The 60,948-nt window shown below is 39.0% G+C and overlaps 1 protein-coding gene and 1 pseudogene across 2 annotated transcripts; both read left to right on the plus strand.

The window, feature by feature from the left end:
* Positions 1 to 13,428: 13,428 nt before the first annotated feature.
* On the plus strand, positions 13,429 to 48,036 carry NDUFAF6 (NADH:ubiquinone oxidoreductase complex assembly factor 6). Of its 2 annotated transcripts, none has more exons than XM_033125710.1 (9): positions 13,429 to 13,662; positions 26,069 to 26,168; positions 31,448 to 31,570; positions 35,594 to 35,650; positions 39,045 to 39,147; positions 40,168 to 40,301; positions 40,962 to 41,063; positions 43,278 to 43,334; positions 47,669 to 48,036. In XM_033125710.1, exons 1-9 carry the CDS (start codon positions 13,466 to 13,468, stop codon positions 47,795 to 47,797), a joined length of 1,002 nt encoding a protein of 333 aa, XP_032981601.1. In that variant the 5' UTR covers positions 13,429 to 13,465; the 3' UTR covers positions 47,798 to 48,036. The 2 variants fall into 2 exon arrangements, with proteins under 2 accessions (XP_032981601.1, XP_032981602.1); XM_033125711.1 differs by having other exon boundaries at positions 13,525 to 13,662; positions 26,069 to 26,172.
* On the plus strand, positions 27,732 to 28,488 carry LOC117033583 (40S ribosomal protein S2-like; annotated as a pseudogene).
* Positions 48,037 to 60,948: the final 12,912 nt, after the last annotated feature.

Genomic DNA, 60,948 nt, shown 5'->3' on the forward strand with positions numbered 1-60,948 from the left:
TGTGTGTGTGTGTGTGTATGGTATATGAGTATATGTTTTTTTCTGTATCATTTGAAAGTTGTAGATATCATGACACTTTACTCCTACACAATTCAGCTTATATTTCCTAAGAATAAAGATATCTCCTGTAGAACCACAATATCATCACACCTATGAAAAATGAACAGAATACTCTAACATTACTTAATACAGACCACGTTCAAATTTCTTCAGTTGTTCCTAAAATGTATTTTATAGCTTATCTTTTTCAAACCAGAATCTACTCAAGTTTCATTCATTGCATTTGGTTTTATATTTCTTTAGTACCTTTCAATTTAGAACATTCCCCCAATTGGGAATTGTTTCTCTCATGACATTGTTTTTCTCATGACATTGAGTTTTCCTTTTGAATTATTCTGTTTCCTCACGGTATCATTTGTCTTGTTCCTCTCATCTTTGTAGTTCTTGTAAACCTCAAAATTAGATTTAGAAACTTAAATAGATTTACAAATATGTTAAACCTTTTTTGCAAGAATATTTCAGAAGGGGTATTTTGTACCTTATGGCTCCTTTTATTAATGAGGCAACTTTCTCAGAAACCCCATAGTGGACTTTTTCACAAGTGTCGTTGCCAGAGCAGGGAAATACATTTTCCTGCGCCAATCACTGGTGATGACAGTGGAAACACCATGCTTAGGTTCAGTCATAAGATGTACACTGTGATGAGCACAGGATGGTGTCTGGCTCCTCTAAGGGAGGAGGGTGGATACATACACAAAAAGGGTTTTGCCAGGTGGAGGAAGCAGGCAGCATCCTTTTTCTGACACTTGTGTGCATCAGCAAGTTCCATTGGTGCTACCTTCACCACATGTCTGATATCCACCCTCTTTTCTGAATCTCCACTACTACACTTGTCCAAATCACCAACAACTCTGGCCCAGTCTCCAGCCTAAAGCTCCTAACCAGTCTCCCTCCTTCCAATCTATTCTCCAGACACCAGAGTTGTCTTTTAAAATCCAAGTTGGATTACGTCAAATCACTGCTTTCCCCCCTCCAGTGGCCTCCCAGTGCACTTAAGATAAAATCCTGATATCTCAACTAGGCCTACAAAATGTCACATAATTTGGTTCCTGCTTACCTCTCCAGTCTCACATGGCCCACCCTCTTACAACACTCAGTAAGTGCCAGCCACACAGGCTTTCATTCTGTTCTTTGAATGTGGTGAACTGATTCAGGGCTTTTGCACACCCAGTTCCTTCTTGTGGAACACTACTCTCTTTGCTAGGCAGCAGAGTACAGTAGTTGTTATAGGCTAAATTGTGCCCCCCTACACCATTCTCATGTAGAAATCCTAACCTCTAGTACAGTACCTCTGAATGTGACTGTTATTTAGAGATAGGGTCTTTAAAGAGGTAATTAAGGTAAAATGAGGTCATTAGGGTAGGCTCTAATCAACTACGACTGATGTCCTTTTTAAAAGATGAAATTAGGACACAGACACACATGAAGGAAGAGCATATGAGGACACAGAAAGAAGGCAGCACTCTACAAGCCAAGGAGAGAGACCTTAGAAGAAATCAATCCTGTTGACATTTTGATCTCAGATATCTAGCCTGCAGAATTGTGAGAAAATAAAATTTCTGTTGTTAAAGATTTCGATAAAAATGACAGCGTGCGGTGAGCCTCTTGAAATCTCCCCTGGAATTTACAACAAATTGAAAAACTATAAATCGACAAAGGACTCCCTGTGCAGCAGACAGGCAAGAGTAAGACACTTATTACTGAAATAACCTAAAGGTGGGCAAATTGCACGAGCGGGGAAGAAGTGTAGAGAAGAGGCCACACGGGTGCAGGATACAGACCTAGCTCAGTGCTCTGAGTTCACTGCATTCCGGAACTACTGCAGCTGCACGAAAGGGAAGAACTCGGACTGTTAGGGCTCTGTTTATGGCCCACAGGGCTGAGGGGACAGCATATAACATAGCTGACCCCAACGCTCATGGCAGAGACCTCGGAGCAAAGACTGAGGAAAGAAGGCTGAAAATGGTGGTGTAACCCCTCACTGCCACAGAGAACTGAAGACTTAGGCACTGAGACTAGCCTCCCCCTCCCTACCCTCCAAGAACTTGCCCCGCCCACACCTGCTGGTGCTAGAAGCGGAACAGTAGCAGTGTCAGATCAAAAGAACAGAATACTTGCAGTTCTGAGAACTGTGGTCCACAAACATAGATTCGCAGCCCAACTAGTTCTGGCAAAGGGGAGGGAGTTGTGGAAGCAGGACTGGCTGTGGTGGTGGTTGCTGCCATTGCTCTGGGACACATCTCACAACCCACCCCGCCCCTGTCCCCACCTATGGGGACAGAGTCCCAGAGAGCAGTTTCCAGGCTCTTGGCCTCACGTAGAAAGGTGCTGGCTCAGGTAGTAGATGGCCGTCAGCTGTGGCTAATTGACCCTCAGCCCCTGATATAACTGTTGTGGCTGTGCTAGTTGGTGAGTTGAGAGTCGAGTGGAGAGTCGGTCGGTTGGTTGGCAGGCAGAAAAGCAGACAGCAGGTCGCACGTCTTGTGGCTCCAACCTCCAGTGAGACTATAGTGGTATGATTCCTCTATCTATGGCTCCGTGGGTGTTCCTTTTTGGCCTAGCCATATCCTGTATTCTTATGTGGGGAGCGGGACTAGAGGATCCGCAGGCCACCCCGCACGACACCATCTATCTGGGCAGATCACTGCAGGAGTAAACAGAGCTTTTGAAACACATGGGCTCTGAATCTGGTGCAGGAAGAGCTTTGGAATTTCAAAAGCTCTCCGCATCCCCACATGATGTGGCGTCCTAAGACCCAGACGAACTGTTCACAGAGGAGAAGCCCACCTTCCAGGGAATCCCCCTGTTGTGTGAGAAGCTGGAATAGTGCAGAGAAAACATACCACTACAGTGTGTGAGAGAATAAAAGGCTGCAGTTGGATAGAAAATAAAACATTCTACCAACACCTCCTGGAAAACAAAAGAAAGACCTCTTCCTATCAACCTGTTGCAGAACCCACTCCTGTAGATGTCTAGGAAGAGAAATAATAAATCATTAATTGCCATGAATAACCAAGGCAACAAGACAGCTCAGATAGAAAATGAAAAATCTCCAGAAAACAAACTTAAAGATATGGAAATTTGTGACTTAAATGACAGAGAATTCAAGATCGCAGTTCTGAAAAAACTCAATGAGATGCAAGAAAACACAGACAGGCAGTTTAATGAACTCAGAAACACAATCAAAGAACAAAATGAACATTTTACCAAAGAGATCGAAATTTTAAAAAAGAACCAAATAGAATTTCTGGAGATTAAGAACTCAATAAAAGAAATGAAGAATGAAATGGCCAGCTTAGGTAGTAGAGTTGACCAGGTGGAGGAAATAATCAATGACACCGAAGACAGAAACCAGGAAATGATACGGATGGAAGAAGAAAGAGACTTGAGACTTAAAAAAAATGAAAGAACTCTACAAGAACTTTCTGACTCCATCAGAAAGAGCAATATAAGAATAATGGACATACAGGAAGGAGAAGAAAGAAAGAAGGGGACAGAGAGTATATTCAAACAAATAGTCAATGAGAACTTCCCAAACTTGTGGAAAGAACTGGACCCTAGAATCCAAGAAGGAAATAGAACATCTAATTACCTCAACCCCAACAGGCCTTCTCCAAGGCACATTGTATTGAAACTGTCAAAAATCAACGACCAAGAAAGAGTCCTCAAGACAGCCAGGAAAAAGAAGACGGTAACCTACAAAGAAAAGCCCATTAGATTATCATCAGATTTTTCTTTCTTTCTTTTTTTTTTTCCTTCTTCCATCATCAGATTTTTTTCAGCAGAAACTCTACAAGCAAGGAGAGAGTGGAACCAAATATTCAAACTATTGAAAGAGAGAAATTATAAGCCAAGAATAATATACCCAGAAAAGATATCCTTTACATATGAAGGAGGAATAGAGACCTTTCCAGACACACAGAAGATGAGGGAATTTTCTAACACATGACCTGCATTACAAGAAATACTAAAGGAGGCTATTCAACCACCATCAACAGGGACAATTTGTGGCTACCAAAACATAAAAAGGGGTAAAGGCCTGAATGAGAATATGGGAATGGAGACGGTAAGCATGGTGAAGAACATGGGATACTCTAAATATCAAACTTTCTTTTACATGAACTTAATGATAACCACCCAAAAAAAAAAAATCCAGAACTGAAATATATACTGTAATAAAAGAAGAAACAGAGGGAAACATCATAGAATACCACCACACAGAAATAATAGACAACAACAAAAAGGCAAAGAATCAATGGAGACACAGTCTTACCAGAAAACTAAAGATAGAATGATAGGAAATTCTCACATATCAATAATCACTCTAAATACAAATGGACTGAACTCACCAATAAAAAGGCACAGAGTAGCAGATTGGATCAAAAAACTAAACCAAACCATATGTTGTCTCCAAGAGACACATCTCAGCTACAGGGACAAGCATAGACTCAAAGTGAAAGGGTGGAAATTGACACTCCAAGCAAATGGTACCCAGAGAAAATCAGGTGTACCCATACTGATCAGATGAAACAGACTTCAGGGTAAAAAAGGTAACAAGAGACAAAGATGGACATTTCATAATGGTAAAGGGGACTATGCAACAAGAAGACATAACAATCATCAATTGTTACTGAAATATATATATATATATATATATATATATATATATATATATATATACCAAAATATACCAAGCAACTACTAACAGAACTAAAGGGAGACATTGACCAAAACAAACTTATACTAGGGGACATAAATGGATAGATCATCCATTGACAGCTATGGATAGATCATCCAAATAGAAAATAAATAAATAGCAGCCCTAAATGACACATTAGATGAAATGGATATAATTGACATTTTTAGAGCATTTCATCCTAAAACATTAGTGTACATGGAACATTCTCAAGGATAGAACATATTGGGACATAAAACTAGCCTCAGCAAATTTAAGAAGACTGAAATCATATCAAGCATATTCTCTGATCACAAGGCTTTGAAATTGGATATCAACTGCAAAAAGAAAGCAGGAAAAAACACAAATACATGGAGATTAAACAACATACTTTTAAAGAACGACTGGGTCAAAGAAGAAATTAGAGGACAGATCAAAAGATACATAGAAACAAATGACAATCAAAATACATACTACCAAAATTTTGGGGATGCAACGAAAACAGTTTTAAGAGGGAAATTTATATCATTATAGGCCTATCTCAAGAAACAAGAAAAATCCCAAATAAATAACCTCATGTTATACCTTAAAGAACTAGAAAAAGAAGAAGAAAAGAAACTCAAGGTCAGCAGAAGAAAGGAAATAATAAAAATCGGAGCAGAACTAAATGAAATAGAGAACAAAAAGACAATAGAAAAAAATAATGTGACAAAGAGCTGGTTCTTTGAAAGATTAACAAAATTACAAAACTTTGGCTAGACTCACTAAGATAAAAAGAGAAAAGACATTAATAAACAGAATCAGGAATGAAAGAGGGGAAGTTATCACGGATGCCACCGAAATATAAGGATCATCTAAGAATACTATGAAGGATTATATGCCACCAAATTCAATAACCTAGAAGAAATGGACAAGTTCTTAGAAACATATAGCCTTCCTAGGCTGAACCATGAGGAACTGGAAAATCTAAACAGACAGATCACCAGTAACGACATTGAATCAGTCATCCAAAACTTTCCCAAAAGCAAAAGTCCAAGATCAGATGGCTTCACTAGTGAATTCTACCAAATCTTCAAAGACGATCTAATACCAGTCCTGCTCAAACGCTTCCAAAAAATTGAAGAAGAGACAGTACTCCCTAACTCATTTCATGAGGCCAACATTACCCTAATACCAAAACCTGGTAAGGATAACACAAAAAAAGAAAACTACAGACCAATATCTCTGATGAATACAGAGGCAAAAATCCTAAACAAAATTCTAGCAAATCGAATGCAACAATACATTAAAAAGATTATTCATCATGACCAAGTGGGGGTTTTTCCCAGGGGTACAAGGATGGTTGAACATACGCAAATCCATCAATGTGATACATCACATAAACAAAATAAGTGTCAAAATAATGATTATGTCAATTGATGCAGGAAAAGCATTTGACGAGATACAACTCCAATTATGATTAAAACACTTAATAAAATAGGCATAGAAGGACAATATCTTAACATAAGAAAGGCTATATATAACAAACCCTCAGCTAATCTCATAATTAACGGTGAAAAACTGAAGCCCTTTGCTCTACGTTCAGGAACACGACAGGGCTGTCCCCTATCACCTCTACTTTTCAACATAGTGTTGGAAGTCCTTGCCAGAGCAATCAGGCAAGAGAAAGAAATAAAAGGTATCCAAATTGGGAATGAAGAAGTTAAATTGTCACTCTTTGCAGGTGACATGATGCTATATATATAGAAAACCCTAAAGACTCCACCAAAAAGCAATTATAAACAATCAACGAATACAGTAAAGTTGCCGGCTACAAAATCAACGTACAAAAGTCCATTGCATTTCTATAAACTAACAATGAAATCTCAGAAAAAGAAATAAAAAAGCGATTCCTTTTGCAGTTGTAGCAAGAAGAATAAAATACCTAGGAGTAAACTTAACCAAGGATGTGAAAGGTCTATATGCTGAAAACTATAAGACATTTTTAAAAGAAATTTAAGAAGACTCAAAGAAATGGAAAGACATTCCGTGCTCATGGATTGGAAGAATCAACATAGTTAAAATGGCCATATTACCCAAAGCAATATATAGATTTAATGCAATCCCCATCAAAATCCTAATGGCATTTTTTAAAAAGAAATAGAACAAAAAATCATCAGATTTGTTTGGAACCACAAAAGACCCTGAACAGCCAAAGCACTCTTAAGAAAAAAGAACAATGCTGGAGGTATCACACTCCCTGATTTTAGCTTGTACTACAGGGCAACAATAATCAAAACAGCATGGTATTGGCAGAAAAACAGACACATAAACCAATGGAATAGAATTGAGAACCCAGAAATAAAACCACATAAATATGGACTGATAATTTTTGACAAAGAAGTAAAAAACATAACAATGCAGAAAGACAGCCTCTTCAAAAATGGTGCTGGAAGAATCGGAAAGCCACATGCAAAAGAATGAAACTGGACTGCTACCTGTCACCATGTACCAAAAGCAATTCAAAATGGATCAAAGACTTAAGCATGAGACCTGTAACAATAAACTGCATAGAAGAAAACATAGGTACTAAACTTATGGACCTTGGGTTCAAAGAGCATTTTATGAATTTGACTCCAAAGGCAAGGGAAGTAAAAACTAAAATAAATGAATGGGACTATATCAAACTTAAAAGCTTCTGCACAGCAAAAGAAACCATAAACAAAATAAAGAGGCAACCAACTCAATGGGAGAAGATTTTTGCAAACAGTGCCTCTGATAAGTGGCTAATACCTAAAATATACAAGGAACTCATGTAACTCAACAACAAAAAAACAAACCACCCAATTGAAAAATGGGCAGAGGACCTGAAGAGACATTTCTCCAAGGAGGACATACAAACGACAAATAGACATATGAAAAAATGCTCAACATCACTAATCACCAGAGAAATTCAAATAAAAACCACAATGAGATATCACCTCACACCAGTCAGATGGCTATCATCAACAAGACAAATAATAACAAGTGTTGGAGAGGCTGTGGAGAAAAAGGAACCCTCATACACTGATGGTGGGGATGCAGATTGGTGCAGTCACTATGGAAGGCAGTGTGGAGGTTCCTCAAAAAATTACTAATAGAATTACCACATAACCCAGCAATCCCTCTCTTGGGTATCTAAAAATCTGAAAAGATTTATAAATAAAGACAAGTGTGATCCAATGTTCATTGCAGCTTTATTTACAGTGGCCCAGACATGGAAACAACCAAAATATCCTTTGATTGATGAATGGATAAAGAAGTTGTGGTATATTTACCCAATGGAATACTATTTGGCAGTAAGAAAAGATGAAATAGGGCCATTTGTGACAACATGGTTGGATCTTGAGATTATAATGCTAAGCGAAATAAGTCAGACAGAAAAAGCACAGGACCATATGATTTCACTGATATGTGGAATATAAAACAACAAAAGAACAAGACAAACAAATGAGAAACAAAAACTCATAGACACAGACAATAGTTTAGTGGTTACCAGAGAGTAAGGGGGTAGAAGGGTGGTAGAAAGGATAAAGGGGATGAAATATATGGTGATGGAAGGAGAACTGACTCTGGGTGGTGAACAAACAATGTGATTTATAGATGATGTAATACAGAATTGTACACCTGAAATCTATGTAACTTTACTAACAATTGTCACCCCAATAAACTTTAATTAAAATATAAAAAAAAGAAAGAAAATATTTCAACAAATGTAATAGAGGGAAAAGCAAGTGTTCAAAATGTAGTGATAATAGATCAAGTGAAAAAAAAATTTTTCTGTTGTTGAAGCCACCCAGTCTGTGGTATTTTGTTATGGCTGCCTTAGCAAACTAATGCAGTAGTTAAGCAGCTGAATTCTAGAGCAGCCTTCCTAGGTGTAAATGCTGCCTCTGCCAATTACTAGCTGTGTAACTGTGGGCAAACCACGTAACATTTTCCTGCCTTGGTTTCTTTTTCTGTAAAATAGGGGTAATAACAATAGTACAAATAGAGTGAAAACCATCTGGTTTGCCCCAGTCAGGGGAGTTTCCCAGGATGCAAGACTTGCTGTGCTAGAACCTGAACAGTCACCCTAAAATGAATATGGTTGTTGTGAGACTGAATTAATACCTGTAGCATATTAGAAGAATGCCTAGGATGTGGTAAGCACTCAGTAAGCAACAGGTATTGTTACTATTAATTATATTTCAGACCTCATCTTAACTGTCACTTTCTCAGACATACTTTCCCTGACCCCATAATCTGGATTAGACTCTGTTAAACTCTTTCATGGTATCTGGTTCTTTTTTTGTCAGTGTTTCCCCAAGATCCATTCTCCTCATTTTCAATAATAGGACCCCTGATTTCTAACTGGGTACATGGCTGTCTGGAATAAAGACTATTTCCCAGCTTCCCTTGTAGAAGAGTCAATTCTGACCAATGGGATATGAGCAGATATGATATTTGCAAATTCTGGGTTGTGCCCTCACAGCAGGAAGTTCTTGTACCAAAGAAGCTGTGGACAGAATTCAGGGGGTCTGTGAATTTGAATGGGAAAAAAATTCCATCTGTACGTTCACTAACTGCTAACTGAAATTTAGCCTTTGCTTCAATTATTGGTATATGCAACAAAGCTCAAAGTAGCAGCAGTAACTGTGATCTTGTCAACAAATGAAATCAACATTTTCTTATCACATAACAGTTTTACAGATATTTAATATATTGTTTATGCTCATCACTAGTATGAAATCTGAAATTAGACTCGCTGCTAGATCTTATTATTTAATGCTTAAAGCAGCACGTATTGCTATAAGCCATGGCACAAAAATGGTTAAGGACTCCTGTCTTAAAGAGAAGGGCATCTTGCCCCTTACCCTTTCACTTTTGCTGCTGGCTGATATGCGGAACTAGTAGTAGGTCATCTTGGACATGCAGATAAGGGCTAAACTCAGATGGTGCAATAACCAGATTGAAAGAGCCTAGGTCCCTGGGACTAGGTCCCTAGGTCCCTCAGAATTGCAGTGCAACCCTAGATTGCTTACACCCAAACTGCTATTAGAAAGAGGAATAAATGTCTAGCTTGTTTACAGCACTGTTATTTTATGTCTTTATTTGAGCAGCTGAACCTATATCCTTATAAATACAATAGCAGTTACCACATTTTATAATTATATATTTATTTGTGATGATTTGTGTTTTTTTAAATGTCTTTACTAGTGAAGAATAAGGTCTTTGAGGACATGAAGCATGTGTATTTGCTCACTCTGGAATCTTAGTAACTGGTAATGTGTGGGCACAGAGTAGACTCTCAATAAATGTTTTAAAATAAATGAAATTATAATATGTTAGGCTAATATTGTACAGGCAATATGTAAAAAGAAGCAAAAAGCCTATGTATAGAAAAAGTGTTAGAAGAAAATACCAAAATCAATCAATCAATCTATTTACCTATAAAAACACATAACAAAACAAAATGGATCAAGGAGCAGTTGATCCCTGAGAGCCTTGGAGAAGGAGGAGGAGGTGTGTGGAGTATTTTGTCCAGGGAGGAGGTTTAACTAGTTGTGGTCTGGTGTAGATCCTCTCAGATCCTTTAGATACTCAAGGTGTCATGTAAAAGCCAATAGGCCAGCCTGACTCTTAACATAGGGAATGAAATTCACTTTTTAAAAGAGGCCATGGGAAAAAATAAGGTGAAGAAATAGGAACAATAAGGCATAACTCTTTAAAATGTAACAATTGACCATAGGAGAATCTTTACTAGTTGGATTTCCAAGCTGAAGCTTGGAAAGAAATGTTATTATATTTCACCCACAATTACACAAATGGATCAGTTATAATCATCATGAAGAGAGTCATATACTCAAAGAGGACATAGTGAGCAAATGCCACAGCTAAAGGTCAAGTTAACAAATTGTACTTCTGTGGTCATTTATTTGTTGTTAATTTTTTCGTTAAGCACTGAGTTTCTGCCTTGATTATAACCCTGATTGAATAAAGATGTATGTATATTTCAAATATATTGGGGTTTGATACCAAGAAATTAGAGTAAGGAAATATTTTCATGTACTCATAATTTAAAAAAAATTAATTTCAAAATTAGTAAATAGGGGCCGGCCCAGTGGCTCAGGTGTTTGGAGCACCATGTTCCTAACGCTGAGGTTGGAGGTTCGATTCCCACATGGGCCAGTGAGCTGTGCCCTCTACAGCTAAGACTGTGAACAACAGCTCTCCCTTGGAGCTGGGCTGCTGTGAGCAGCCAGAAATTGGCGTGGGCTGCCATATGCTGCGGTGGGCTGCTGTGTGCTGCTGTGGGCTACCATGAGCAGCAGGTGGCCAGCGTGAGTGGCCGGCAGCCAGTGTGAGTGGCTGCAGCCATCGTGAGTAACCGGCAGCCGGTGAGAGCTGCTGTGAGCTCCTGTGAGCGGCTGACCAAGGTGACTGACTGCCTCAGCCGGGGGAGGCAAGGCTCATAATACCAGCATGGGCCAGGGAGCTGTGTCCTACACAATTAGACTGACAAACAACAGCTTGAACCGGAGTGGGGAGGGAGGAGGCAGAAGAAAGGGGAAAAAAAAGATTAGTAAATAATAGATGTTCCATAAATGTTAGTTGGTGACTATATTATCCATAGCATAATTTTGAAAGTTTTTAATTTTTCATCTATTGCCATTAATTGGAATTCTGCCTCCAGGTTTATAGATCTACAAGATCATAATACCTTTAGTATGCATTTGTAATTACTAGAAATGGCTGTATTTTTCAATATAGATTGATTGGCCTGGAGACAAGGAAGCAAATGAAATAGTTCCATCAGAAAGATATGAAACTGGGTACTGGAAATAAAATGGAAGAGAAGTTAATAATAGTTAATGGTAGCTATAATTATAAAAAATAATTTTAACAAAATTGTATAATCATGACTCTCATACATCTATAAAATGAACACATGTCCAAAATTTCATTTAACTGATTAATGAGGGAACCAGTAAGATGTTGCAACCAATTCAAAGTATTCAAAGTACAGGCAGTCAGGAATGCTTAAACAAATCTACTTAATAGATACAAAACTGGAAAAACTGATCAATATCCATAGAACAAAAATCACCTGAATCTCCTAAGGCCATAATTTGCATATTTATGGACAAGAATCATTTGCATTATGTCAATATTCTGCAACTTACAGAATTGTAAAATAGCTCAAAGACAATGAAAGGCACAAACACCTTCATAGAATCAGATAACCTGGACAATGTTTAGCTTTCCATTGAGACATGCAGCAATCTCTTTGGTCCATTTAAACAGTCTTTATTAATGCTTTCTCTACATAGTAGACTCGTATTGAATGCTCTTTATGGGCCAGGCACAGCTCTAGGTGCCTTAAATGTATTTCATGTAATTCCCACAAGAACCTCATGTGGTCGGTTTTATTATTATTTTTCATTTACAAGGGGGGAATCTAAGGCACAAGAAAAGGTTAAGTCTGTTACCCAAGGTCTCAGAGATAGTAGGAGGTGGAGCCAGGATATGAATGCGGGTAGTTTTGCACCAGCTCTGCTACCATGGATGTGACTGTGAAGGAAAAATAAGTGATAGGACCTGACCAGTTAGATTACATTAGATATAGAAAAAGGAAGAGGTAAGAATGACTCCAAAATTCTTCCCCTGGTTGTGAGATGGGGGACACTGTCCAAATAAATAGATTAAGGAGTTAATTTGATTTGGTTTTTAGACAAGTGGACTTTGAAGTAATGGCAAGATATCCAGATGGAAAAGTCCAGCTGGGCAGGAGATCAAAATTGGAGACGAAGATGAGTGATTTTTTTTTTTTTTTTAAATGGAGCAGGTTTAAACTGGTATGAAAGCATGAATGTTTGTCAATCAGAGCTCAAGGACTGAAGCCCAGAGGGAAAAAGAGAACATTATGCAGGAAAGACTGGGGTCCTGCATAGGCTAAAGAAAGGCAGTCTCAGGGAGTAAGACCAAAGCAGGGTGTATTGGCTAGAGTTCTGAGGTCCAGGCAACAGGGTACTCTCCCTTATGTTTAAGGAGAAACATTAAGCTGGAGTCACAAATGCAAATAGCCAGAGTTGAGGCTGGAAGGTAAATAGAAGGGGCATCGTGGCGCTTGGGTTGGCCCTGGGAGAAGGTGTTTGAGGGAGTGGGGATTTATCCAATGCACAGTAAAGATTGACAAACAGCGAAGTGTCATGATCAGATGTACATTTTAGAAAGAACCAAGCTGGCTGCAGCATGAACAATTTGGGCAAATCTGGAGGCAGGAGATGTCATTAGGATCCAGACAAACGCAGCTGCTGGCCTGCACCAAGTCAGTCGTGACAACTAGACCCAAGTCTAATATTTGAGGGACCTGAGGATAAGAGTACTAAAAGAGGTTCACATCTTGTGTGAATTAATATTTAGAAGTTATAAATAAAGCTAGTAAACTGTCAAATGAAACATTCTCCATCCTCCTACCTGGATAAATACATCTTCAGTAGGACCTGGAAGGGAGGGAGAGAAAGGAAGGCCGATTGGCTGGATTTAGGTGGGCCTTTCCTAGAACCAACAAGGCAGAAGAGCGCGGCAGTGGCCCAGTAAAGAGGACCACAGCGACACCTGGCTCTAAGCGGCGTCTGGAAGCCGCCCTCCCGCTGCTAAAAGGAGCGCGAATGGATGGGCCGGGGGTGTGGCGTGGTTCGGGGTCGAAGGGCACGCGACGTCGGTGTCATGGCGGCCTCCACGCTGGGCTCGGCCTCAGGCCCGTTACACCTCGGCTTATACGGCCTTTGCCGTCGCCGACCTTCCCCGGGCCTCTGGGCGTGCGCGCGGCGGCTGCCAGTGCCCGCGGGGTCCAGGCGGAGCGTGGTTGCTGCCAGCGGACCGGGCGCCTCAGGAACTGACTGCTACTGCATGGAACTGCTGCGGTGAGCGAACCCGGCCTGCCCTGGGCCAAAGATCGGCTGTTCAACCGGAAGGGGCCCTGCTGGGAGCCGCGGGACTCCGGGCCGCCCGGGCAAGCGGACCTGCTTCTTTCTCTCGTTCCTCAGCGTGTGCCCTTGGGTTGGCCTTGGGTGAGGGTCTTTGGGGGAGTGAGGCAACAGGAACTTTAACATGGGTCACAAAATTGTGGTAAAATGCCTTCTCTGCTTCCTTGCCTGAACTTTAATTTACCTATTTAAACATTTTTCATGCATAGCTTTTTTCAATTTGAAAGATGACTAGTAATTAATTTCAGTTACAAAGTAGCTAACTTAGTTCTTTCTATCTGTCACCACTGTGCAAAGTAGTTTGCAAGTACAGCAGACCCTTGAACAACTCATGGGTTAGGAGCGCCCACCCCCCCCACTTGGAAAATTCCAGTATAACTTTTGACTCCTTCAGAACTTACCTACTAATAACCTGCTAGTGACCGGAAGCCTTACTGATAACATGAACAGTAGATTAACACGTTTTGTATATGTATTATAGATTATTACTCTAAAGCTAGAGAAAATAATGTTACTAAGAAAAACCATAAGGCAGAGAAAATACATTTACAGTATTTAGTGGAAAAAATCCCCATGTAAGTGGACCCACACAGTTCAAACCCGTGTTGTTCATGGGTTAACTGTAATTTATTTAATCTTTATTACAAGTTGAGATAAATAAATGTAGACCTACCCCTTAAGGTTATGAGAGTTAAAGCATTTAGAACAATGCCTGGCACAAAGCAAGGGCACAGTGAGTATAAGCCATTATTACCTCATTTAGTGGACTGGGAAACCAACGTTTAGAGAGATTAGGGAATTTACCTGAGGTTTATTAGAATAGCCTCATAAAGTCCAGAGCTTGATGACAATTTAGTTCACTCTGATAACACTGAAAAGCCTCACACATGGGAATCACTGTTAATCATTTGTGGAGTGGAGTCAGGTAAATCAGGTCCCCCAACACATCTAGGCAGGTACCTGCCTTGGAATCCAGGCCTGACTGCCTCCCACTGCTCTTCTGGTGTGATTGATTCATTAGTGATAAAAATAAAGTACCTGATCTCAAGAACTTCTGAGGTATTAGAATAATTAAACTATCTTGAGCTTGGGCTAGTAAATCCAAGTTTTTAAAAATTCATTTTAGCAAAATGTAGCATAACACAACAAAATTCCCATGTGTTTTGTTTTTAATCACTTTTTTACTAGTGTTCCTCCCCCACCTTATTTATTTATTACTTATAGGGGAAACAAGATAGCGGTAGTGGAAATCAGGGCATTAAGAATTTTAAAAGCCAAAACTGCTAAAAGATTATGTTCAGATATATTTTAAAGTTATCATTTTTTGATGGTAAAAAAATTTATGACCAAAATGTTTACCACCCATACACATTTGTCCAGTGAAATTTTTCTTTGATCCCAGTAGTGTTCTAACTTTCCTGTCTAGTGGTGAATAATCACTCTTACTAATTTCTTATGTATTCTTCCAGTGATAGTCTATGGATATCACGTGACAGCTTTTCTCAAATACGTATTTACAAATGGCCAGATACTTAAACTTTCCATGAGTGGAATGGAGACTCCTGACTCGTGATTTATTAAGAAGCCTGAATTTTGCAAGCAGACCTGATGCTGAATTTATTAATCCTAGCTTTGTCTCTTGGGAAAGTTACTTACTTAAAGATTCAGCTTTTTCCTCATTTATGCATTTCTACTCCTACCTTATTGCTTGGTCATAAGGATTAAATGTAATGACGTACATAAAAATGCTGGCACATAATAAATGCTCAATAAATACTTCTAAAATAAAAAAAACTTGAAGATTAGAACTTCTAGCTTCTAATTATCCATTAATCTTTGCAATATTTGGCCTCTGAAATTATTTGTGTTGTTTTAGAGATGAATGTTATGTAAGGACTCCAAATATCAGAAAAGATACCAGGCCATAACTTCAGTTTAGCCAGCTGGGCTCTCGTAGGAATCTAGGTTCCTGGGAAAATCTGTCCTAATTTACATGGGCTTCTAGGGTTTTTCTGTTTTTTTTTTTTTCTTTTTTAATGTCTTTTCTGTCTTTTTAATTGGATTTTTTCATTAAACATCAAAATGGTGAACTTTGCATATAATGTCATAAAATATTACGCTTTTATAAAATTTTAAAAGCTCTAAAGTTTCCATTGTATGAGTGTGTCCCAGTGAATTGCATCAGTGTCTGATAACTAGACACTTAGATTGTCCCCAGTTGTTCAGTATTATAGTGGTGCTGACATGCACTTTGTATATTTCTTCGCTGTTTTCTTGGTAGCTGACACTGAAATCATGATAGGGCATTCCAGTCTTAGAAATTAAGACAGGTAGAGGTGTGTTCAACAAGAGTGATTGCTGCGTTCGGCCTTGGGATTATTGCTATAATAGGAGGTGCTAGTGGTGGTGTATGGAAGTACACTTGTTCTCCATCCTCCAGCCTCACTGGGGAACCAGTTTTTCCTTTGTGGTTCGATGGCACCAGTCCATGGAATTAGCACAGCCGTCCTAACACCAGACAGGCTTATTTCATCTGTCCCTATTAGACTGACACCTTTACCTATCTTCAGTGTCTAGTGCAGTGCCTTGCACATAGTAGGCACTGAATAAATGTTAGAATTAATGAATGAATGAAAAGTTATTGGCCCTGTTACTGTATAAAGCCATCATAGTATGGCATTTCTCACTATCTGGAACAGTTATTAGGTAACTTGGGCTTCAGTTAGCCACTTAGGATATCTTTGTGTACTAATAATTGATATAGCCATGATTCTGAATGATGAAGAAATCGTTCTTCAGTATGTCCTATTTTTAATACAAGGAAGTGGGTAATATTGTTTAGAAAAATTATTAACAGGGCAAACCCTTAGCTGTATAGAATATCTTATTTCCCAAAGGTTGTTACAGCTCTATTATGTCATTTCATTTTGCATTTCCCTATAAGAAACTTGAAGTACTTCACGTATTGGTTATTTTTAGGCTATGTGAAACAGGTATGTTATCAAGCTTCATTTTGCAAATTAGGAAATAGACATAGCTGGTATCATTTCTGTCAGTAACTATAATAGGTGAGTGATAGAAATTAAGATTGTAGTTTTGATTACTATTCAGTGTTTTCCCATTGTTTCATATTACTTCTAAGTGTTTTAAATACTTTTGAAGCTGAGAGACTTTTTATAGTAAAATAAATTGAAAATATTTCTATTTATATATATTTAAAAATATAAACTATAGCGCTATTTTACCCATACTGTTCATTTTGTAGCTGAAACAAGTTATGTTGAGATTTTTTTAAATAAAACTATCATGTGATAGCAAGGTTACTGTTCAGGATCTCTTTTGTTTATGTGGAAGTTGGGGGAAATTGGAAGGGAATGGCTAGAGGCATTTAAGTTCTCTGTTAGGCACATGACAAAATGTAAATCAATTGAAAAGTGGCAGTAGTCTGAATCTCAGTACCTAAAATTCAGGAAGTGAGGCTGGACCTATTTTATATTGAATACTGTTTCATAGGAAATAGTGTTATAATAAGGTTCTAGTGTATTATAATGAAAGTAGCCTTGTCTATAGGCAGTCTGGTAAGTACTTTATACTTAAGGCGTACGAGAATGACTATAATAAGGACTATATTTTTTAAACTTTATTTTGAAGTAATTTCAAAATTTACATAAAAATTGCAGAAATAGTACACAGAGCTTCAATATACTCTTCACCCAAATTGTCTTATTGTTAACGTTCTGAACCATTTGAGAATAAGGTATAGACGAGATCCCCTGTGACCCTTATATTTTACTGTGTATTTCTTAATACACAAGGATTCTCTCCCATATAACAACCCTAGTATAGCCATCAAAATCAGAATATTAAAGTTGATCCAAAATTAATCCACAGACTCCATTTGAACTTTCCTGATTATTCTGTTATGTCTTTCATATATCCAGGATCATGTGCTACATTTAGTTGTCATATCTCTTTAGTATTTTCCGATCTGGAACAGTTTCTCAGTCTTTCCTTATTTTTCACGAGCTTGACATTTTTTGAAGAAACAGGCCAGTTGCTTTGTCGAATCTCTCAGGGTTTATTTAGTGTTTTCTCATGATCTGTGCAGTTTTGGCAAGTATATTACAGAAATGATGCTGTGCTTTTCTCAGTATCATATCAAGAAGCACATGACATTGATTTATCCTATTACTATAGTGTGAAACTTTTTTTTTTAAATTTATTCGGGTGAAAATTGTTAGTAAAATTACATAGATTGCAGGTGTACAATTCTGTATTACATCATCTATAAATCCCATTGTGTGTTTACCACCCAGAGTCAGTTCTCCTTCCATCATCATATATTTGATCCCCCTTACCCTCATCTCCCACCCCCATCCCCCTTATCCTCTTGTAACCACTGAACTATTGTCTGTGTCTATGAGTTTTTGTTTCTCATTTGTTTGTCTTGTTCTTTTGTTGTTTTTGGTTCATATACCACATATCAGTGAAATCATATGGTTCTCTGCTTTTTCTGTCTGACTTATTTCGCTTAGCATTATAATCTCAAGATCCATCCATGTTGTCACAAATGGTCCTATTTCATCTTTTCTTACCATCGAATACTATTCCATTGTGTATATATACCACAGCTTCTTGATCCGTTCATCTATTGAAGGACATTTTGGTTGTTCCCATGTCTTGGCCACTGTAAACAAAGCTGCAATGAACATTGGAGCACACGTGTCTTTATGTATAAATGTTTTCAGATTTTTTGGGTAGATACCCAGGAGAGGGATTGCTGGGGCATATGGTAATTCTATTCGTAATTTTTTGAGGAACCTCCACACTGCCTTCCATAACGGCTGCACCAGTCTGCATTCCCACCAACAGTGTATGAGGGTTCCTTTTTCTCCACAGCCTCTCCAACACTTGTTACTATTTGTCTTGTTGATGATAGCCATTCTGACTGGGGTGAGGTGATATCTCATTGTGGTTTTTATTTGCATTTCTCTGATGATTAGTGATGTTGAGCATTTTTTCATATGTCTATTTGTCGTTTGTATGTCCTCTTTGGAGAAATGTCTCTTCAGGTCCTCTGCCCATTTTTCAATTGGGTGGTTTGTTTTTTTGTTGTTGAGTTTCATGAGTTCCTTGCATATTTTGGATATTAGCCCCTTATTGGATGCACTGTTTGCAAAAATTGTCTCCCATTCAGTTGGTTGCCTCTTTATTTTGTTTATGGTTTCTTTTGCTGTGCAGAAGCTTTTAAGTTTGATACAGACCCATTCATTTATTTTAGCTTTTACTTCCATTGCCTTTGGAGTCAAATTCATAAAACTCTCTTTGAACCCAAGGTCTGTAAGTTTAGTACCTATGTTTTCTTCTATGCAGTTTATTGTGTCAGGTCTCATGCTTAAGTCTTTGATCCATTTTGTATTAATTTTGGTACATGGTGACAGATAGCAGTCCAGTTTCGTTTTTTTGCACGTGGCTATCCAATTCTCACAGCACCATTTATTGAAGAGGCTGTCTTTCCTCCATGTAGGTTTTTAGCTTCTTTGTCAAAAATTATCTGTCCATATTTATGTGGTTTTATTTCTGGGTTCTCAATTCTATTCCACTGGTCTATGTGTCTGTTTTTCTGCCAATACCATGCTGTTTTTATTATTGTTGCCCTGTAGTACAAGCTAAAGTCAGGGAGCGTGACACCTCCAGTATTGTTCTTTTTTCTTAAGATTGCTTTGGCTATTCGGGGTCTTTTGTGGTTCCAAACAAATCTGATGATTTTTTGTTGTATTTCTTTAAAAAATGCCATTGGGATTTTGATGGGGATTGCATTAAATCTGTATATTGCTTTGGGTAATATGGCCATTTTAACTATGTTGATTCTTCCAATCCATGAGCACGGAATATCTTTCCATTTCTTTGTGTCTTCCTCAATTTCTTTCAAAAATGTCATACAGTTTTCAGCATATAGGTCCTTCACATCCTTGGTTAAGTTTATTCCTAGGTATTTTATTCTTTGTGCTGCAATTGCAAAAGGAATTGTTCTTTGTATTTCTTTTTCTGAGATTTCATTGTGAGTATATAGGAATGCAATGGACTTTTGTACGTTGATTTTGTAGCCAGCAACTTTACTGTATTCATTGATTGTTTCTAATAGCTTTTTGGTGGAGACTTTAGGGTTTTCTATATATAGAATCATGTCATCTGCAAAGAGTGATAATTTAACTTCTTCATTCCCAATTTGGATGCCTTTTATTTCTTTCTCTTGCATGATTGTTATGGCAAGGACTTCCAACACTATGTTGAAAAGCAGAGGTGATAGGGGACAGCCCTGTAGTGTTCCTGAACGTAGAGCAAAGGGCTTCAGTTTCACCATTAATTATGAGATTAGCTGAGGGCTTGTCATATATGGCCTTTATTATGTTAAGGTATTTTCCTTCTATACCTGTTTTATTAAGTGTTTGAATCATAAATGGATGTTGTGTCTTGTCAAATGCTTTTTCTGCATCAATTGATATAATCATGTGATTTTTGTCCTTTATTTTGTTTATGTGATGTATCACATTGATGGATTTGTGGATGTTGAACCATCTTTGTGCCCCGGGGATGAACCCCACTTGGTCATGATGAATAGTATTTTTAATGCGTTGTTGTATTCGATTTGCTAGAATTTTGTTTAGGATTTTTGCATCTGTATTCATCAGAGATATTGGTTTGTAGTTCTCTTTTTTTGTGTTGTCTTTACCAGGTTTTGGTATCAGGGTAATGTTGGCCTCATAAAATGAGTTAGGGAGTACTGTCTCTTCTTCAATTTTTTGGAAGAGTTTGAGCAGGATTGGTATTAGATCCTCTTTGAAGGTTTGGTAGAATTCACTGGTGAAGCCATCTGGTCCCGGACTTTTGCTTTTGGGAAGGTTTTGGATGACTGATTCAATGTCGTTACTGGTGATTGGTCTGTTTAGATTTTCCAGTTCTTCATGGTTCAGCCTTGGAAGGCTATATGTTTCTAAGAGCTTGTCCATTTCTTCTAGGTTATTGAATTTGGTGGCATATGTCCTTCATAGTATTCTTGGATGATCCTTTGTATTTCTGTGGTGTCCGTGATAACTTCCCCTTTTTCATTTCTGATTTTGTTAATTAGTGTCCTCTCTCTTTTTATCTTAGTGAGTCTAGACAAGGGTTTGTCAATTTTGTTAATCTTTTCAAAGAACCACCTTTGTCACATTATTGTCATTTTGTTCTCTATTTCATTTAGTTCTGCTCTGATTTTTGTTATTTCCTTTCTTCTGCTGACCTTGGGTTTCACTTGTTCTCTTTCTAGTTCTTTAAGGTGTAACATGGGGTTATTTATGTGGGATTTTTCTTGTTTCTTCAGATAGGCCTGTAATGATATAAATTTCCCTCTTAAAACTGCTTTCACTGCATCCCCAAAATTTTGGTAGTATGTATTTTCATTGTCATTTGTTTCTATGTATCTTTTGATCTGTCCTCTAATTTCTTCTTTGACCCAGTTGTTCTTTAAAAGTATGTTGTTTAATCTCCATGTATTTGTGTTTTTTCCTGCTTTCTTTTTGCAGTTGATATCCAATTTCAAAGCCTTGTGATCAGAGAATATGCTTGGTATGATTTCAATCTTCTTAAATTTGCTGAGGCTGATTTTATGTCCCAATATATGGTCTATCCTTGAGAATGTTCCATGTACACTAGAACAGAATGTATAGTCTGATGTTTTAGGATGAAGTGCTCTCTATATGTCAATAATGTCCATTTCATCTAATGTGTCATTTAGGGCTGCTATTTCGTTATTTATGTTCTGTTTGGATGATCTATCCATAGCTGTCAATGATTTAAGTCCCCTAGTATAATTGTGTTTTGGTCAATTTCTCCCTTTAGTTCTGTTAGTAGTTGCTTGGTATATTTCGGTGCTCCCTGAATGGGGGCATAAATATTGATGAGTGTTATGTCTTCTTCTTGTATAGTCCCCTTTACCATTATGAAATGTCCATCTTTGTCTCTTGCTATCTTTTTCACCCTGAAGTCTGTTTCATCTGATATCATTATGACTACACCTGATTTTCTCTGGGTACCATTTGCTTGGAGTGTCTATGCTTGGCCTTGTAGCTGAGTCTATGCTTGTCCTTGTAGCTGAGATGTGTCTCTTGGAGATAGCATATGGTTGAGTTTCATTTTTTGATCTAATCTGCTACTCTGCCTTTTTATTGGTGAGTTCAGTCCATTTACATTTAGGGTGATTATTGATATGTGAGGATTTCCTGTCATTCTATCTTTAGTTTTCTGGTAAGGCTGTGTCTCCATTGTTTTTTGGCTTTTTGTTGTTGTCTGTTATTTCTGTGTGGTGGTATTCTGTGATGTTTCCCTCTATTTCTTCTTTTATTTCAGACGTTTTTCAGTTGCCTTTTTATTGGTGAGTTCAGTCCATTTACATTTAGGGTGATTATTGATATGTGAGGATTTCCTGTCATTCTATCTTTAGTTTTCTGGTAAGGCTGTGTCTCCATTGTTTTTTTGCCTTTTTTTTGTTGTCAATTATTTCTGTGTGGTGGTATTCTGTGATGTTTCCCTCTGTTTCTTCTTTTATTTCAGTACATTTTTCAGTTCTGGAGTTTTTTTGAGTGTTTACCCTTAAATTTATGTAAAAGAAAGTTTGATATTTAGAGTATTCCATTTTCTTCAGCGTGCTTACTTTCTCCATTCCCATATTCCGGTTCAGGCCTTTACTCTCCCCCTTTTTGTGTTTCGGTTGCCACAAATTGCCCGTTGATGGTGGTCGAATAGCCTCCTTTACTATTTCTTGTAGTGCAGGTCGTGTATTAGAAAATTCCCTCAGCTTCTGTATGTCTGGAAAGGTCTTTATTCCTCCTTCATATCTAAAGGATATCTTTGCTGGATACATTATTCTTGGCTCATAATTTCTCTCTTTCAATAGTTTGAATATTTGGTTCCACTCCCTCCTGGCTTGTATAGTTTCTGCTGAAAAATCTGATGATAATTTAATGGGCTTTCCTTTGTAGGTTACCGTCTTCTTTTCCCTGGCTGCCTTGAGGATTCTCTCTTTGTCGTTGATTTTAGACAGCTTCAGTACAATGTGCCTTGGAGAACCCCTGTTGGGATTGAGGTAATTAGGTGTTCTATTTGCTTCTTGGATTGGAGGATCCAGTTCTGTCCACAAGTTTGGGAAGTTCTCATCAACAATTTGTTTGAATGTACTCTCTGTTCCCTTCTCTCTTTCTTCTCCTTCTGGTATGCCCATTATTCTTATATTGCTCTTTCTGATGAGTCAGAAAGTTCTTGTAGAGTTCTTTCATTTCTTTCAAGTTTCAAGTCTCTTTCTTCTTCCATCTGTGTAATTTCCAGGTTTCTATCATCGGTGTCACTGATTATTTCCTCCATCTGGTCAACTCTACTACCTAAGCTGGTTATTTCATTCTTAATTTCTTCTATTGAGTTCCTAATCTCCAGAAATTCTATTTGGTTCTTTTTTTAACATTTCAATCTCTTTCATAAAACGCTCATGTTGTTCTTTGATTGTGTTTCTGAGTTCATTAAACTGCCTTTCTGTGTTTTCTTGCATCTCGTTGAGTCTTTTCAGAACTGCAATCTTGAATTCTCTGTCACTTAAGTCACATATTTCCATACCTTTAAGTTCCTTTTCTGGAGACTTTTCACTTTCTTTCTGAGCTGTCTTGTTGCCTTGGTTATTCATGGCAATTACTGATTTTTTATTTCTCTTCCTAGACATCTACAGGAGTGACTTCTGCAACAGGTAGATAGGAAGAGGTCTTTCTTTTGTTTTCCAGTACTTGTTGGTAGAATGTTTTATTTTCTCTCCGACTGCAGAGTTCTTTTTCTCTCTCACACGGTAGTGCTATGTTTTCTCTGCACTATTCCAGCTTCTCACACAATGGGGGGATTCCCTGGGAGACGACGGGCTTCTCCTCTGTTAATAGTTCGCCTGGGTCACAGGGGGCAGTGTCCGTGTGGGTATGCAGAGAGCTTTTGAAGTTCCAAAGTTCTTCCTGCACCAGATTCAGAACCCGTATGTTTCAGCAGTTCTGTTTACTCCTGCAGGGATCTGCCCAGATAGGTGGGGCCAGGGGCGGGGTAAGTTGTGAGAGGTGGCCCAGAGCAATGGCATCGACACCACCACAGCTGGTCCTGCTTCCACAGCTCCCTCCCTTTTGCCAGAACTAGTTGGGCTGTGAATCTGTTTCTGCACTCCACAGTTCTCAGAACAGGAAATATTCTGTTCTTTTGATCTGACGCTGCTACTGTTCCACTTCTAGCACCGGGCAGGTGGGGCGGGGCGAGCTCTGGGAGGGTAGGGAGGGGACGGCTAGTCTCAGTGCCTAAGGCTTCCGTTCTCTGCTCAGCAGTGAGGGCTTAAACCACCATTTTCAGCCTTCTTCCCTCAGTCTTTTCTCCCAGGTCTCTGCTGTGAGGTTTGGATTCAGCCGTGTTATATGCTGCCCCCTCAGCCCTGTGGGCCATAAGCGGAGCCCTAGCAGTCCGAGTACTTCCCTTTCCCACAGCTGCATTAGTTCCGGGATGCAGCAAGCTCGGAGCACTGAGCTAGGTCTGCGTCTTGCACCTGCACTGCTCTGTCTCCGCACTTCTCCCTTCCCACCTTCCCCGGCTCGTGTGATTCGCCCACTTTAGGTGAATTCAGTAGTGGGCCTCTTCATCTTGCCTGTCTGCTGTGCAGGGAGTCCTTTGTGGAGTTATTGTTGTTCTATAAGTTGTAAATTCCAGGGGAGCTTTACAGAGGCTCACCGCACGCCGTCATTTTGATGACGTCTCAAAATTTTTATTACTTGATTGAAAAGCTTTCAGTTTTCTTCCTTGTAAATTTAATTAATAAAAATGCTAATTAGTAAGTAATACATTTTTTGTTACAAGCTATTTTAGTACTGTATAAATACCCTGCTTCTATCAAACTTTCACCTGTTTAACATTTTCAGGCATATATCGATTTTTGCTTGAGTCACTTATTACTTTGATAGTTATCAAATGATGATTTAAAATTCCATAATGTCTTTTATATTTATCAATTGTTATTCTGTTGGTTATGAGGTTTTTCCTTCTCTCTATATTTATTTGTTAATTTATATTGATCAGGCTTATGGAGTTTTGTTGTAATCTGTCACTGTCATTTTTTTTGATGTTCAAATGGTCCCAGACTTTGCAAAAGAGAACTTTGTAAAACCGATTTCTTTGTTCTTTTGACAAATCCCTCTATTCTTTGAACATTGCTTTCTGTTCAAGAAAATGTTTCAGGCTTACCTTGTATTTCCTTGCCCCAACTCCAGAGTCAGTCATTTTCCACGGATCCCTAGTTTTTTTTCAGTGGAGAATGGTATTTAGAAACCAAGGGCTAGGTGTTAGGTGTGTTCACTGATACTGGAGGTCTGGGAGGCATTATTGCTTCTAGGCCTTCTTGTTACCAGATTCTGGTGTCTGGTGCCCAGAGATCGTGGTCTCACGTACCCAAAGAATGAGAACGGGGACTCGGACGGAGAGGTAGAGGAGAAAGACTTTTATTAAAGAGAAAGTACAGCTCTCTTACGAGAGAGGGTACCCGAAACTGGGATGCCCACTGGCTAAAGCAAAAGGATCTTACTTTTATACTTTCTCTTGCATGCTTGGGTAAGGGAGTTGGCCCCTTCTGATGTATTTTGTCTATCAGATTTGCTCTGTTTTTCCAGCCTAAAGGGATTTACGAAATAACCCATTTACCCCCAGAACACAATTACATTTTTGCCCTAGAGCCTTCTGAACCTGGAGTTCCAAGATATGGCTGCCTTTGTTTATTCTACCAGAGACTTTCCTGTTTACCTAACAACATGCTAACTAACCTGTCTCACTCTCAGCAGGCACTGCTAGGAAACAGAAGTACAGTATGTCCGTGTGTGTGCATACACACGAATACACTCCCCACAAACACCTCCATATAGTTCTCTGTCTTTATGTCTTATCTGTGTGATTATCTATGTATGAAAAACTGTGAGTTCATACCACTACTTGCTGAAGCTTTTCTTGATTTCTACTTTGATAGCTCATTTGAATTCTTACAAAGTGATTCTGAAACAATTCAAATTATAAATACTGTATAATCCAAAATAATAGAGATTGATTATTCTTTTAAGTGATCTGGAATTGTGGGCAGATGCATTTTTTTTTTTGTAACTGTAGACAAACAGGTATAGAATATGAGAAATTTCAGACCTATTTTGAATTGAAGGCTCATTGTTTTCAGTTAATTCTGGTCAGTATATGTTTTTGTGTAGTTTGGAAAGTGAAAAGTAACTGTCTTTTTTTTTTGGCCTATTTGTTGTAGGAAACGAGATTATGAAGGCTATTTATGCTCCCTGCTGCTTCCTGCAGAATCCAGAAGCTCTGCTTTTGCACTGAGAGCCTTCAATGTGGAACTGGCTCAGGCTGGTATTAAAATACCTTAAAAAATTATTTGCAAAAATGGTGATATAATGTGTTCAATACTGAACAATAAAGAAACATAGTTGTAATTTATGTTAGATGTGTTTAAGGTCTCTGCTGGTGATTATTTTTTCTGTTAGGCTTAATTCAATTCCAAAAATAAAACTAGCCAATGAACTTACTTTTTCTGGAAATATCATTCTGGAATTTTTTTTTCTGAGGATATTACAAAACTATGCACTTAACATTGCACATTTGTTAATTGAATAGGTTAATCAGAGTATTATTGCTTATCCTCCAACATTTTCATAGTTTACATGTATATAGCAGTTTTTCAGAGCACTTTTTAAATTGAGCTTTTAGCTTTAATGTGAAATGGGGAATGGACGTAATTATAGCAAACCCAGACCTTAGATCACACTAACTCACTTTTGTCTAAAGAATTACAAAGGAAGGAGAGACCCTTCTTCTCTGAATGGAAAGATACATTCAGAGAAAACATAAATGGAAATGGAGTATGGAAATGAGGGAGTTGAAATAGAATGGCCTTGATCTTTTCAATATCTTAAATGGAGAGGACATTTATGTAGAATGTGGGAGTAGGGGAGGGTTTGGATTCTGGAAGAAAGTGGCAAGTTTTGGTACACCTTCTCTGGTGAATATGATAGGAGGTGAACAAGGAACAAATAAAAGGATGCAAATACAGCACTGAGGCATGGTTGCAGATAGTCATTCTGAATCTGCAGAGAGTCAAATAGATGCTGGCTATTTTTCCTTGGTGTATTTCTAGAAATCATGTGTCCATATTTTTCACCTTATTCTTTTTCAGGTATAAACTACACATCAGCATCTTAAGTCAATCTCTATTTAGCAATAAAGAGTCCCCATTAATGGTCTTCCATTATAACTTTAAAATTATTAAAATTCCATTTTTAATAAATAAACCCTTAGGATTCCCCCTGAGTCTTCTATCAGTTTGTAGGAGTGTCTTGTTACATTTTTGTTCATACTATCTTGTATGTTCATTCATTCATTCAACAAGTATTGTCCAAAATATGCTAAGCACTGTTTTAGGTCCTGGGATATGGCATTGAATAAAACAAAGTCCCTGTGCTCAAGTAACAAACAAGTGCTATGTAATGTGTTAGATGGAAACAAATACTGTGGAGAAAACTTTAAGGGGGTAGGAAAGGCTGGGTATAGCAAGGGTTCCTATTATATGTAGGGGGGTCAGGAAAAACCTTATTGTGAAGATGGCATTTGAGCAAAGAGTTGAAGGAGGCAAGAATGAGATATGTGGGCAAAGACAGAAGGAGCAGGAAGTGCAAAGGCTCTGAGGTACCAAGTGTACCTGATACATTCAAGAAAAGAAGGCCAGCTTCTCCAAGATAATACCAAATGGCGGATGATGCCAGTGCTGGTATGGGAGCTGGAATGGGAGGCTGCAGTGGATTCAGCACCAGCGTCTGGGGCTGAGGTCATGGTTGGGGTTGCCGCCCCTGCCAGGGCCGAGGCCGTGGAGCAAGGCCAAGGACAAGGAGTGGATCCCTGTCACCAAGCTGGGCCACCTTGTCAAGGATATGAAGATCAAGTGCCTGGAAGAAATCTATCTCTTCTCCCTGCCCATCAAGGAATCTGAGATCATTGATTTTTTTTCCCCTGGGGTATTCCTCAAGAATGAGGTTTTGAAGACAGTGCTGGTGCAAAAGTAGACCCACGCTGGCCAGAGGACCCAAAGGCATTTTTTGGCCTCTGGGGACTACAATGCACATGTGGGTTTGGTTGTTAAGTGCTCCACGGAGGTAGTCACTGCCATCCGCGGGGCCATCATCCTGGCCAAGCTCTCCATCGTCCTTGTGCGGTGAAGCTATTGGGGGAACAGGATGGGCAAGCCCCATACCGTGCCTTGTAAGGTGACGGGCTTCATCCCCGTTCCTAGGGGCACTGGCATTGTCTCAGCCCCTATACATAAGAAGCTATTGATGATGGCTGGTATTGATGACTGCTACACCTCAGCCAGGGCCTGCACTGCCACCCTGGGCAACTTCAACAAGGGCACCTTTGATGCCATCTCTAAGACCTAACAGCTGTCTCACCTCTGACCTCTGAAAGAGACCGTGTTCACCAAGTCTCCCTATCAGGAATGCACTGACCATCTTGTAAAGACCCATATCAGAGTTTCTGTGCAGAGGACCGGGGCTCCAGCTGTGGCCACCACATAATTTTATACAAGAAAAATAAAGTGAATCAACCCTGTTAAGAAAGAAAGAAAGAAAAAAAGAAAAGGCCAGTGTGGAACAGCAGAGGAGGCAGGGGGAGTGTTGGAGGAGATTGGGTTAGAGGTACCTGGACCAGAAAGGTAGTCTTGGAGACCACTACAGTCACTTTGACTTTTATTCTGAGTGAGATGGGAAACCATTGGAGGGTTCTGAGCAGGTGTGAGATGATACATCATTGTAGTTTTGATTTGCATTTCTCTGATGTTAGTGATGCTGAGTACTTTTCCATGTACCTGTTTGCCATCTAGGAGGTAAATTTTGATGAGGACCATGGTCTTAAACTATCTCATATATACCAGGGGTAAAAATATTAACATCTTGACTGGTGATCATCATCTCGTGGTCATGTTTTAAAAGGATTGCTCTTTATTCTGTATTGAGAATAGTCTACATGCAACTAGAATCTGAACAGTAAACATTGCTAAGAGACCCACCCAGCACCTAGACCATTAAAAAAAAAACCCAACTTTTTATTTGGAAATAATTTCACACACACAAAGGTAAGAATAGTACAAAGAATACCCATATACCTTTTTGTTAATATTTTACCCCGTTTGCTTTATCATTTTGTCTATGTAAATATACCCATACCCCATTTTTCTTTTCATGAATCATTTTAAAGTAACTTGACTACACCATGGCCCTTATCCCTGTACACTTGAGTGTGTTTTTCATAAGAATAAGAATATTCTGTTACATAACCACAGTACAGTTACCAATTTGACATTGATACAATACTTTTCAGTTTGACATTGATACAGTACTTTTGTTTAATCTGCCATCTGGTTTCCAGTTTTGTCAAATCACCCAATAATGTTCTTTATGGAATTTTTCCCCCTTCCGTACAGTATCCAGTCTAGGATCGTTTATTGCATTTACATGGAACATTTCTTTGTCTTTTATGACATTGACATTTTAAAAACAATACTGTTCCTTTTAAAAAATAGAATGTTTCTCATTTGGAGTTTGTTTTATTTTTTGTCATCATTATAGTGTGTATTTCTAGCCTAATACAACCTAAGTGGTGTGTGTCCTTTTCACAGAATCACAAGGAGGCATGAAATGGCCACCTGCTTCTTATTGGTGATACTAATTTTGGTCACCAGTCAAGATGTTAATATTTTTTCCCCTGGTATATATAAGGAGACAATTTAAGACCATGGTCCTCATCAAAATTTACCTTCTAGATGGCAAACAGGTACATGAAAAAATGTTTAATATCATTAACATCAGGGAAATGCAAACCAAACCACAATGATATATCACCTCACACCTGTTAGGAGGGCTGTTATCCAAAAGACAAGAAATAATTGTTGGTGAGGGTGTAGAGAAAAGGGAACCCTGGCATACTGTTGGTGGGTATGTAAATTGGTGCAGTCACTAGAAAACAATATTGACTTTCCTCAAAAAATTAAAAATAGAACTACCTCATGAACCAGCAGTTCCACTTCTGGGTTTTTATTAGAAGGAAATGCAAACACTAACTTGAAAAGACATGAATCCCTTTGTTCATTGTAGCATATAATAGCCAAGATATGGAAGCAACCTAAGTGTCCATCAGTGGATGAATGGATAAAGAAAATGTGATACACACATACACACACATACATACACACACACACACACACGAATATTATTCAGCCATAAAAAAGGAAAGACTGCCATTTGTGACAACGTGGATGGAACTTGAGGACATTTTGCTAAGTAAAATAAGTCAGACAAGGACTAATACCATATGATTTTACTTATATGTGGAATCCAAAAAACAAAATAAACCCCCTCAAACTCATAGCTACAGAGACCAGATTGATGGTTGCCAGAGGCAGAGGATGGGAGGTATGTGAAATGGGTGAAGGTGGGCAAAGGCTCCAGTTATAAGTAAGTCCTGGGGATGTAATGCACAACGTGTTGACTATAGTTAATAATACTGTATTGTATATTTGAAAATGGCTGAGAGTAGATCTTAAATCTTCTCACCACAAGAAAAAATAACTGTGGTGATGGATGTTAACTAGACTTATTGTGGTGATCATTTTGGAATGTATACATACATCAAATCATGTACTCCTGAAACGAAGTACTGTTATATGTCAATTATATCTCAATCAAAAAAGTTTTACTTCTTAGATTTCGCATGCATTGGTGATTCTTGCCTGAATCTAACAAGGCCATTCTTAATCAGTAGTGAGTGAGGGAGACAGCCTAATAATCTTCTTTTAAAAAAAATTACTTAATGAATGAATGAGTTTATTTAAAATGTACATATAGTAAAATTTACTTTTTGTGGTATACAGTTCTATAGGTTTTGAAAAATGCATAGAGTCATGTATTCACCATTATAGTCATGGCACAGAACAATTTCAACAACCCCAAAAATCCACTCATGTGCTCTGTTATAGTCAACCCTACCCCTAACCCATAATCTTGCATATCCTTCTGGTTCCAGGTTATTTTGAAGTACGTCTCAGATAAAATTTTCCACCTGTAAACATTTCAGTATGCATCTCTAAAAGATAACTCACTTAAAAAAATAACCACAATGCTATTATTATACATTAAAATTTTAACAATTTCTTAATATCATTAACCATCTGGTGTTCAGATTTTTCCAATTGTCCTTGTCTTCAAATCAGGATTTAGATAAGGTCTACATGTTATAACTGGTTGATCTAGCTCTTAAATCTCTTATTAATCTAAATGTTTCCCCTCCCTCTTTGTTTTTTTTCTTGCAAATGTTTTCTGGAAGAATCTCTTATTTTTGAATGCAGACCTTAAAAATATTTTTAAATAAGCACCAAATAATTTGCAGCTTTTACTTAGGAAACTCATAATAACAACAGTTTAACTTCAAGGAAATATTAAAACAAATATGTAGATTTAAACTTAATTTTTGGCTGAATTATGTGATTCAGTATGTGATACTGGCTTAATGTGATTATACAAATACTGGTTTTGAGACTATTAGCAGTGCATTTATTAAAGTTTTTAAACCCTATTTATAGGTTAAGGACATGGTCTCTGAAAAAACAATTGGACTAATGCGAATGCAGTTTTGGAAAAAAACCGTGGATGATATATACAGTGACAATCCACCACATCAGCCTGTGGCCATTGAACTATGGAAGGTAAAAAAAAAAAAAAAAAAAAAAAGTGCTACTTTTAATTTGTAAAAAATTTATTTGAGCATACTTTTTGATGCATGCAGTTAGGATAATAGCGATGGGCGATCTACCCTGAAAATATTCTTAGGCTCATGTAATGTTCAGGTATATGTTAGTTTGGACAGAAGAATTTCAAATCATCCACTAATAATTTGCATAGATGTTTAGTGTCTTTCTTTATTAAATGAAAAAAGAAATCTGATCTCTTTATTTTATAAATTATTTTCCACATGTTTGGTTGCAGAATTTAAACCCTCCACATTTTGAAGCAATGGCAGGTAAATTTTCTGTTCTGTCTGCCTAGCAGCTCCTAATTCCAGTGCTTTAATCCATACTCTGGGCTGTAGAAAACCATGTTATTGATCTTTTGTGAAAGGAGACGTGCTCTCACTATTGTCCAGACACAAATCTAAAACTGCCTTTCTAGTTTGATAGAATTGCCTATTCGTTGATGAATTTTAAGTGTTAAAGAACGGAAACCTATGGGCTGGAATATTATTTTTGTAGATAGATGTATGTAGTAATTAGTTTTACATTAAAGTAGCTATATGGATCCCTCAGAAACAGCCATGCACACTGTAGAAATATACTAAATTGTGAACAGAGGAAGGGAATTAGGTTCCTTTCATTACTGATCTGCATCCACATTGTAATACAATGAGTGCCAAAAAAAAGTTTCTGTAACAGGAGCCACTGACAGACCTGACAGAGGTACACCTCTTCTCAGGTCTGCACACCAACAGAGACAGACTCCGTTTCTGGGCCCCAGATTGACTTCACAGTGCCCCAGTAAGGATGGAAAGCCAGCCTCCCTCCCTGCCCCACCAGGGACTGAGAAGAAAAAGTGAATGGGAAGCTGTATTAGATTAGTTGTTTACCTCTATTCATCTCACTTCAAGAACCTCAATCTTGGTGACTCAGTTTAGAAAATAGTTTCTCTAAAATCCAGAAATTCTTTCTATTTATTATTTTTATACACAAACCTGACTGCACTAGAGGTTTATGCTAAGACTCACTTGCATTGAAGGTTCTGGCCTTTGGCAGGAAATATCAGGGAAGATCGGAGATTCCTTTAAGCACATTTACCTTTCGTTGGCTTCTCTTAAGAAAACTAGAAAACACACCTGAATTACAGAATGTTTACATGTGTGCCAGTTTGTCTAATTTTATAATAGCTGACTCAATTTTGGTGATTAATCTTGTCCAGCTTTCTGATATGACTAGTGTATGAATATTTGAAAGAAGCAGGTAGCATTCAGAGCTTTTGCCTTCCTTGTATGTTCTCTATCCTTCCCCATTCTGAAGGATCGTATGTTTATTGTACCACTGTCCAGTAAAACTTCCATTGGTTCTTTGAAGTGTCAGGTTCTTCAGAAGATTAAATAGGAAAACAATGACAGTGTGTTGTCCAGAGAGCACTTTCCTGCTGTACTCTTTCATTGGTGCTTTTAGGGTACAAAATAGTTGAATATCTATAATTTATTATACATTTCATATGGGCTTTCCATTTCCCTGTTTATTAATATTAGGTGCAGTTCAAATTTATGTTTATAGCTAAGGTTTTTATTCTATTTGACTTCTGTTTACAAAGTTTTGATACTGTATTTAGCTGGGTTTCTTTCAGCCTCTTGTATTTTTTTACCTTGATCTCGGATTTCCTTCAGAATTAGAATTGTATTTTGTGGTCAAAGAACTGCAGCCGTTATAGCTTTGCCTTGAGTAAATAGGAGTCTGACTTTTCAATGGTTAAATATTTAGTAAGTACTTTTATGTGTCAGGAATGGTGTTTGATGGTGTAGTTACAAAGCTCAAACATGCCCTGCCCAACTCACACACACAAAATAAAGTAAGACTAGGACTCTGTAAAGATAGAGGAATCCCAGGCTGATTCCTGGGATTGGGGAACCCTGCTATGTAATAATAGTAGTGCTGAGTGCACTTGGGAACCAACTCCATGGAGCCCTTTAGCTTCTGTTAGGTTCCTATCAGGAAAAGTGGGCTTTGTTCTTCATACTTCCTCCTTTTGTCACATAAATGTGTATTGATGCATGTGCTATCTGTCCTTTACATTTTAGTGTCAATGACATCTTAGAGTCTTAGTTGAAGTATAGGATATTCCTATGACATGTTTCACTACTGTTAATATTGTGAAAATATATGATAATGTTGACTTGGCAAAAAAAGAAAAAGTGTTTTGAAAACTTATTTGGAAATAATTTCAAACTTTCAGAAAGTTCTCAAAATTATAAATAGCACAAGACCCTCTATACCCTTTGCCCAGATTTACCTGTTAATATTTGTTAATAATTTGTATGTGTGTACTCGTGTGTGCGCTTGTGTGCGAGCATTCTCTCTCTCTCTGTGTGTGTGTGTGTGTGTGTACATATGTATTTTCACACTCATAACTTTTTTCTGAATCATTAGAATGTAAGTTACACTCATGATGGCCCTTTATCCCTATATACTTCAGTATTTCATAAGAATAGAGACATTCTCTTAAACAACCAGAATAGTTATTGACTTCAGTAAACTTAACTTTGATATAACACTTTTACTAATTTTCCATTCATCTTCCAATTTTGTCAGTTGACCCAATAATGTCCACTGTAGTGTTTTTCCCCTGCAGTATAGAATTCAGTCTCTAGAGTTAGGTATCATGTCTCTTCAGCCTACTTTGATCTGGAACATTTCCATAGCTTTTCTTTATCTTCTGTGGCGTTGACATTTTTGAAGAGTATATATAGCCCCTCCAATTTTTTAAAAATAGAACATTCCTCATTTTGGATTTGTCTCATGTTGTCTCATAGTGAGATTCAGGCTATACATTCTTGGCCATAATACTGCATAGATGATGTCTTCTTTTCAGGGTATCACTTCTGGAGGCACATTTTGTGCATCTGTCCTTTATTGGCATTATTAATTTTCATCATCCAGTCAAGATGTTGCCTGGTTTTCCCATTGGATAATCCACTGTATAATTATAATTTCTCTGGCAACGAATCAACTTTATGACAATGCAGATACCCTACTCCTCATTAATTTCCCCTGAAACTTAGTATTCATTGATGGTTCTTGTCTGATTCAGCCTTTACTCTTATGATTGCAAAATGATAATTTTCCAATTCTAATGCTCTGTCCACATTTACCAGTTGGCACTCTACTATAAGCAAGAGCTCTCATTCTCCTATATTTATTTATTATTGGTATGGACTCATTAATTCCTATTTTTTCCCGTAGTTTATAATTCATTACTATACTTAATTGTTTTAGTGTTCAGATAGTCCCAGATTTGGACAATAGGAGTCCCCTCATACTGACTTCCTGTGTCCTTACAACATGCCCCCCACCCATAATTTTTTTGAGCACTTTCTATTTTTCTGACACAATAAAATATTCTAGGATCATCTTGAATTTCTCTTGCCCCAACTCTAGAATCACGCATTTCTCTAGAGCCCTGTTTCTTTCTGGGGAATGGTAAAATCTGGGAACCAAGTGTGCTCTTTCCTACTGGGGTGTCTTTACTTGCTAAGATAACACTGCCTTGCAGATGATGCTTTTTGGAGTTTTAGTTACTCTTTTCTTTTTTTAGAGAAGTGGTTATTTTCATTAAATAGTATCTTTATCCTATGGAAAAAAGTCTGGGTGTAATAAATAAGCATAGATGTCAGGGTGTATCACATAACAGAAGTTCAGTATTCAATTCTTGTTTTGTTTTTGTTTTGAAAATGGAATCATTAAATTACTAATAGTGTAAGAAAAAAAGATTTGGAAACGTTTTGGTTATATTATGTTTACTTGGAAATGTTTTGAAATGTTTTCTGGGGACATTTTCTTTTGCCCTGGTATTTAATACCGTTAGTTGTCTTATCTGCTGATGAATTATTACAAATATTCCCCACATAGTTTTGTATTTGGTTTGTTTAGTTTATTCAGGTCTATAGAAGTAATTTCTTGTACTTTCTACTTACAACCCTTTTATTTTTTAAGGCTGTCAAAAGGCATAATCTGACTAAAAGATGGCTTATGAAAATCATTGATGAAAGAGTAAGTTGAAATTGCTCGTCTTAAGTTTTTTCTTCCTTTTTAATTCTTAAGCTCATTTTTTAGGGAGAAAATGTTTTAATATGTGTATTAATATTGTGGAAGAATGAAACTTTTAGAGAATTATTTGATTTTATCCATTCTCTATTATTGCATGCTGCCCACCTTAGCTCTCCTCTCCCCTTGCACCTTGAGATAGACAAAGACAGGCACCCAGGCAGAGGCATGCGTGAGCATACCCACACTCTACTATTTGGGTTTTTTAAATGGAAATTTTCAGACTTATACAGAGGTAGCTCTCTACATAGTGTAATGTACTTTCATGTGTCTGTCACCCAGCTTTAATAATTTATAAACACATGTCCAATTTGTTTCATCTATATGCTACCAATTCCCCTCACTAATTGCCATTGGATTAGTTAGAAGTAAATGCCAGACCTCATTTGATCTGCAAATATATATGTGTCTTAAGAAGATAAAAACTTAAAAAAAAACAAAACATAACCACAATATGATTAGCAAACCTTAAAATATTATGGATAATGCCTTAATATCAAAACTTGAGTAGTCATACACATACCTTTATATACACCCAGTGTTTGGATCTCTGTCCAAATAGTAGAGGAAATAAGGACAGTCTGACGGTTCCAGTAAATGGAATCCTATACTAAGTTCTTAGAACTGAGTTGTATTCTAATTCTGACTAAGCGTGCAAATTACTTGATGAGCTGTGCTAAGTTGTGTAAATTTTCTGACACATTGTTTGCTCAGTGTCCTCATTGGCCTGATATTTATCATGTACTGTTGTCATGAAAATGTAAGTTTACTTACTTTTTTTGGATATAATCTATTAATAACCATAAGTTACAGTAGTAATAATACAAGCCAAAATGAGATAGATAATGGCTTCAGAATTAAGAAAATGCTCAGTTGGGTTATAGAATTAATTTGCATTAAGAAATTCTGTTTTTCAGGTGTCTTCTGTTTTTATGATGTAAAGAAAAGTAGAGAACTCAAGCCAGAGACAACTTTTCTGTTTAATGAAACAGAACATTTGGCATTTGTAGGGAAGGATGTTTAAAATGACGAGGATCAATCTTCCCTCATTGATCTATAGATTCAGTGCAATCTCTAAAAATTCCAGCTGCCTTTTTTGCAGAAATTGACAAGCTGGTCTTTAACTTCATATGGAAATGCAAGGGACCCAGAGTCGCCAAAACAATCTTGGAAAAAATAAAGTTAGAGGAGTCATATTTCTCAATTTTAAAACTTAACTACAACATTACAGTAATCAAATTGTGTGGTATTGGCATAGCATAGACATATAGATCAGTAGTATAGAATTGATAGTCCAGGAATAAACCCATATATTTATAGTCAATTGATTTTTAAAACGGGTGCGAAGATAATTCAATGGGGAAAGAATACCCTTTTCAACAAATGTTGCTGGGACAACTGGATATCCACATGCAAAATAATGAATTTGGACTCCTACCTCATACAATATACAACATACTCGAAATGGATTAAAGAACTAAATTTAAGAGTTTAAACTGTAGAACTCTTAGGAGAAAGAATAGAAGTAAGTCTTTGTGACTTTTGGTTGGGCAGTGATTTTTTAGATGTGATACTAAAAACACAAGCAACAAGAGAAAAACAGATAATTAGAATTCATCAAAATTAAAAAATTCAAGAAAGTGAAAAGACAATCCATAGAATGGGAGAAAGTATTTGCCAGTTATATATTTGATAAGGACTAGTGTCTAGAATATGTAAAGAACTCCTCAACGGTAAAAAGCAATAATCCAATTTTAAAAGAGGCAAAGGATTTGAGTACACATTTCTCCAAGGAAGGTATATAAATGACCATTGAGCACCTAAAAAGATGTTCAACATCTTTTCATTATGGCTGCAAATAAAAACCACAATGAGATATCACTTCATCCCCATTAACATGGCTATAATAAAGATGCACAATAACAAGTGTTCGTGAGGATGGAGAAATTGGAACACTTCGTGCATTGCTGATGGAAATTTAAAATGGTGCAGCTGCTTTGGTAAAACAGTTCGGCAGTTCTTTAAAAAGTTAAACATAGAGTTACCATAGACCCAGCAATTTCACTCCTAGGTTTACAGCCAAGATAAATGAAAACATATGTCCACACAAAACTTATGCACAAATGTTCATGGCAGCATTATGCATAATAGTCTAAAAGTGGGAACAACTAAGTCTAATAAATGAACAAAATATGGTATATCCGTACAATGGAATATTCATAATTTCTTCAGTTAAAAAGAAGGAAGTACTGATAGATGCTCCAACGTGGATGAACCTTGATAACATGCTAATTGGAAGAAGCCAGATACGAAAAGCCACATGCTGTATCATGGTATTTTTATAAAATGTCCAGAACAGACAAATCCATGAAAACAGAAAGTAGATTAGTGCTTTGTCAGGAGATGAGGGGAAGAAGGGAAATGGGAAGTGACTGACTGCCTAATGGATACAGGATTTCTTTTTGAGGTGATGAAAACATTCTGGAATTAGTGGTGATAGTTGCACAATTTTGTAAATATACTAAAAACCATTGAAATATATATTTTAAAGGGTAAACTTTATGATATGTGAATTGTTTTAAAATGTATAAGATTTGGACGTATTATTTTCCTGGGATCATTGCTGGTGCCAATTTCTCCTGATTTAAAAAAAAAAAGGAGGAAGGAATGCATTACCTTGGCAACAGAGTCTTTGTTAATATATTATAGAAGCGACTAGATTTTACTAGGATTTACATTCTTCTGTTTCTTGAATAGAGTGGGTCATCAACCCTATTACTTTATTGAGCATGGTTTCTTTTGGGGTGGGGGCTGGTTATGAGTCTCTTTTCTTTTTCTAGACACCTTTTCCTTATTAAGGGCTTGGAATTAATAGTCAAAATGTGTGGGTTTGAATCCTATCCCTACCATTTATTAGCTGTGTAACCTTGGACATGTTACTTAATGTGTCCATGACTCAGTTTCTTCATCTGAAAAATGGAAAAAGTATTAGTGTGCTTTGTTGTGAGGGGATTGCTAGGATTAAGAAGATAAATGTTTCAAGTGTTTAAGAGCTCAGTAAATTCAGTTTCCGATGATACCTTGGGCTTTCAAAGGAATTAAAAATTAAGCCAACCCATGTTCCGGGTAATTTCTGTATTGAAATTATTCCTGAAGCATTACTTTGAGGGATGATTTGTAAGACTGAATGTGTAGAGCTTTAATATTTTAATCTTATTGTGTACTAAACAATATATACTTAACATTTTTATTATTTATTATTCAGTCCTTTTGGGCAAAAAAAAGTGTCTTTATAAATTTTGATAATTCAGCAAATTATTTGCCTTTTGTTTGACTGTAGGAAAAAAATTTGGATGACAAAGTATATCGTAATATCCAGGAATTGGAAAATTATGCCGAAAACACACAGAGCTCTCTTCTTTATTTAACACTAGAAATATTGGGTAAGGTTCTTTTTTTTCTTATTTCATACTTCTCTTTTTCAAATAAAACACTTTTCATAATTTGAAAATCTAACTAGTATAACACTAAAATATTTTTTTTGTACCATTTACAAAAGAATGGCTTTTTTCTTTTTTTTTTTTAAGCAAGAAGGGGAATATATATTTTTTCTTAGAGTGCAGACTGATCAAAATACTTAGGCTCTAATAAAAGTACTTAAGTTACTTCATGGGAATGCTATAGTTAATAATCTGGTAATTGAAGATGATTTTACTTTTTTAAACATCTACAAATTAGAAGGCCTGTAGCGTGACTCTTCCCTGTCAATAATACTTCCCCATGTAAAAAAATAATAATAGAAGAAATAAACCTGCATTTCTAAGTTTTTATGGAATTTTTCTTTTAAAAAGCAACAATGTAAAAACTAATTTAGATGGTACTTTTCCTCCTCTAACTTTATTCTAAGTTGGTGAGGTCTTGCTGTAATGAGGTTGTAATGAGGAAATTATTTGGGGCAAGGACAATACCATCCATTTGAAGAAGGCAATATATCTTTATGTCACCCTAAAAGAATAACACAAGTTCCTATTGAATTTCCCTGCTTTGCCTACACATTTGGTGACATGTTTGCCAACACAATGAAAGGAAGAAGTGAAAAGCAGAATGTTTGTTAAACATATACCTAAAATGAGGTCATGTGGAAATTGCACTGAGGAGAAGAAATGGAAGACTTGTAATGTTTTTCCATGATAGCTGATTAAAATTCCACATGTGTTCTTGGTGTGCTGTAGTGTAAGGAAAACTCTTTTATTTAAAAGTAGAAGTTCAGAAACCTCGTGGTAAATGATCAACTTGTTTTCGTGCCCAGTTTTACTCAAAGATCCTGTTTTTCAGATGTAAATGAAAATTAGATAAACAACTAGTCCTACATATTTAGGTGATTTCTCCTTGCTACTTCTATCAAGTTGTTATGCATTTAAAGAGAAAAGAGCAGCCCTACTGTTTCATTTCTAAAATCGTAGGTATAAAGGATCTTCATGCAGATCATGCTGCAAGTCACATTGGAAAAGCACAAGGCATTGTCACGTGCTTGAGAGCAACACCATATCATGGTACCAGAAGAAGAGTGTTCCTTCCCATGGATATTTGTATGCTGGTAAGGCTGTTATTTTAATGCTCTAATAATTTACCTCAGGGTTATGGGAGGGATGTTATCTCTTGGTTCTTTACTCAGGCTAGTCAAATAACTAGCTTTGAAATGAATGCGTATTGCTTTTTTGGCCCATAGTTATCAAGTGAGAATTTTACCAGTCAGGCATTTTAGATCTCAGGTGGAGCTATGAGAAAGAAGATCCGGAGAACCTCGGTTGGTGTAGCTTCGTGTTGCTGTCTTACTCCCTTTTAAGCAATTACAGTAATTATTCCTAGTGTTCATCGTACCCTGTTCTTTATTTTAAAGGAGAGAATCCTTAAAAAAGGAATATTGTTTATGAGAACTTTTGTTTTCTGTATGAGATTCATTATTATCTGTACTTTTAAACTTCTTATGTTTTTTTGTTGCTTGTGTATTTTTGTTCTACCTGTAACTGTTAATTAACATTTTGTGTTGCATATTCTTCCAGGAGTGTGTGTATATATGTATGTGTCTCTATATAAACACACACAGACACACATACCCATATGTGCACACATACACATATTTTTAAAAACAAAATAGGCATTATACTGTACATACTGTTCTCTCACCTGTTTTCTTGAGCTAAGTTAGTTTTAAGTATGTTTTTCAATTGCTAATATACTGTATTTTCCAAAACAGCATGGTGTTTCACAAGAGGATTTTCTGCGGAAGAACCAAGATAAAAATGTGCGAGATGTGATATATGACATTGCCAGCCAGGCACACTTGCACTTAAAGCATGTAAGTAGCCTCTTTTTGCCAAATCATTTAGGAGCCTTTCATTTCTAGGTGTGGCTATTCCTAGAGCATAGTTATAGTATTCCCTACTTAGTAGTCCGTATTCCATTTCTGATTGAAATTCCAGTAGATTTATCTCAGGGACTATTGTAAACTTTATTTTAAAAAAGACTCTCTCTCAGCAGGTGTATACACCTTTTACCGAGTAAGTCAAGCCTGAGCTCCCTCAGTTAGGCTCCTCTCTGATCCATTAACTCACCATTTTTCTGTCTCAGAGGGCAACGTGTTTCTGCCTTGCAATCCAATGCTTCTCAAACCTCTTCTAGGACCTTGGCATCCTCAGTAGTTCCAGCTGGTGTTTTTCAGTCAGGCTCTATGATAAGATCCCTTTTATCTTCTGGATTGTTGCTACTGCCTTTTGAAGTTACAGGCAGCCAGTGGACCCTTCTGTTTTTTATTTTTCCCTCACAACCTTTTCTGAGTAAGTGGTCTGCATTCATTGTTCCCTCAAGGCCCTCACCCTCCTGGTACTGTTTATCGTGCTGTGATTTGGCTCCCATTCTGCCTACTCTAACAATAATCACTAGTAAAGTAAATAATCACTAGTAAATCTCCTACAGATTTAACGAGTATCTGTTTTAGAGGGGGTAGATGTTTGTATATATGTATGTATGTATGTGTATACATATATATATATACATGTACATCCACACACACAACAGAGGTGGAATCGGCTAGACTTGATAACTGATTGTGGCAGGATTAGGAAAAGGGAATGTTGAGGGCTGCACAGAGTTCAAGTAGAGATAATGATGGTGCTATTCAGAGACTATAATAAAAAAAGCATAGTATGCTAGGTGCTGATCAGTAGACTTTGGACTAGCTGCTGGACATCATTGAGTATAAGGGGATTAGAGGACGTTTAGGGAGACGGGCTATTGAAGAATGCAGGATTTTAAGTGGAGTACAGCATAAGGAATAGAGATAGTGGAAATGTAATGGCTGTATGCGATGTCAGAGGGGTAGTAGATTGGGGGAGGGAGTTACAACTTTGTGAGAGGTATAAATGATAAATGTCTAACTATTTCATTGTTTTGTATACCTGAAATTAATAAAAAAAAAAATGCAGGATTTTAACTTTTAAGGGAGTGCAGAACTGGAGAGATAGATTTGGGAGTCATCCACCTGGGAGGCTTTGTATGGTTAAAGCTCTAAGTTTAGATGGTGTTGCCCAAGGAGAATATCCATCTAGATAAGTGGACCAAAGGCAGAACCTTGAGGCCCACCTCCATTTCTCAGGTAAAAGGAAAAAGGGCCATTTATTAGGAAGAAGGAAACAATGATGAAAGAAGTAGGAGAACTGAGAATCAGTGTGTTGGAAACCAAGGGAGAAGCAAATTCCAAGAAAGGGGAACAGTAAAGCCATGCATGCTACAGGGAGATTGAAGAGAAAAGATGGGTGTGATAGTGAATCGTGGGCAATTTTAGTAGATGGAGATAAAGCCAGAGGGTAGCAGGTTAAGAAGTGAGCCAGGAAGTAGAGGCAATATCTGACAATATAATTGAACACCTGGAAACAGGAGTAGGCTTGGTGAGTGCGGAATGATGGACATCAGCCTGAGTGGATCACGGCTTCATAGTCCAGAGTAGTAGGGAAGTGGGTTGGTAAATGAGGTTAGAGTCAAGATGTGGATTCCAAAATGAATAGTTGAGACTTGATCTATCAGGGAGGTAAGTTAAAGTAAAAATAAAACAGTGACTTAAGTGCATTAATTTGGCTGGCTTTGTGGCATGAATTAAAGTTTGGGGAACACAGAGACAGGAAGATCAGCTAAGAGGATCTTATATTCATCTAAACAGGAGATAATAATGATCTGAACTGGGGAGGTGCTGGAACTTGTTAATGCAAGTGTTTCTTCATTTACCACAACCACCAAGCTAGAGGGTCAAAGTTTTAAGATGTTATACGGCAGCTGGAAAATGCCAAAGCCAATCTGTAAGGAAGAATGGAATTCTTAATAGTACTTTTTCCTAAGTCATTTAGGCTTAAGAAATTAATCGTAGTCAGCAGGAGATGAGAGCTATTTTCTTGCTTTTGAGAGAGGACCTAGCCATGTTGTAAAACTGCTGGTGTCGCTTTGTGTTCACATTCTGGGGGAGAGAGTTTCCAGAAATATTTGTATTTCAAACCAGTTTCCTTTTGTCTTCCTTCTTTAGGCTAGATCCTTTTGTAAAAGTGTTCCTGTGAAAGCATTTCCTGCTTTTCTTCAGACGGTAAGTAGATTAACAGAGAAGGCTGTTTAATTAATGAAGCAGATGTGTCTGATCTCTTTTTCTATTTTATGAGCTTCCCAGTGCAGTTCTCTAGTTTGGAGGCTTTGCTTTTGTTTCCCTCCCTTATGGTGGGTTTTATTAGTTGTATTCTGCTTTTGTTGATGGTCATGCTGTATTTCTCAGAAGCAGGTGAGTGAGTTAGTGGTAGCACTGACTGCAGCCAGACTGCATCAGTTTGAATCTGTTTTGCCACTTACTGGCCATGGGAGTTTATTTAAGGTCATTAACCACCATGTTCCTCAGTTTACTCATAGGTAAAATGGGAACCTATGTGAAACTACCTTGTAGAATTGTTAGGCTACGTATAGTTACATGAGTATTATTCTAGTAATATTTTCTCCATTGGGACCATTGTAGCACTGCTTCCTAACAGTGGTTCACAGACCAGTGCTGCATCAGAATAAGCTGGAAAGCTTTGGGCAAAAATACAGATTCTTGGGGTCATCATACTAAATAAGACTTTTGGGATTAGGAGTGGGTATTCCTAGGGGAATCTGTGATTTTAAAAAGTTCCCCAAGTAATTCTGATGTGTAGTCAGGTTTGGGAAATGACAGGTTTAGTGTCCAATTATTTAGCACATATTATAGGACAGGTGCTGAGCTAGGTCATTTCATACATTATTCCTAATCATTCTTAGGCATGGTTTACTTCATTTTATAGATAAAAGACAAGGTTCAGACATTTGTGATCTTTGAAATTGAAAACTCATGCTTTTTATATAATACTAAACATACCTTCTACCTTTTCCCCTAAAATAGGTTTAAAATTTCATTTCTGTCCCTTAATATCTTCTATCCTAGGTCTCAGATCTGAGTATTCAAAATCATTTTGTTTCTTTAGTGGGTTTACTTGTTATAAAAGTAATACAATAATATTTTAGATGTTCATATAATATAAGAGGAGGCAAAATAGGAAATCAGAATCCTCTCACAATTCCATCCTTTCCAGAGATAATGTCTGTTCATCTTTCTGGACTTTGAATGTTCATATAATTACATATGTATTTTTTGTGTAATTGGGGTGTCAAGCATCTTTCTGTGTCAACACATACTGTTCAGTTTTACTGTTTTTAATATTTATTTGGTCATTTGGTTTTAATGATTATTTGATGATGTACCATCACCTGTTTAACTTACTAAGCTCCGTGAAGGTTAAGGACTTTGTTTTGTTCACTTCTGTGAAAAAGGTTATTCTGAACTCTGATTGCCCATTAGAATCACTTGGGAAATTTTAAAACAAAAGGAAAAAAACCCAAAACAATGTTGCCCCTCAACCCCCAACCAGTTAAGTCACAATGTGTAAGAGGTTGAATCCAGGCATTAATACTTTTTTAAAAGCTCCCCCAGTAATTGTGCAGCTAGGCCTGACAACCACTGTCTTAGAGCAGTGGTTCTCATGGTGTGGTCCCTGGACCAGCAATATCAGCCTTACCAGGGAACTTGTTAGAAATGCAGATTTGGGGGCTGAAGTCTAGCTCTCAGTTTCCATCCTGTGCCAGGAGGAACTGGAGGGACTACATGGCATTTCCTGAGGGATTGCTACTGTCCATCCTCATTCCAGCTGAGCCACATCTGTTATTTGTTTTACATATGAGGCATCTGTTAATTATTTTTGTTCAAAGAAAAGATTTTGCTGTTTAAAAACTATTTAAAAATAACAAGTCTATTGTATAGTATGTTCTTCACCATAGATGAAGCTTTAAGAAGCCATATTCAAAAATTCTAATGTCTTTGAGAATTTTACAATGAATTTGTTATATCGAACAATTTATTTACCATTAACTAAACTTTCTTTTGAACCAAATCCTAGTTTGTGACTGTCCAGTTGAGCTCTAATGTGGAGGTCATATTTCATCAGTATTTTAATGGAATTTCTCCTCATTGTAAAAGCAATACATTCTCATAATAGAGATTTGGACAACATAGAAAGAATATTAGAAGAAAACAATTACCCATAACTCCAGGACCTAGAGATAACCATTATTTATTTTGTTCTTTTTTTAATGAATTTTTGTGTGTAGTTGAAATCACACTATGTGTCAGTGTCCTACTTATCAAGCATTTAATTAAAACATTAAAAGTATTTATAAATATATTTAATGATTGTATAATATTCTATTATGTGCCTATACCTTAATTTCATTAACTATTCCTTATAATTAGATATTTTATAAAACTATTAAAATTAACATAATAGAATTCTTAGAGATGGAAAGTTGATCACAATATATTGAATGATAAAAAAAGCAGATTACAGAACATTATGATTAACATGAGCTCCTTTTTCCAAGAAATGAACATGTGAAAGTATACTAAAGTATCAGTTTTTTTCTTTTATTCTCTTTTAAAATATTTAATATTTGATATATACAAATGAATATGATTTATTTGTATATGTATGCATGTATTATAAAGCATAACATAATGAACACCCATGAACTCACCACTCAATCCAGTAACTAGAATGTCACCATTAAATTGCATTCATGTGTTTTCCCTATCTCATCCCCCTGCCTCTGCCTTCTTTCAAGTAGTTATCCTGAAATTTGTATTTTTTATTCTCTTGCTTTTATTCCAAAAAAGCTTTCCCTTTTTTATGTATTCCTAAACAATATATTGCTTAGTTTTGTTTTTTAGCTTTATAAAAATGGATCATTTTCTGTTTATGTCTTCTAGGTCACACACGTTTCTAAGATTTATCTGTATTATTGCATCTAGCTATAGTACATTCGTTTCACTGTAGCATAATATTTCCTTATGTGAACAGTTTACCTGTTTTTTTTTTTTTTTTGCCAAAGAAGTTCTTCTGGGTTGTTTCCAGGTTTTTTTGCTAATATAACACAAGGCAGCTGTGCACATTCATGCAGCTGTCTCCTGTTGTCCATATATATAAGTTTAGGGTTTAAAAAGTAGATACTGAATTTGTTTTTATGTACACTCGTCTGTTTATAAATGTATAGGAAAAAAGTGGGAGAAAATCCAACCCTTTTTGTTTTCTTTTTGCTATCTGAATAGAGAATCCACAAGCATGGTCTCTGTTGAATCACACAGGTAGTGCTGCAGAACTCTAGGGGGAGCTGTGCACATGGACTGAGAACTGTGCAGTGCAATACTAAGTAGCTTCTCTGTTTAATAGGAAAGTTACTGAAATAAAAATTTATAAATTAATAAAAATAAGTAAAAACCATAAAATAAAGAGTACTGCCCATTGTGAGTGTTTTCCATTCTGCCCCCCATCCCAATGAAAGCTTTGTCAAGTTATGTGAGGGGGAAGCATTGGTGACATTATGGGGACCTATGATTGTTCTTCCTAGTTGCAAATTGTTTTCTAGCAAAAGCATGGAGACTGTTATTCAGGGTGTCATGCAGGGTCTCAGCTCCTGCTCTCCACATAAGAACACAGGACTTGGTGAAGCCAAAAAGGAACACCCACGGAGCCATAGATAGGGGAGTCATACCACTATAGTCTCACTGGCGGCTGCGTTGGAGACACTGAAAGCCGGAGCCACACTATCTGCAACCTGCCGTCCACTTCTCTCTGCCAGCCATCCTCACTTGCTAGCTGCAATCTGCCGTGCTAACTGCAATCCGCTCTTACTAACTCAGCCACCATCTTCTTGCTAGCCCCCATTTGCTGCTAGCATAGCCACGGCAGTTATATTAATGGCCAATGGCTCACTGGTTATAGCTGATGGCCAACTAGCCGCAGCTAATGGCCATCCAATCACAGTTGATGGCCATTTACTACCTGAGCCAGCACCTTTCCACTTGAGGCTGAGAGCCTGGAAACTGCACTCCTGGCTCTGTCCCCATAGGGACCCATTAAATTTTTTCACAAAATAATTTTTTAAACAAACAGCTTGAGCTCCTCCTCTGGCATAGTGCATTTCTACAGGCAGGGGTGGTGGCGGTGGTGGTCATATTCCTTGATCAAAACACACCTTTTGTATTTGGCAGAGCTTGGTAATAAGACCTGGTGAATAATAATTTATTTCTCTGATATTTTACATTTTGAGCAGAACACTGTAAATTATAATCTGAATTGACTTGCTATTTCTGCTACTAGCTCTATAATCCTGTTTTACTGACCTAATAGAAACTTCTTAAAAGATATCTTTATTTTCTCTTTCCCTTTTAAAATTCACATTTAAATTTTTAGTATGTAGAAAACCATCTCAGGGAAATGAAAATAGCCTTAATACTTGTAATTTTTCTTTAGTTTCTTTTAAAGACTTAATCATTCTGTGATCTAGTAACCATTTTTCTTTTTCTAGGTCGTTCTGGAGGACTATTTAAAGAAAATTCAACAAGTGGATTTTGATATATTCCACCCATCTTTACAGCAGAAGAATCCATTGCTTCCGTTATCTTTGTATATTCAATCATGGAGAAAAAGATATTAAAATAATTTCATGGCACTGATATTAATTTACTTTAATTAGTTTTACAAAAGTATGCTTGTTAGTGTTCTGGTTTACAAACAATAGGAACTGACTATTTAAATAAGGATTGTCATTAGAAGACCCTATTCACTGCGCCATTTGTCGTGCAAGGCGGCCTGCAGGGTCTCTGCTCCCGCTCGCCACATAAGAATGCAGGATATGGCTAGGCCAAAAAGGAACACCCACGGAGCCATAGATAGGGAAGTCATACCACTATAGTCTCACTGGAGGCTGGATCCACATGACCTGCAACCTGCTGTCCACTTCTCTGCCTGCCAACCAACCGACTGACCAACCAGCGCAGCTGCGGCAGTTATATCAGTGGCTAATTGGCTAACTGGTTACAGCAGACGGCCAACTAGCCACAGCTGACGGCCATCTACTACCCGAGCCAGCACCTTACCACATGAGGCCGAGAGCCTGGAAACTGCTCTCTGGGACTCTGTCCCCACTGTACTCCTACAGTGTCTCGCCTCACAATCTACTCAACAAGCGTCTTCCGCGAGGATCCCTGTGCGAGGAGCCTGGAGGTGAATACAATATCCTGGACACAGCCAGGCTTTCTGGGCACAGCCAGGGTTTCTCAGGGCACCACCAGTCCTTCTGGGCACAGCCAGACTTCGGACTTCTTAGAGTACCACCAGTCTCCTCCTGCCCTCCTCGCAGGCGGTGCTGTCGCACTGTAACCACGTGCCGGCGCTGTGCAACACTTGAGGAGGGTGGTGAGCATGCCCGCGTATCACTGCTTTCACCACCCGGATCCGGAGACGGAACTCTCCTACCGATGTCTGTAAGCTGAGGCCATGTGGCATGCCCACCCCTAGAATATACTCCAGAACGGGGGAGAAATAAACCTTGTAGGTACGAGGGGGAAGCCTTCCTATACCCAGTGGTAAGGAAACAGCTTTTACAGTCACAGTCTTTCCCCCGTAGCCATCAATGCAGATTGCTGGTCTGGGGAACAGTTCTGGGTTCCCATAAACAAGACGCAATCTGCGCCAGTGTCCACTAGGGCCAAAACCCTCTGCACATTAGAAGGGGATCAATGTATGGACAGTTCCACATGGGGCCTCCGGTCCCTGCTCGTCCCCTCTGACTGGGTACCTTGGCCCCACTCCTAATCAAGCTGAAAGGAGTCGGCCTTAAGCGGCCTCATGAAGTCCTGGAGGGATACAGGTCGCACTTTCCAGACTTTAGGCTTCGCCGGAAATGCTGTTCCCGACGCAACTGTTTCCAAAGTTCCAACAAGAGTGCATTGGGTTGTCGGTCTGTTTTTTCCCGATCGACCCCTGCTGCCACGAGATCACGCTACATCTGTGCACGTGTTACTCTCTGAGGCCTGCGACCTCGCTCTTTTACTTTTGATTTGGGCTTCCAGGTCTTGACTGCTCGGACCTCCTGTCTTAACTTCATTTGCCTCTGGCTTTCAACATCCCCTAGGGTGGCTGTGGCAATTGTAACTTCGTGGATCTCCCACCCCATATAGGGCCTAAGAATGGCAACCAAGGATCCAAAAGCACTCGCAGGTGCAGTATCCAAAACCAGATCTCTCATGCTGGCTGTAAAAAGCTCGTCATCCGGCCCCTGCATATTAGGGTTGAAAATAGCATGTCTCATACCCATTTCACGGATGATTTGAGTAAGTTCCGTATATGACTGCCATTTATTCACAGTGTCTGGCAGCTTGCCAGCCTGTCCCCATACTGTGTGTACCGCAGCAATGAGCCACTCCATTAGAGAATGATTGCCCTGGTTTTGGGCCAACCTATGGCAGTTCTGTAACCTTTGTTGTAGGGACAGATGCACTGTCATGAAGGCTAGCTTTTCCATCTCGCCTGGGGAGCAGAGAATGTTGTCTGCTCCCTCATCCCATAAACGTAATAGCCAAGCTGAGACTGGCTCTCCAGGGCACTGTCTGTACTGCCTCCCCAGCTCCTGCTACTCAGTGGGAGTGTATGGGGTGTAGGTTGTGAATTCAGTCACAGCTGGGTTGCCTGCAGCAACGCCCCCGGGGCCCAAAGGTTGCTCACGGTTTACCCTTTGCTTCAAGATTGGCCAGGCTTGGGGGTTGGGAGCTACATTGTCTCCACTGGCTTCCTCCGCCTCTGCCTCAGAGTCTCCACTGTGGGGCCCCTCTTCTAACAGGCGGACCTGAGCTTCCAGCGCCTCCAACCAGGACACCTGGTCTGGCACCTGGGCTGTTTCATGAAGCGCATTTTCCGTGTTACCACTCAAGGCCATGAGGAACATCCAGCCCACACGACCAGCTGTAGCCTTCTCCTCCTCCGGCAACCGCTCAGCCAAAACCTGCAGGGCCCTCTCCACGCTGGCTGGAGAGCCATCCATGTCCTCCCGTTCCCGGTGTCGCTCCTCACCGGCCTCCCGAAGCTGAACTCTCACACGCACAAATTGCTCCACCATCCTTCGGTAGGCACTGGCCAGCACCACACCCTGCTCGCTGCGCCATTTGTCATGCGAGGCGGCCTGCGGTGTCTCTGCTCCCGATCCCCACATAAGAACGCAGGATATGGCTAGGCCAGAAAGGAAAACCCACGGAGCCAAAGATAGGGGAGTCATACCACTATAGTCTCACTGGAGTCAGTATAGTCTCACTGGAGGCTGGAGTCACACGACCTGCAACCTGCTCTCTGCTTCTCTGCCTGCCAACCAACCGACTGACCAACCAACGCAGCCCCGGAAGTTATATCATTGGCTAATTGGCTAACTGGTTACAGCTGACGGCCAAGTAGCCACAGCTGACGGCCATCTACTACCCAAGCCAGCACCTTTCCACGTGAGGCCGAGACCCTGGAAACTACTCTCTGGGACGCTTTCCCCACAAGGATGATGTGTGTAGCTCACAGAATTGATGAGAAGTTGCTGTGGGACTAGGGTGCCAAGATACTGCTGAGATTCTGCCACAGGCACTGCCATTGTCACCACCAGCCCAGACAGTGTCTGCTGTGTCATCCTGTAAAGTCGGATCCCCAGGAGGGAGGGAGCATCATTTTAGCTGTGCTTAGGCTGCAGGCCATGCTTCACCAGCAGAGGGCAGGGAGAAGAACTGTCTCCTCCCTTTCTCACCTCTGGAGAAGAGGGAAGGGGCTCCAGTAGTGCTGGGTTTGCATGCCGAGAGCCAGAACTCAAGTGTCCAGTACAGCTTGGAAATGTTTATTTAGGGGTCATGAAGAGTGAAGTTAATATTTCAGGAGTGTCAGTCACTATGCTGAGGGCTTTTTATCCCTAACATTTAATTTTTACAATCCTGTGAAAATTTCTCCACAATGATAAAATAACTTCTTTAAGATAAGACAGCTGGCTATCAAGAGCTGGAAACCTAATTTGAATTTAGGTCTGACTGATTTGAAAACTTTTTCATTAACACTACTGCTTCACTTTCTGTCTGCATCACCATGGTCATGAGCAAAATTGTACCGTGTTTCCCCGAAAACAAGACCTAGCTGGACCATCGGCTCTAATGCATCTTTTGCAGCAAAAATTAATATAAGACCCGGTATTATATTAACATTATATATTATATTATACCCGGTCCTATATAAGACCTGGTCTTACATTATGTAAGAACAGGTATTCTATAAGACCTGGTATTATATTATATTACATAAGATCGGGTCTTATATTAAAATAAAACCTGATCTTATATTAATTTTTGCTGCAAAAGACACGTTAGAGCTGATGGTCTGGCTAGGTCTTATTTTCGGGGAAACACGGTTTTGAACAAAATTGTATTAACATGTATTAATATAAATCATATTAACAAAATTGTATTGAATATTCCTTAAGGGGATACTACATTTTTAAAACTAGTGTACTAGTTGAGCGTCCCAGTGATAAGCTCTGTGCTATACATTTCCATCACTGTTCTCATTTGATCTTTAAAACTGAAATAAAGAATGTTTGGTAATTAAAAATTTTAATTATGAAATACACACTAACTGCAAAATCAGGTATGTTTGCATTGCTGGTAATGGCAGGTCTGGAATCTGAATGAGTCTTTTACTCCCAAGACCAAGATTATGCTATAGTTTTCTTTTCCTGCCTCTTCAGTGGCCTTGTCTCCTGCCCACTCACAGCTCTGGTGTTCTGTTCTGCTATCCCATCTCTCTTAAGCTTTTGGTTTCAGCTATGAATTAGTGCCTACTTCAATTGTGAATTAGTGATGACTTAAAATAGTACTTTTTTGTAAGTAAAGCTCAAACTTAGAGCTGCCTGTGGGTACTAATACATTGTTTTGTTCATCTTGGGACTCCCTTAGCACCTAGAATGGCTTCTGATTTAGAACAAGTAGAATTAATGTATAATTGAATGAGTGTGCAATGTGATTGTATATGTTAGCATACTCTTAGTTGATACTGATGCTGAAAGAATATCCGTTTGTTTAGTTCTGTGGCTTTAAAGACAGCCTTTTAGTTTATCTGAAAAAGGCAAGTACGAGGAAATGGGACACATTTCCTCTTGGGATTCTGAATGAACCAGGGTTGAAGAGTTCATTAGATATAGTCTTTGTTAGTCAGCATTGTCTGTGGGTCTTCCCAGGTTAAACTTGGCAGCAGTCAGCTGCTAAGCATATTGGTTCTTGTCTAAGGGTCTTAAAAAGAAGGGTTTAAACACTGAACTGCGTTACTGGATTTTTTTACTGGCTCAGAAGCCAGTTTACTATTAAATTAGTTGAAAATACTTTCTAAGTTATTTTAAATTTGATGCTCAGAGATTTGGACGAACTGAAGTTTCTGTCTCCTAGAGATTAAGATGGTGTTTTATTCAGAGACACTTCCTGGCATTAAAGATACTCCTTTAAATGGTGCCAACATTCTTTTTAATTTTTCAAATCTCTTTTTTTATTAGAGCATTTCAAAGGAGTCAGATACATTTTTAAAACTATTTAAGATGTATTTCAATACTGAATACGTGGATAGATAACAATGTTAAGTATAAATTACAGATTAATCCCAATGTAGGTAAAGTTGCATATCATTACAAAATATGTTTTGGGTAGTTCCCAATCAACTGGCAGTAGTCTTTCGTTCTTTTTGGTTAAATCTCTCCCTTTGATTCAATTACTGTTGAAAAATACAACAGCAGCTAACACTTAGCATGAATTTGGACAGGTGGTGTGCACTGTATTCTTATGCATTAATTTTCACAGAGACATAGGTCTTTATTTTCCTAATGATAAAACTGCCTCAGAGATGTAAAGTTCAAGGTCACACAGCCATTAGAACTAGAACTGGATGCCAAACCCACATTACTTTAGTGCCAAAGCCCACAACCCATGTATTTTTACCATTCTCAAGATTGTAATATAAATTGCTAAGTTTTAAAGTTCAAGGGCACAACTTTTTTCAGAAGAATTTACTACATAAATTTTAGGTACAAATAGGTTTTAAAAAAGTATAGTTACTACATCAGTTCCAACTACAAATTAGGTGAGAGAGAAATAGACAACTGAAATAGATATTAAGTGCCGGTCTCTCAGATATATTCGGGGGGCAAGCACCACTTTGGAGGACAAAGAAGGTTTCCCAGAGGAGGTGGCATGTGAGGAGTGTTGGGAAGGTTGTGTAGCAGCTAGGGTGTGGGGAGAGGGTGTAGGTGTTCTGGGGAGGTCCTGGCTTAGGGAGCAATATGAACAAACGCGGGGAGGCAGAATGGATAGCCTACGTCAAGATTCTTAATTTTTGGCTTTAAGTGAAAAGAACAGAATGTAATGTTCAGAGTTGTTAGGAAAGTTTTTGAATGAAAAGTGTCCACATCCCCTAGTTTAGTGAAACCTTTTGAATTAAGATCAAAGACTTGCGAGTTAATATTTTCCCATTTCAGCAAATCCCTAGGTGCCCTTAGATTTGTTTTGGCTCGTATGAATAGGATGTCTCTGCAGACACTGGCCTAATCGATTGCCTGGTCCAGAAAGATCTACAGAGTTGTAAACATTATGCAGATGGTTATTCAAAACAAAACAAAACATCCTACTATTTATACCGGTAAGGAGGACTGAGCACAAAACCTCATGCACCCAGAATTGGGAAGGGTGTCAGAAGTGGGTTGGAGGAGAGGAGAGGGGTTGGGGGAGTGACTGTGAGAATACATTAAATAACTTGGACACCACTCTACCTGCTTTTTTCTATAATGAACATAAATTTCTTGGGTAACTGCAAAGTTATTTCTTACAAATTAAGGCCCTTGGATGGACATGAATTTTTCCATCAAATCTGTATGTACTGGTTAAAAGAGTTTGTCCAAAACCAAAAACAAATGGTATTTGGGACAATAAATTATTAAATATGTAACTCATTCTGTAGTATAAGCTGAATAAAGAAATTTTTAAAGTTTAGATACAGAGCAGTAGCATATAGTGCTATGAAGCACTTCTTTTAGAGTGGAGTCTGGAGAAGTCTGACTGCCTCGGTTTAAATCAGAGGTCCACCACCCTACTTAATAGCTGTGTAACATCAGCAAATTACATGACCTCTCCTGTGCCTCAGCTGCTCCATTTGTAAGATAAGCAACCTCGACAGTTGTAAGAAGTAAATGAATTAATACATATAAAGTACCTGGAACAGTGACCTACATGTAGTAAATAATAAATGTTGTTGATATTATTACCCAGAAGTCACAAGCTGGCAGATTGAACCAAATTAGATCTGTAGGCATATTTTGTTTTGTGGGCATAACATTTGAAAAGAATGAGAAATTGAATGTCTTTAGATAGGACATGGACTCTCCATTTGGCCACAGGTCCCATCATGAGCTGCTATCTCACACCCGGTCTGATTCATACATTCATGTTACTTGCTTACTATATCAGCACTTGAGTTTGTGACCAGTGGTTTGGAAGAATTTGTGGAGGGTGGATTAATAAAAAGTGATTGCCAACTTAAAGCTATCTTCACAAAGCACAGCCATGCTTTATCCCCAAAGCCAGCTGTATTTCAACTACTGTTTATAGGTCTGTCCCTCACGTAGTTCTTTGAGTGCAAGACAGTGTTTTATTCTTTGTTTCCCCAGATCTGTTTCCACAGATCCTGATGCTACTCTATAAATCCTGTGTGTTGAAGTTAAGGGAGGGTTGGGGTGGGGTGGGGTGGGGTGGTAGGCTTTCAGGAAATGGTACTGGGTTGGGATGATACAGTGAAAGGTGAACTGGAAGTGTGTGTCAGATGTGGCGACTGCGCAGTGCATATGGTGTTCAAGAAACTACTAGGTTGAGAAAGGGTCAAAGATGGTGGAGTAGGTAAATGCTGTGCTTGTCTCCTCCCGTAGCCACATTAAAATTACAGCTAAATTATAGAACAACCTGAAGAACCATGTGAAATCTAGCTGAACAGAAGTCCTATAAGAATATAAAGAAGCCATGACAACACTGGTAGGAGGGGCGGAGGTGTGGAACTGGATGGCCTCACACCTGCGTGTGGTGGTTGAGAATTGGAAGGAATATCTTAGCCATGGAGGTTGGTCCTCCCAGAAGAGCGAGGGACCCCAGCCCCACAATGGGTTCACCAGCCCAGAGTACTGGTGCCAGGAAAAAGGGCTCCCACAACATCTGGCTATGAAAAACGGGATTCTGATCCTCCAAGTGAAGTGGAAGGCTGCAGGAAACCCAGACGTCCTCTTAAAGGGCCTGCACACAAATTCACTGCTCAAAGAAACACCCTGGGCTCCTGTGGAAGGACAGTGATTTGGGAGGCATCAGAGACATACAGGGAGAGACTGAGTTGTGTGGCGTCAGGGTGAAGACGGGGCGGGGGGACTGTCACCATTTTCTCTGTGTAGAATCCTCCCTTGCACACTACAGGCAGGTGCCCTCTTTCTTGTATTGAACCCTCCCCCATACAGCCAAATCTGAATCTGCATTGACCTGGTGAACTCCACTCGCCCCACCCTGGTGACTCCCTGGGATCCTGCCCCACCCAATTTGCACAATGCTGGAGGCAATTTCTTAGCAGCCAGCCCCACTCGTATTACACTCTTTCTTGGACAACTTTTTGAGACTCTACAGACCCCAGGTGGGCAGCAGCTGGCCTTGGTGTACTCTGAGATTTTTGCCAAGTAGCTCCAAGCTCAGCACTGGCACAAAATCAGAATCTACATTAACCTGGTGAACAACATTTGTTCCACTTCAGTGATACCCTGAGACCCCGCCTCACCAAACTCACATATCATATGAGGCTCTATAGCAGCTGAGCCTTATGGGAGCCAGCAGGCTGCAGCAGGCCTCGAGGTGCCTTAAGGTTTTGGCAGGCCTACCCCAGTCCCAGTACTGGTGGCAGCCATCTTTGGCTTGCAGCATGGCCTCTCCCACATGCCTCCAGGTCCAGCACGGAGTGACGAACCGTGGAGCATTTATAGCTCCTACCAGGTAGTCCCTGGCTCATCATCAGCTGTGGATGACCTGGGCCTGCACTGGAGCATCTGTCAAGAGGACATGAGGTTAAAAATCATCTGATCATCTCAATAGACACAGAAAAAGCATTTGACAAAATCCAGCATCCATTTATGATTTTAAAAAACTCTCAGGAAAGTGGGAATAGAGGGAATATACCTCAACATAATAAAGACCATATACGAAAAACCCACAGCTAACATTATACTCAACAAGCAAAAATTAATAGCATCTCATTAAGATCAAGAACTAGACAAGAATGTTCACTTTTGCCACTTTTATGCAACATAGTATTGGAAGTCCTAGCCACAGCAGACAATAAAAAGAAAAGATACCCAAATGGGAAAGGAAGAAGCAAAACTGTTATTATTTGCTGATGACATGAAACTATATATAGAGAACCCAAAAAATTCCACCAAAAACTATTGGAACTGATACATGAATTTAGTAAAGTAGCAAGATACAAAATTAATATTCAGAAATCGGTTGCATTTTTATACATGAATAATGAATTCTCACGAAGAGAAATTAAGAAAATGGAACTGCCTTGTAACCCAGGAATTCAATTTCTGGGTATTTATGTGTCTGAAGAAATAAAAAGCACTAATTCAAAAAGACATATGCATCCCTATTAAATGCAGCATTATTTACAATAGCCAAGATATGGGAGCAACCCAAATGTCTGTCAATAGACAATTGGATAAAGAAGAAGAGGTACATAATGCAGTGGAATATTAGCCATAAAAAAATGAAATCTTACCGTTTGCAACAACATGGATAGAACTAGCGGGTGTTATGCTAAGTGAAATAAGTTAGACTGAGAAAGAAAATTACCATATGATCTCACTTACATGATGAGCCTAAAGAACAAAATAAATGAACAAACAAAACAGAAACAGACTCATAGATAGAATAAACTGATGCTTGCCATATGGGAAGGGTGTTGGGGAGCTGGATGAAAAAGGTGAAAGGATTAAGAAATCCAAATTGAGGGGCGACTGAATGGCTCAGTTGGTTAGAGTGTGAGCTCTGAACAGTAGGTTTACCGGTTTGATTCATACATGGGGCAGTGAGCTGTGGCCTCCACAACTAGACTGAAGGACAACGACTTGGAGTTGATGGGCCCTGGAGAAACACACTGTTCCCCAATATTCCCCAATAAAATTTATTTAAAAAATCCAAATTGGTAGTTACAAAACAGTCACTGGGATGTGAAAATATAGAAAATATAGTCAATAATGTTGCAACAACTATGTATAGTACCAGGTGGGAACTAGACTTATCGTGGATATCACTGCATAAATTATATAAATGTCTAACCACTGTACGTGAAATGAACATAAAATAATACTGAATGTCAACTATAACTGAAAAAATACATATTTAATATAAAAAAAGGAACTAGATTGTCCACAAAGAAAAAAACTATTTTTTTTTGTATCTAGATGAGGTGATGGATGTTAACTTACAGTAATCATTTCACAATAGATGTATGAATAAGTCAAGACATGCTGTATACCTTAAACAGTGCTGATAGGTCAGCCGATAAAGGAGAGTGCAGTCAGGTAAGTTAAGAGAGTTTCTAAAAGAGCAGTCTGGGGCTGTGCAAAGACCTCTACAGCCCCTGAGGGAGGGGATGAAAAGGGTTATATAGAGGCAGTGCTGACAGGGTAGCATTGTTTGTACAGAAAGTGTTGACTGCCTGCAAGTCAGTAGCTGTTTGGGGGGCATTTTTTATTATTGCAAATTTGGCTCTGTCTGCAGGTGCAGACTAGCAGACATTTTGTTGTTTTCTTACAGACATGGCTCTATCTCTTAAGTCAAGGTCTCTGAAACCTAACATTCAGAGACCTAACATTTAGAGACTTAACAAGTACTGTGTGTCAATTATATCTCAATAAAACAAAGGGAAAAATTAGGTTTTTGGGTATCATTGAAAAGCAGGGTATGAGGAAGGAAAAGTGAGCTTGGAAAGAAATAAATCATAGAAACATTAAGATGTTTGGATTTGGGCCGGCCCGGTGGAAATGCTCCTAATGCCAAGGTCGCCGCTTCGATTCCAACATGGGCCAGTGAGCTGCAACCTGTACAGCTAAGATTGTGAACAATAGCTCTCCCTGGAGCTGGGCTGCTGTGAGCAGCCAGAGGTTAGCGTGAGCTGCCGTGGGCTTCTGTGTGCTGCCGCGGGCTGCCATGTGCTGCTATGGGCTACTGTATGCCACCATGAGTGGCCATTGGCCAGTATGAGTGGCCAACAGCCAGGTGAGTGGTTGGTAGCCAACATGAGCTGCTGCTGTGTGCTGCCACGAGTGGCCGGTGGTCAGTGTGAGAGGCCGGCAGCCATCATGAGCGGCTGGCAGCCTGTTAGATCTGCCAAGAGCTGCTGTGAGAGGCCGACCGATGACTGGCGACCACCTACCTCAGCCGGGGTAGCGCAAGGCTCATAATACCAGCATGGGTCAGGGAGCTGTGTCCTACACAACTAGACTGAGAAACAATGGCTTGAACAGGAGTGTGGGGGGGGAGGTGAAAAAAGGGGGCAAAAAGATCTTTGGATTTAAAAATGGCATGAGGTGATGTCATAGGAATGGCGGCAGCAGGGCGCACTTTCTGAGTTCTCCTCCGGATCTTGTTGCAAACAAGACCTATAACCCATCAAAGAACTCTTTGCTCATCACACAGAACAGCTGGGAGACTCGTGGATTACTTGAAGCTAAGGATTACTTGAAGGTGCGCTAATTGGGCGAGCAGGGGAAGGAAGGAGAGGAGCGGAGTGAAAATGCCCGGCCGCGGGAGATCCCAGCCCGCAGCGGAGTCTCAGCTGGCACGGGCGAAAACCGAAAACCGCGGTGGTACCCGCAGTTCCGGGCACGCACGGGATCCCGGGGCGGAACGGAGAGCACAGAGACCAGGAGGTGGGCTCTTTCCCTGCGTCCCACGGCTGATTTCTCCTGCCGGGAGGGCGGCCAGTGGGCCCTAGGGCAGACAAAGAACACAGTCTCCATACCTGGGCCCCTCCCCGCCCCTCTTTTCCAATCCTAGCCCTCCCTTCCAGAGACTTGAACTGGCCCCTGAACTGAGGAGTGGTGTCAGATTGCAGAGGAGCCGTGGTAGTGCTCAGGCTCTGGGAAGCCTGACGGGCAGCCCTTACCCAGGGAGACTGGGAAGTGTGTGATTTTGGCTGGGCTAGGAGAGAAGAGACTCCTCCACCCCCAGCCACCACCTTTTCTGGCCTGTGGGAAGAGGGTGACGCGCGGCTGGGCTGGGAGAGAGAAGACCCCTCCATCCCCAGCCCCCACCCTTTCTGGCCTGCCTAGGGCGGGGTGGTTGCAGCTGCAGAGACACACCCGGAGATCAGCAGTGAGGCAGGCGCAGCTCTGGGCTTTCAGCAAATCAGAAGTCTCCCGCCCGCACCCCCCCATACACATACATACACTGAAGAAGTGCCTTAAGACTCAAGAGTACTGGACACGGGGCTGGTGGTGCTACTCTCAGTGTGCATATGTGCAGGCAAGGGCAGAAACTGCCCTGAATTTGTAAAAACTATCATCCAGACCCCTCAGGCCCACGCATTTAAGTCTGCAGTCCCAAAGTCACTCTGGGCACCAGGTGACCGGCTCTGCCTGCGCAATAAGCAGGGGGCTCTTTGGTACAGCAGAGGACAACCTTGACATTGCTTGGTGGGCTCAGACCGAGACTGTCGCTGCTTTTTGTTTTGCTTTGTTTTGTTTTGCATTGTCTTTATATCTTTGATATCTTTGCCAGTGTCGAGTGGGGGTTATCGGGTGTTTTTTGCATGTGAATGTATTTGATTTTTTTCTTTGCTGTTGTTGTTGCTGTTGTGCTTGGTGATTTGCTTTGTTCTGAAACTGCCCTGCCGGGGCCCAGCTTGAGAAGCACGGGATTCAGCATATCCAGGGGCCAACTCCAGACCAAACCGGAGTGCTGCCGGGTTTGACCTGCAGGTCACACACCCTGAGGGGGTTCTCTGCAGGCACTGGAGCCCATAGAGGCCAAACCACATTTGGGTGGTCAATCCTCACGCAGCAGAGCGCCCTGCAGGGGGCAGAGCCAAGTCTCACAACGGGTCAGCCCAGGAGTTAACCCCACCTACTCACAAGCAAAAAGCAATTAAAGACCTTCTTGAACGGGACAGTGTGCACAACACAAGAGTCACCTTTGGAGCACACTCAGAGGAGGATGACGTGGTGCGAGTCAAATATAAAGGACACATACTATATAAGATAACCTAGCAAGAACTAAGAACTCTAGGGGATCTACCTAATATATCAAAATAAACACAGTCAGCCAGAATGGGGAAACAAAGATACATGTCCCAAATAAAAGAACAGAAGAAGCCTCCACAACTGGAACCAAATGAAGCAGACGTAACCAACCTTTCAGAGACAGAGTTCAGAACACTGGTGATAAGAATGTTTAAGGAGCTTAGAGAAGACATAAAGAAGGATGTAGAAATCATAACGAACGAGCTTAGAGAAAACATAAAGAAGGATGTAGAAATCATAACGAACAACCAGTTAGAACTAAAGAACACAATTACCGAAATTAAGAACTCACTTGAAGGAATTACCATCAGGTTAGATGAAGCAGAGGATCGAATCAGCGACTTAGAAGACAAGGTAGCAGAGATCACCCAAACGGAACAACAGAAAGAAAAAAGAATAAAAAACAATGAGAATGGCTTAAGAGA

This window comes from Rhinolophus ferrumequinum, chromosome 14 (assembly GCF_004115265.2).
Source record: "Rhinolophus ferrumequinum isolate MPI-CBG mRhiFer1 chromosome 14, mRhiFer1_v1.p, whole genome shotgun sequence".
Lineage (NCBI taxonomy): Eukaryota > Metazoa > Chordata > Mammalia > Chiroptera > Rhinolophidae > Rhinolophus > Rhinolophus ferrumequinum.

Excerpts from the sequence above, each read along its gene's own strand:
- NDUFAF6 (XM_033125710.1), top strand. The coding sequence starts at position 13,466 with ATGGCGGCCTCCACGCTGGGCTCGGCCTCAGGCCCGTTACACCTCGGC. Across the intron at positions 40,302-40,961 it reads CCATGGATATTTGTATGCTG|CATGGTGTTTCACAAGAGGA; the intron begins GTAAGGCTGTTA and ends TTTCCAAAACAG. Across the intron at positions 41,064-43,277 it reads CACACTTGCACTTAAAGCAT|GCTAGATCCTTTTGTAAAAG; the intron begins GTAAGTAGCCTC and ends TTCCTTCTTTAG.